General features: G+C 39.7%; 5 protein-coding genes across 9 annotated transcripts; 3 read left to right on the top strand and 2 right to left on the bottom strand.

Moving 5' to 3' along the window:
* The first annotated feature begins 1,927 nt into the window (after positions 1–1,927).
* On the top strand, positions 1,928–3,465 carry LOC131679620 (uncharacterized). The gene is made up of 2 exons (XM_058960356.1): positions 1,928–2,616; positions 2,697–3,465. The coding sequence occupies exons 1-2, from the start codon at positions 1,928–1,930 to the stop codon at positions 3,463–3,465; spliced, it is 1,458 nt and encodes a 485-aa protein (XP_058816339.1).
* A 20,750-nt stretch (positions 3,466–24,215) lies between these two features.
* Positions 24,216–28,721, bottom strand: LOC131679619 (uncharacterized). Its single transcript, XM_058960355.1, has one exon. The coding sequence runs from the start codon at positions 28,719–28,721 to the stop codon at positions 24,216–24,218; it is 4,506 nt and encodes a 1,501-aa protein (XP_058816338.1).
* A 6,679-nt stretch (positions 28,722–35,400) lies between these two features.
* On the bottom strand, positions 35,401–53,797 carry LOC131678984 (uncharacterized). 2 transcript variants are annotated; one of them, XM_058959490.1, is made up of 4 exons: positions 53,361–53,797; positions 36,061–36,295; positions 35,876–35,984; positions 35,401–35,811 (listed from the first exon to the last, which is right to left on the bottom strand). In XM_058959490.1, coding segments are annotated over exons 1-4 (516 nt in total). In that variant the 5' UTR covers positions 53,532–53,797; the 3' UTR covers positions 35,401–35,810. The 2 variants fall into 2 exon arrangements, with proteins under 2 accessions (XP_058815473.1, XP_058815472.1); XM_058959489.1 differs by having other exon boundaries at positions 35,404–35,811; positions 35,896–35,984.
* A 12,181-nt stretch (positions 53,798–65,978) lies between these two features.
* On the top strand, positions 65,979–69,907 carry LOC131679618 (uncharacterized). Its single transcript, XM_058960354.1, has 2 exons — positions 65,979–69,837; positions 69,897–69,907. Exons 1-2 carry the CDS (start codon positions 65,979–65,981, stop codon positions 69,905–69,907), a joined length of 3,870 nt encoding a protein of 1,289 aa, XP_058816337.1.
* A 69-nt stretch (positions 69,908–69,976) lies between these two features.
* On the top strand, positions 69,977–71,869 carry LOC131684670 (uncharacterized). 4 transcript variants are annotated; one of them, XM_058967747.1, is made up of 3 exons: positions 69,977–71,562; positions 71,640–71,721; positions 71,780–71,834. In XM_058967747.1, exon 1 carries the CDS (start codon positions 70,011–70,013, stop codon positions 71,394–71,396), a length of 1,386 nt encoding a protein of 461 aa, XP_058823730.1. In that variant the 5' UTR covers positions 69,977–70,010; the 3' UTR covers positions 71,397–71,562; positions 71,640–71,721; positions 71,780–71,834. The 4 variants fall into 4 exon arrangements, with proteins under 4 accessions (XP_058823730.1, XP_058823727.1, XP_058823729.1 ...); XM_058967744.1 differs by having other exon boundaries at positions 71,640–71,869; XM_058967746.1 differs by having other exon boundaries at positions 69,977–71,721.
* The last annotated feature ends 220 nt before the right edge of the window (positions 71,870–72,089 follow it).

The following is a 72,089-nucleotide window of genomic DNA, read 5'->3' as shown; positions in this document are numbered from 1 at the left end:
TCAGTCAATCGTCATACAGGCAGCTGTATTAGTGAGTGAAACTGAATAAAAACAAAGCGTATGACACCAGGAAAACAAACAGCACTTAGGCTTGGGCAAGGTTCATTGTGTGCGTTCTGGAAACGTCTTCTGCATCTATAATCGTTTTGCCCTTGACGGATGCATGGAATATTATGCTAACATTAAACCTCAGTCGAAAACAACGTCGTTGGTTCATGCAGGAAACTTCCCCACCAAACTCAGAATATCAAGGTTCAAAGCGGCAATCTCGACAAATAATAATCTTCTTGTCATATACTCACAATAACAATCAGCCAGCAGGTATGCAAATCATTTGGCAATGCTATAAAAGCTTTTGCTGCATGAAGCTTTTTGCTCCAAAGCAAAAAGCGCCCTAATGTATGTTTTATGTTTTTCGTATTCTATTTTTAGACGTGCACGCTAAAAACATTGATCTTATACAATAAGTAATACAAGCTATGTTGGGGTCAGTTACGCTATCTCAAGTTGTTATGATCGTGTTATATTGCTATCAACATTTGTTATTAATGTGATATACGTAGAGAATTTTTTGTTAGATTTTAACACCTAACGGTTCCTACTTTATAACAAAATTTGATAGGAAATTTTTCGTAACTAAATATTAGCATGAGTTATAATTGTGTTATTTCCTTCTGGTCGGGAATACTGCAAGAAACGGGAGAAGATAAATGCGCCCGGGAAATACTGGAGCGTACAACGAGACGCGTTGGTGATCGGTTCGAAACTGGGTTGCTATGGAAGGTTGACGATCCACGATTCCCGGACAGTTATCCAATGGCTCTGAGACGGATGAAACAACTGGAAAGTCGACTCGCAAAAAATCCAAAGCTGCAAGAAAATGTCTGTAGGCAAATAGCAGAATATCAGCAACAAGGATATGCACATATCGCTACCGCCGAAGAACTAACCGATACTGCTTCCGACCAAGTTTGGTATATTCCGATTATTGTTGTCCAGAACCAGAAAAAGCCTGAAAAAGTTCGCCTGGTGTGGGATGCTGCAGCAACGGTACAAGGAGTATCGCTGAATTCGAAATTGCTGAAAGGACCAGACATGCTCGTCCCGCTGATCAAAGTTCTCTCTGGCTTTCGGGAATGGCGGGTTGCATTCGGTGACGACTTGAAGGAGATGTTTCACCAATTGATGATTCGCGCGGAGGGCACACAGAAGCAGCGGTTTATCTTCAGGGAAAATCCGGATGATCCACCAAACGTGTACGTCATGGATGTAGCGACATTCGGATCGGCGAGTTCTCCATGCTCACCTCAGTTTGTCAAGAATCGGAATGCAGAAGAGTTTGCTGTGCAATATCCGGAAGCTTCTGCTGCTATCATTCATCGACATTATGTCGATGACTACTTCGACAGTGTCGACACGGTGGAAGAGGCAGTTAAGCTGGCGCAGGAGGTTCGACTGGTCCACCTAAAGGCGGGATTCGAGATACGGAACTAGGTATCTAACACACCAGAAGTGCTACGACGTTTGGGAGAAGAAATACCTGCCGCACCGGTTTATTTCGGACAGGACAAGCAAACGTCAAAGGAGAGAGTGCTGGGAGTGATCTGGGATCCGAATATAGACCAGTTCTCAACGAGGCATTGAGAAGAGTTGTAGCCGTACTTGTTCGAGGGAAAACGACCGAGAAAAAGGCTCGTCGCAAGCTGCGTAATGAGATTCTTCGATCCTTTAGGACTCCTATCGCCGTTCAAGTTTGTTACCAGAGGTTGAGGCTATCCGGATTCCCCGATGTTATCTCGGTGGCTCCAAATCTGCTGAAGTGAACTCGTTAGAACTACATATATTTACTGATGCCAGCGAGCACATATACGGCTGCGTAGCATATTTACGAGCAGTTATCAACAGAGAGGTTCACTGTAGTCTGATGATGTCTCGGGCCAAAGTGGCACCTATAAAACGCCAGTCAATTCCCCGCCTGGAACTGATGGGTGCTGTTCTGGGAGCACGGCTGAGTCAACCAATCTTGAGTATGCATTCGTACCAAATTACCCGCACTGTTTTCTGGACGGACTCTAGGACCGTATGCAGCTGGCTCAATTCAGATCAGCACCGATACAAGCAGTTCGTAGCATTTCGGATCGGCGAGATACAAGAGTTAACGAAGGTGACAGACTGGCGATGGATACCAACCGAACTCAACATCGCAGACGTGCTGACGAAATGGGGTTTGGGTCCTCCGTTACATAGCAAAGGAGAGTGGTTCAAAGGACCATCGGTCCTGTACCGTCCACAAGAAGATTGGCCAACGCCAGTATCGGCGATCGGAGAAACTGACAAGGAAGCTAGAGGAGTGGTTCTGTTCCACGGAGTGATCGACGTCGAACCGATTTCTCGCTGGACCAAACTATTGCGAGTGACAGCCAACATGGTGCGTTTCATCGCCAACTGCCGACGAAAGAGAAGAGGAGAGTCGATAGTCACTATACGAGCTACGGAGAAGCAGAAGCAGCTGATCCGAGCGACGGGGGCGAATTACGTGTCAGTGATAGCACCACTTGGACCGGATGAGCTCCAGCGGGCTGAAAGAATCCTGTGGCAGCAGGCTCAGTGGGACAGGTTCCCGGATGAAATGAGTGCACTAACCAGCAACTTGAAACGTCAGCCGGGCGACCCCATGGAGATAGTCAAAAAAGTAGTTCGATCTATAAGAGTTCACAGGTACTGGATAACGAGGGCGTCCTGCGCATGGACGGCCGACTTGCAAATTCCAAGGAAATCCCAGTCGACAAAAAGTATCCCATAATCCTGTCGAGGTCACATGAGGTTACGCAGAAACTGATCCAGCACTATCACGAAGAATTCGGACACGCTAATTCGGAGACAGTTTTCAACGAGATGAGACAGCGGTTCCAGATTGCGAAAATGCGTACGGCAATACAGCAGGTCGTGAGTAAATGCATCTGGTGCAAAGTCCACAAGTGCCGTCCACGATCACCAAGAATGGCTCCCCTTCCTGTTGAACGGGTCACTTCTAATCTTCGGCCTTTCAGCTCCGTGGGGCTAGATTACCTGGGTCCGGTGGAAATCACGGTTGGACGGCGTAAGGAGAAGCGTTGGGTTGCTGTTTTCACCTGCTTGGCTATACACGCAGTGCATCTAGAAGTCGTTCACAGTCTCACTACGGAATCGTGTCGGATGGCCATCGCTCGTTTCCGTAGCAAGTTCGGCAAACCAAAGCAAATCTTTTCTGACAATGCCACTTGCTTTCGGGGAGCAAACAACGAAATGATCAGGATGAAGCGTATAAACGAAGAGTGCGCAGAAATCGTGAGCGGTTCTACTACCTCCTGGCATTTTATTCCGCCGGGAACGCCACACATGGGAGGAGTCTGGGAGCGGATGGTGCGGTCGGCGAAAGAAGCGATTCGCGCACTCGACGATGGAAGAAAGCTGAGATCCTCGTGACAACACTTGCGGAAGCGACCGACATGATCAACACGCGTCCGTTGAGATACCAATTTGAAGCACTTACGCCGAACCATTTTCTGAGAGGTACAGTGTCTGGTGCAGATATGGAGGCGACAGATCCCGCTACAGCTTTGCGGAATATGTACAAGCGATCTCAGCATCTTGCCGATCAAATGTGGGAGAGGTGGAGCAAGGAGTACCTTCCGACTCTCAACCAACGGTCAAAATGGTTCGACGAACAAAAGCCGCTTAAAGAGGGCGACCTGGTATTCGTGGTCGATGGGAAGAACCGAAAATCCTGGAAATGGGCTATCGTTGAGACAGTGATCAAGGGGTCGGACGGACGGGTTCGAAGGGTGGACGTAAGAACTGCCGATGGTAAGATACAGCAACGAGGTGTAATTAATCTAGCGGCGCTGGAGATCAGGTAAATCCGAAAATACCGGATGTTACGGGCTGGGGTGTTGCGACGCCGCTTGGACATCCCTATCTACTTTGCATAGCTGCAACATGACAGCTCACAGCCGAGCGATAGCCGGCAGCAGAAGTAGATATGCGGGGGTATGATAGCTTCGTTGTGTGAAAGAAAAGTAAGGCAAACAAAAAGTAAACAAGCTGTGAATTTCGATAGTGCGTTAGTGAGGTAGAAATTGGGCAGTTTTGTCGGAAATTGATTTCTTTCGGAGTGACCATTGGACTTAGAATTGGCAAGGTAAGCAGGAATCAATAAAATTAGCGTCGGTCGGTTAATCATTGCCTTAAATCCGATAGGAATTTGATTGTAGGTTCAGTATAGCGACCAAATCACCGGTTGCAAATAGGGGAGATTGTGCATAGCTCTGCACTTAGTGAAATAGAGGTTAGTAGGCGAAAGGAAACCACTTCTTGTGAGTAGATGCTAAATTAGGTAATAAGAATTTGTGAATTAATGAATTAGTTAAATAAAATTGCAGTTTTAAGTGTTGTCAAAAACCAGTTGACTGCTTGCAAAATTGTAGTGCAAAAAAGAGAAGACTGATTACACCCAAACATAAATAAGTGTAGCAACTGCTACATCGATGTAGTGAATAGTCAAAACGGAATTATTTTTCTTTATTCAATTCGTTTATTTGATAAGGCAGGTTTGCGATAGCTTAAAGGTGCCAATTTTGTTTCGTTTTACATATTAAATTACTTAAAACTAGGGGATTACATATTGATTTTTTTTTAAATGAAACTAAAGAGAATTTATAGCTCTTATACATATACACAAGGGGGTAATTTAATTTTCGTAGGATTAGGAGGGTCATTTAGTTTCTATGGCAAAATGGTTTGACATTTTAAGCAGGGAGGCTATTGAAGCAAATAAATTTTAACTAAGGGGATCAATTTTACCACAATCTTAAAAGTAGGAATAACTAAAGGGCGTGATTGAATTTTGTAAAGATTCGGGGAGATTAATTAGAGTTAGTTTTATGTGGTAGTAGAGTTGGGCATTTTCAACGAGAACGCGAAGATATTTGGGGGGTAGGGGTTATAATTCTAGGTATAAGAGTCAGGTGAGGGAGGGTAGACTAAGCTGACAGGGGGGAGAAAATTCCAGTTTCAGGCATCGAGAGATCAACGGCATAGATTACAGATCCGTGTGGCCTTCATCAGGAAGAATCATGTACTGGGTGGTCCTCCTCAAGACGGCAGAGGTTTCGATTTCGTATATAGAGGAGATCGCGGCTTGCCAGCACATCTCGAACCGGGACGTTGGTTGGTCTTCCTCAGGCCCGCAGGGTATCCATTAGCCGAGACCTGGCAGAACTGTACTCGGTGCACGCCCAGACAATGTGCTCGATGTCGTGATAGCCGTCGCCACAAGCGCAGATACCACTATCCACGAGACCAATATGCTGTAAATGTGCATCCAGCGTGTAATGGTTCACCATGAGTCGGGACATCAGACGAATGAAGTCATGACCCACATCCATCCCCTTGAACCAAGGTTTCGTCGATACCTTGGGGACTATCGAATGTAGCCACCATCCTAGCTCACCATTGCTCCACTAGTTTTGCCATCTTTCGAGGGTTCTCTGATGAGTAATACTGAAAAATTCGCTGAAGCAAATTGGTCCTTCATAAACGTCACCTTCTAGGGCACCCACCTTAGCTAAGGAGTCCGCCTTCTCATTGCCCGGAACGGAGCAATGAGAAGGGACCCACACCAAAGTAATCTGGAAAGATTTGTCAGATAAAACACTCAGTACCTCCCGTATTTTCCCCAAAAAATACGAGGAGTGCTTTCCATATTTCATCGAGCGACTAGTGTCAATGGAACTGAGGCTATCCGAAACGATGAAGTAATGGTCTGCGGGTAGTGTGTCAATGACCCCAAGGGTGTACTGAATAGCAGCTAGTTCTGCGGCGTAAACTGAAGCAGGGTCACTGAGTTTGTAGGAGGCGGTAAACTTTTGATTGAAAATACCGAAGCCAGTGGACCCTTCGAGGTTTGATCCGTCATTATAAAACATCTTTGAGCAGTCGACTTCTCGGAATTTATTATAAAAAATGTTTGGAACCACTTATGGGCGCATGTGATCCGCAATTCTACAGATCTCGTCTTTCATGGATGTGTCGAAGAAAACAGTAGATTCAGAAATATTTGTGAAATGCACACGGTTGAGATTGAAAGAAGAAGGATTAGTACAGGGACATGAAACGGATCTGAGAATTGAGCTCAGCGAGCCTTTCGAAATTTTCAATCACCGCCGGGTTCAAGATATCGCATCGAATGAGCAATTGAGATGAGAGTTCCCAAAATCGATTTTTCAGCGGGAGAACACCCGACAGGACTTCGAGACTTATCGTATGGGTCGACTGCATGCACCCTAAGGCGATACGCAAACAACGATACTGTATTCTTTCGAGTTTGATGAAATGTATGCTCGCGGCGGAACGAAAGCAGAATCATCCGTATTCCATTACCTAATACAACCTAATACAACCTAATTAGGTCTCCTGGGGGGTATGGCACCCCGCCATGTTCCGGTTATTGTACGAAGAAAGTTGATCCTTTGCAGGTATTTCTGTTTCAGATACCGAATATGGCATCCCCAAGTACCTTTCGAGTCGAACCAGACCCCTATATATTTTACTGTGAAGACCTGAGCTATAGTTTTACCCATTGATAGAAGCTGTAGTTGTGCTGGCTCACGCTTCCTAGAAAATACAAGTAGCTCAGTTTTCTCCGTGGAGAATTCGATACCCAGCTTAATAGCCCAAGCAGACAAATTGTCCAAGGCATTCTGTAATGGTCCTTGTAGATCGGCAGCTTTGGGTCCCGTTACAGAAACCACGCCATCGTCTGCAAGTTGCCTTAACGTGCAGGAATTGTCAAGACGTTCATCAATGTAGTTGACATAGAAATTGTATTACAGAGGGCTTAGACATGAGCCCTGGGGAAGGCCCATGTAGCTAAATCGTGATGTCGATAAGTCACCATGCGAGAAATGCATGTGTGTCCCACAACAAGTTTAGTAAAAAGTTGTTTAAAGTCGCTGAAAGACCATGCTGGTGCAGCTTCTCTGAAAGAATGTTGATAGAAACTGAATCAAAAGCCCCCTTTATATCTAGAAACACTGAAGCCATCTGCTCTTTGCTAGCATAGGCCATTTGAATTTCGGTTGAGAGCAACGCAAGACAATCGTTCATCCCTTTGCCTTTACGAAAGCCAAATTGTGTATTTGACAGTAAGCCATTTGCTTCGACTCAATTGGCGAGGCGGGATAGGATCATTTTCTCGAGCAACTTTCGGATACAGAACAGTATTGCGATCGGTCGATACGAATTGTGATCGGATGCTGTTTTTCCTGGTTTTTGGATGGCGATGACCTTCACTTGTCTCCAATCGTGTGGGACAATGATATCAAACGACCATTTTTTCAGTTCGTGAAATGAGCAAAACCTACTATTTATAATGCACTTCGTTACAAAAAACGAATGAACTCGTGCATGGCACGATCATTTTCATTCTATTTACGAATTTATATTTTCAGTACACGATGTTGTTGGTCTGACAGAAACCTGGCTGAAAGATTTAATTAATTCGCTCCAGCAGTTCGGTCCAACGTACACGGTTTATCGCAACGACCGGTTATCGTCTTAACGGAAGCCAGGTGGTAGCTGCGATTAAGAACAGCTTTGGGTCAACATAAGTATTCATGACACTAGAATATGTGTGGGTGTTATCTATCTTTCTCTCGATTCTGCTTTTGATCAAACCAATAATCAGAAGTGATCCTCAAACTACTTAAACGAAGCTTAGTAGCTGCTCAGGAATCGGAATATATTGACTCGATTAGCTCGTTCCTCATGTTACTCGGAGTTTTGTGCCTCGTCATGTCGCTTCATCACGATGCTAATAGGAAAGGATACGGAAATGAATGAAAAAGTTGGGAAAAGGAAAATGCAATCACAACATAAATCAAAAAAAACCGGCCGGATTCTTCACTCCCAAAGGAATAATGAATTCTACTGATAAAGCCAATAGCTCTTTACTACACTGGGTTAGGAACAATAGCTTATCATTGAGTTTTAGCTCCTAACCCAGCGTGCTAAAGATCTACAGGCTTTATCAGTGGGAGTGAGGTATCTAAGCTGTGTACTGATTTGTGTTGTCATTTTCCATTTCCCCACCTTTTCCTTTCATATTTTTTTCTAATCAAAATAATTTGTCCCGATTCTTAATCACTGAATACTAAATAGCGTGAGGATTGTGAAAATAATAAAATAAATAGACCACAACTTCGGCAACAAAAACTCAACTTATTGGTGGACAAGGTTCAGGTTAAGTATCTACTTGTTTTGGTTAAAGGCAAAGTTTAATTGACGTCACGGAATCGTAAACCTACAAATGACTAGATTGGATAATGAATACTTCAAGCGTTTGTTTTATCAATCAAATCCCCCTGAACTACTCGATAGGATAACGTCACAGCCACAGTGGACCAGGTCTGACGGGGACGAGTGGAAGAGGCGTGCTATAACACATAAAATTCAATTACAGGATTATAATTTTTATTATCACTTTGGAACAACAACAAACATCGCACCATATCGATGAGCATCGGAAGCATCTGTGTGTCGTCCAGCCCACCCGGAACCAGCATCTTTGTCCTTGTTGCATATCGGTGTGATCGCTGGCAGCAGCGCAGTAGCTCGTGTTTGGTATGGTTTATGCGGTATCTCGTTACATTGGACTTTTCCGCACCGGAAAGAGTTATACATCTTCTTCTGTTTTCCGCGTTGCTAGTTGGGGTAGCTGGTGGGAAAATGAATGCGTGGAATTATTGCTAACATTGTTGTATACAAACTGATAGGATGCTACCAGTATATAGATAGAATTACAAACCTTACCACAGGCTGTGGATTGGGTTTTTTTCCTGTGGTATCGTTACGATTGGATGATGTTTCACGGCACACGATTATGAAACAAATTGATGTTGACCTTACGTAATTTGTTGATTAGCTTCTCAGTTGTGGGTCATGCTACAATGCGAACAATGTGTTTGACGTAGAAGATCTTGCTAGTGTCCAGAACATATTTGAATTATACTTTTGCAATTGGCTTATCTTAACTATTACTCATATTATGTATGATTGTTTTAACTCATGAACAGGAAAAAAGTTCATGTTTCAAATATATAAACAGTTAGAGGAGTTCCACGAAAATCCGTCCGAAAATCTTTATAATCGTGATCAACCATCTTAAATTCCGATGAAACTTTACACTTTTCACCGATATGGAAGACTAAACATTTTCCACAGTCAATAAGATTATTTTGAGTCAAGAGCAATTTTTTAAAAGGGCGTCGAAGTCTACATGCAGCGTTTTCGATACAAAATTTTCGATTGCCGTATTTTATACAACAACACTATCTGAAAACGAATTACGGGAAATGAATACTTTTGTGCGAAAAGACCATACTCTGAAAAAATATGTCATTTTTCACAAAAACAAAAATTTATGTCGAAAATTTAAATTACCGAAAAACCCATCTTTAAATATATTTTTTTATATTTTGTCAACGAAAAGCCAAACAGAAAAGAAACATTTTAAATTTAATTTCATGATGGAGAAGATGTCGGTAAAAAAAAGTTTTTCTAACGATAACTTTATACACGTTTTTAAATTTTATGCTGTTTAAATTTATAACTGTGTTTTTATTACAGCATATGAATCTAAGTCTCATTTCAAATCAAAACGAATTTAACAAAAACCTTCCAAAATGCGATAATTGTAGAGAGATTTGCAATTTTGCTCCAACAAAAAATGTAATTCGTGTAATTATGCCCTACTTAAAAGTTATTACTTTTTCTCAATCTTAAAATGTCAATAATCTAAAGTTAATCGTTTTAAAGACGTAACTTTAACTTTAAGTGTAGTTCGATCATGGAGAAACTTAAAAAAAAAAGTTTTCCTAACAACAACTTTTGACATAGTTTTCATAATTCATACTATTTGCAGTCAGAAATACAATTTTATTTTTGAATATGATTCTGAACGACATTTCAAATCAAAATGCTCATCACAAAAATTTTCTAAAATGTAGTAGTTCTCGAGATATTTTAAATTTTGTTTAAACAAGACAATTATTTTGTTTTATTACGACCTTTTCATAAATTATTGGAGTTTCTCCATTAACAACAATGGGTATTTCAAAAGGCCCATAAAACTTCCTGAAACTTTCCATTTGACATCAAGGCGATAATGTAAGTCATTTGAAAATTATATGGAAGCAACAAAAATATAATTCTATATGTATAGTTAATCATTAGACCGTATGGTCATTTGAAAAATTTTTAAACGTATTTAATTCTCTTTCATCCCCGGCCGATTTACGGTGGAAGGGGGGTTGGTAGTTGCTACGGCATTTGCAAGAGAGAAGTTAGAATTTTGTGATAAAATGCTACCGAGGGAAGGGAGGTGTCGAAAATCGCTGAAAAAGCTGTTCGGCCCCTTATTGACTCTGGAAAATGTTTAGTCTTCCAGGCCGATGTTTAGCCTTCCAGGCCGGTGAAACGTGTAATATTTCATCGGAATCTAAGATGGTCGGTCACGATTTTAAAGATTTTCAGACGGATCTTCGTGGAATTCCTCTAATGAAAATTATTTGGTTTGTTTTATTTAATCTTATTATTTTATTGACATTATTTTATCCCTATAATCCATTTTAATTGCTTCATTTTTTGTTTATTTTTTCATTTTTTGTGTTTCATTTATTTGAGTCATTTTATTAATTTTTTTTTATTTGTTGATTTTATCAACTTTTGCAGTTCATCCATTTTATCTAGTTTCATCATATTATTATTATTATTTAAATTTTATTCAGCCATTCTTTTTATTCATTCATCATCCAGTTTGAAACAAATTTTATTCTATTGATTTTTTAACCTTTCTGATAATGTTTAATATTGCATTTAGTGAACTGAATTTGATTTGTTTATTTGATTGATTTGAATTATATTAATCATTCTACTCACTTCATAAACTTGATAACATTTTTTCATTCTTCAACTTTAATGATTTATTTTAATTTCGTTAGCTTTATTGATTTTCCAAAATCTATTCAGTTTATTGGAGGTTTTGTTCGAGCTGAGCTTGAAACTGTATCAATTCCACCTCTAGCTAGGTGCGTACTTGACATGAGCTCTGCAAACTAATAAATGATCCATCAGTAATATGTGTAATAAATGTCTCATCTCACTGCTAGGTGGATAAAATCGGCATTTATATTGCCAAACAACTTGCAACTTTCGAAAATCATATATCACTTTTAAGATGAATAGAAAATAATTTATCACTTTTAGAATGATTATTCAATGAAAGGTTAGCATTAAAAGAGATGGTTTCTTATATCCGAAATGTTAACCAAAACTAAGCCGCTTTGGTGATAAAATTATATCACATTTTGGGAAAATATTCGCTGTAGCCGTATTTAGACATGAATGAAGGACATTTTTATTCTCATTCGCTGATCCTCGACTATAAAGCGGTATTTGGCACTAGATTCGATGGACCCATAGTTATATATTGTAGGTTTATGAAGTTTTTGTCGTGACTAACGACATACCTTTCAATAAAGGGCGAACACGAAATTATTGCGACACATTCAACAGGGCATAATTTTTTTACCATTGGGTAAAAATCAACCAAATTTTGCACACTTTCTCATTGATGTATTGTTTACATGCTGTCAAACTCGAAGTCGTGTTTTTCGATTCAATGAAAATAAAGGTGAACCAACGCGAGTCGAGAGAACAAATTCTTTCCAAACACCTGGAATTTCCTGACCTGTCGCACCGGCAGTTGGGAAAAATGTTGAACATTCACCATTCAACCGTCTCCAGAGTGCAGGAGCGGTTGACGTTGTACCACGGCAAAGGAGCTGGAAGAAAACCGGGACCGGAGAACAAAAAGACGGATGGAAAGGTGAAGCGGATGATTAAAGCAAATCCCAACGTCTCAAGCCGTGATTTGGCTAAAAAGATCTGCATGTCGCAGAGCTACGTCCAGAATGCAAAGAAGAGAGCTGGAGTACATACATACAAGGTACAGAACTTCCCAAACCGCGATGAGCAGCAACAATCGACGGCTAAAACTCGGACACGGAAGCTCTACGAGAAGATGCTGACAAAATTAGCTTAGTCAGCTGTCTTTAGACACAGCCAACAGCAATCCTCCAAATTCCACCCTAGGATACGAGATTCTCGACGAGTTGAAGTCGGTCTCAGTTGCCCTCAATGAAAACAAAAGCACCAGGCAACTACGGTCGTCACATGAATCAACGTTGCTGCCAGAAATTCTCAACGAGGTTAAATCGATGTCAGCATATGTATATGCGAATAATAAGACCGCGCAATTGCTATCGCCGAATGACTCACGCCCCAGTTTGGAAATTGAACTAAATAACGCTATTAACTCAGGATGGCGTTTCTTGGGCACGAAAAAAGTATGGAAAGCTGACTGGACTGAGTACGATGCGCGAGAAATAAATCGATTGAATCAACAAAAACAGGCGGATAAGGCTAGAAGGCGTAAAAAGAAACAAATATTTAGAAACCGGAATACTAATATTAAAAACAACAACAACAACAATATTTTTCCACCTGATCGGAGACCCCCTGCAACAATAAACGGTCGTTATTATGGCCCGCCGGCTAATTTTTCCAATCGCAACTTCTTTAGTCGTGCCAGTAGCTCCAGTCATAACCAAAACCGTCATCCCAATCATAGCTGCAACACGAATCTTCTACCACCGGATAGAGTGCTTCTTGCAGCAGCCAAGGATCGTTTTTCCGGCCTATCTACAAATTATATTCCATCGATTCAATTTACACGAGGTGAGATTTTGAATCCCTACCCAGCACGTGATACATCAAGATCATCGCATCAATTAAATGCAGTAAATACGGAATGTTCGCCATCATCATCACAGTGTGAGGCATGCCGCTTTCAACATTCGTGTTTTCGGTAGTTTCGACACTTTCCTTAGAAGAAGAAAAAGACGAGTTTGCTGTTGAGCACAGTGATAATGATGGTAGACTTTCCAATACAAAAAAGACTGCGACAGAATTATTAATGTATTGTCAAAATTTTAATAGGATGAAAAGTCCAGCCAAAATGGCAGAAATTCATAAACGTATATTAGGTTCGTCATTTTTGGTTATATTAGGAACTGAAACTAGCTGGGACGATAGCGTAAAAAGTGAAGAAATTTTCGGCAGTGGCTTTAATGTATTCAGAGACGATCGAAATCTTCACGAATCTCAAAAGAAGTCTGGCGGGGGAGTTCTTGTGGGTATTTCGGCTCAATTTAATTCAGAAATTCTAGTCACAGTGAAGTTTAAAGAATTTGAACATGTGTGGGTTAAATCAAACATTGCCGGCGAAATGCATATTTTTGCCTCTGTATATTTCCCACCAGAGCATGCTAATATAACATCGTACGAAGCTTTTTTCCAAATTGCTGAACAAATTTTATCTGAACTCCCAGCCGAGGTTAAAGTTCACATTTACGGAGACTTTAACCAACGCAACGCAGATTTTATTCCGGACTCTGAAAACGAACATATTTTAATCCCAGTCGTGGGAGAAAACGAAACATTGCAGTATATTTTCGACAAAACTGCTAGCATAGGACTAAATCAAATAAATCACGTAAAAAATCGACAGAATTGCTATCTCGATCTTTTATTTACAAACATTCAGGAAGACTTCTGTGTATCTGAATCTCTAACTCCTTTGTGGAAAAATGAAGCATTTCATACTGCTATTGAATTTTCCTTATTCATCCATGAAATTCAAAAATCCAGCGATTGTGACTTTGAGGAAGTCTTTGAATACCATAAAGCCAATTATGACAATATCAGGCGGAAGCTAAGTAGTGTCGACTGGCAAAATAGCCTTAGAAATGAAGGAAATATTGTAACCGCAGTGGACGTATTTTACAAAATTATTTTCAAGATAATTTATGAAGAGGTGCCTATTAAGAAAAAAGACGACACGGCAACTCGAAGCATCCCGTTTGGTATAATAGACAAATTAGGAGTTTGAAAAATAGGAAGCAAAAAGCCCATAAGCTATATAAGAAAAACCAAAATAATGAGAACTTGGAAAAATATTTCGACATTTGCGATAAACTAAATATGGCCATAGATTCTGCACTTGCGGATTATAACTCAAAAACGGAACAGCAGATCAAATCTTCTCCAAAGAATTTTTTCAACTACGTCAAAACTAAATTAAAATCAGACAATTTCCCATCAACAATGCACTTGGATGACAACGTACGTGATAGCTCGGAAGAAATCTGCAACCTATTTGCAACATTCTTCCAAGAAATATATACGACTTTTTCTGAACAAGACCGTGATCGCGATTACTTCGCTTTTCTTCCCGATTTTCCTTTGGATATTAGTGTCAATCATGGCATAGTCGAAGACATTTTCAATTCTCTAAAACATTTAGATGTATCAAAAGGTTCTGGCCCTGATGGAATCCCACCATTATTTATGAAAAACCTAGCAACCGAGTTAACTGCCCCATTGTTCTGGCTGTTTAATATGTCTTTGCAATCTGGACAGTTCCCTAAAATATGGAAAAAATCTTTTTTAGTGCCTATATATAAATCTGGCAAAAAATCTGACGTACGTAATTATCGTGGGATAGCCATAATCTCCTGTATTCCGAAACTTTTCGAATCAATCATTAACGAAAAAATATTTCTTCAAATAAAAAACAGAATTTCCAACCTCCAGCATGGCTTCTTCAAAGGTCGTTCGACCTCAACAAACTTACTAGAATTTATTAATTATACACTGATTGCAATGGATAATGGAAACTACGTGGAGGCACTTTATACAGACTTTAGTAAAGCATTTGATCGCATTGACATCCCAATATTACTTTATAAATTGACAAAGATCGGCATTGAGCCTGGGCTACTTACATGGTTAGAATCATACCTCTCCGAACGTCAGCAAATAATTAAATTTAAAGGAAAGCAATCTAATCCAATTAAAGTCACCTCAGGAGTTCCACAAGGCTCTCATTTAGGCCCTCTATTGTTTATTTTATACGTGAACGATATCTCCTTCATTCTCAAAAAACTGAAAATACTAATTTATGCAGACGATATGAAACTTTATTTGGAGATAAGAAATGCCGAGGATATTAATACATTTCAAAACGAAATACAAATTTTCCACATGTGGTGTCAAAAAAGCCTCTTACAACTGAACGTGAAAAAGTGTAATTCAATAACCTTTAGTCGAAAACGACAAACACCGAATGTTGAGATTACCTTAGGAAATCAGACTGTAGTAAAGTGTGAAAGAATTAGGGATTTAGGTGTTATATTAGATTCAAAGTTAAATTTTATTGATCATTATAACACAATTATACACAAAGCTAACAACATGCTCAGTTTTATAAAACGCTTTAGCTATCATTTTGAAGATCCTTATACAATAAAAATATTATATATTGCATATGTTAGGTCGATATTGGAATATTGCAGTATTATTTGGTGCCCTTTTTCAAGCAGACATGAAGAACGAATAGAATCGGTACAAAAACAGTTTTTATTATTTGCCCTTCGTAAATTAGGATGGACAGCATTCCCTCTGCCATCTTATGAAGCACGCTGCTTGCTTATCAATATTCAAACATTAAACGAGCGTCGCGAATTTGCAATGCTCTCATTCATTAATAATATCGTTTCGCATCGTATCGATTCAGCTGAAATTTTATCCAAATTGAACTTTTATGCACCTTCACGACAGCTACGAAATCGAAGTATATTTTCAATAACTCCTTTTCGCACAAACTATGCAAAATATAGCCCCATAAATCGAATGATGTCTATTTATAATCACTATTGCGACTCAATAGATTTTACAATATCTAAACTGAAACTAAAGCAATATTTTATACACAAAAGAAATTCTAACGCGTAAGAGGATGATTCTGTAAAAGCCGAAATTGCTTCATTTATACTAAATTCACGAAATATACACATTAGTAATTAAGGAAATCTGTAGTCTACATAGATTGACGAAATAAATAAATAAATAAATAAATAAATAAAATATGGCTGCTGTGTGATGGACGACGAAACGTATATAAAAGCCGATTTTAAGCAAATTCCGGGGTTGGAGTTTTTCACCGGCAAGAGCAAGTTCTATGTGGACGACAAATTTAAGAAGAAGAAAATGTCGAAGTTCGCCTCCAAATATCTTATTTGGCAGGCCATCTGCTCTTGCGGACTGAGGAGTGAGCCTTTCGTGACAAAGGGCACAGTAAATGGCGAGATCTACAAATCTGAGTGCCTCGAGAAGCACCTTTTGCCGTTCTTGCAGCAGCACGACGAAGCTCTGCTATTTTGGCCAGATTTGGCATCATGCCACTATTCTAAAAGTGTCCTGGAGTGGTATGAGGCCAATTCTGTCCATTTTGTTCCAAAGGACATTACTGTACTGGGTAATGATGAAGCGGGAACTTCGGAAGAGCAAGAAGACAGTCAAAGACGAGAAGGACATGTTAAAAAAAATGGAAAAAAAACTGAGAAACTGGTACCGGATGACACTGTAAAGACTTTGATGGAGGGCATCAAGCGAAAATGCGTTCAATTTTACACTCAAGGCTCCATCGATTAACTTTTCTTTTGATTTTTGAAGTAAATATATGTATAAAACTACCCTAAAATTTTGGTTTGATTTTAAACATTATAAGAAAATTGACATGACATTTTCGGTGTCGCAATAATTTCGTTTTTGCCCTTTATAGGGGCCCCTTTTCAAAATTTCGGAAGAAAAATGATGTAAGATTTTGAACGCTTATATCTTTTGTTGTACTGAATGTATTTAATCAATTTCTTCGGCATTTTGTCGAAAATATTTGTACCAATGTTGTATTAAATTTTGTAATATTTATTATCAACGGAAAAATAGTGTTTTGAAAAATCTTTCGAAAACGACTCGGAAAAGTGGAAGTTTTCAGCCCATCCCGCACAGAGCCGTCAATATGGTGCACCAACCGAACAATAAAATAATGAAAATCTTTAAATATAGGTCCACTACATGTTTCTTCCTATGATTATTCGTATTGGGTTGCTTGACAAGAGCAGTTGGTAGGGGAAAGCCGGCATATTAGTTTTGGTTATGCCATTAGAAGCCGGACGAAAAGGAAAGGCTCATGCACGGCACGAGAACGAGCGAGAAAGCGATAGTAGTGCATATTAGCGAAAGCGTTCAGTACATTTTGAACCTTCCTTCTACTAAACGGTTTGCTAATCTTGTTTCATAAATTGGAAGGAAAACGTTCAACGCTTGCTACCGATACGTTATTTGCTATATAAAATTTGTTTAAATAGTTCAAAAACTACTTTAAATGAGAATCAACATTAATGATAAAACCTATTAATAGGGGTGTCGCAACTTTTCTCAAAGCCAGACGTGTGTAAGACGCAGTGTATAACAGACGTACGTAGTCGTGAGAAGCTACATCGGACGACCAATCAAATCGGCTACCACCGGAGAGAAGAAAAACGTTGGTGGAGGTGGTGGCGGTGAGAAGGCCAGAAAACCAAAGGCTGCTGCTAAGAAACGCAGTTACTGAAAAGGCGGTAGTAACTGCCACTAGAAATGCCACCAAAACATCGAAGGCTGCAGCGAACAAGCCGCGGAAGACCCCAAAGCCAAAGAAGGCGCCAAACCTGCCAAGAAAGTTGCCTGAAGAAGATAAGTAAATTCACGCGTCTCTAATTTTGCCCACAGACCTTGTCAGGACTAACAAAATACTTGTAAAGAATTGATGGTGCTTATTTTCCGATAGCGCTGTTAATTGTAGATGGATTTTTGTCATAGTTATATGCAAACCGTCCTTAGGATGAATATATAATGGAAAAAGAATTTTATTAGGAAGTTCCTTTTATTAATTTGCATAATTAAAAACAATTATCATATAAGAAAATATTTTTCTAATTAATCTACAAACCCGAAGGTTTTTGCAAACCCTTCCAAGAAAATCAGTGAATGTGGCAACGCTGCCATTAAGCGAAAGCTACACCAAAACGAATGATGAAAATATTTTCATTTATCACACAAAAGAATGGCCTTCCATCTGCACCGAAAAGTTAATAAATACGAACGCCTTGATGCAGAGCATGCTCATTGAGTATGAGCTGCGAAAGGCAAATGTTCGTATGTGTGTACGCAGTAGAAACAAATCGTCGGCAAGGTTTGAATCGTTTCAAAAGATTCTCTTCTTGTATCACCATAGCTATCTACAAACCGTCCTTATTAAGACGAATACATAATGGAAAAGATGGGTTGGTAATGTATATGACATAACAGGGGTGTCGTGACCACACTTCGAAGTTATTTCAAATCTTGCAATGTACAAATTTACATAATTTCAATGATTGTTCCTATATGAATGGAATGACAAATTTTCAGGTTGACACGGCAATAACTTTGCTATTTATAGAACAATTTCATATTTTAAGTTATCATATAATAACTGTCATCTCTTCCAAACAACTTAACCCTCTGTTGCCAGCCCCGTGGTTTTGCGGGGTTAAGGAGAATCATTGTAAAATGTCCAATACACGATTTTATGTTGTTAAAAAAATCGCACCTGTCATACAAGTACATTGTCTGCTTGTTGAAATCATTATATGCAATGATATTTGTGTTTAAAATTGAAACTGTGAAAGAAATGAGAAAAATTAGGGGTATGTAATGTCCGGAACATGACCGGTGTGTTGACGTAGGACAATTATTTTGTGTGAAAGTTTTCTGTATAACCTTAAAAGATCTTGGCTAAAACGTGCATTCCTTAACTTTTATCGACATAAATTTACCGCAAACTACTAACTCTTATTGAGTATTGAAAGACTCTTGTTGCCCTGAATTCAATGCGGAGAACTTGTTTTACTGAATAGATTAACGAACGGGATCCCCAGGAAAATTTCGCTGAGCCCGATGAATCGAACTTAATGCGTAAAATTTAGCCATTCGAAAGAGATACAAGCAGAATTTTAAGAATATGATCATCGCGGTTATGTCCCGGACATTACTCGCCCCTAGTTTTTCGCTAAGCGTGACTCTATGCTAGGAAAAAGATTCCGATGGTTGTTTCGAGAGATTTTAACATTGATATTTCAAAGCATGGAAATATGAAATTTGTGCATTTAATGAATGAATGTCTCAACGAGCTTAAAATCAAGCGCATCTCCTATCAACGCAGACGCCAACAACAAAGGTTCTTTTTAGAACCACCATAATTATTATAAAGAATAGCTTGAAACATTCCCACATATTTCATTGAGTATCATTCGATTTGAATTACAAGTCAAACGAGTAATCACGACACTCCGGTTATGTCCTAGACATTACCCACCCATCTTTTTTAGTTATGCTCAATATTCAACGAATCTGTTCAACATGTTGAACATTGAGCTGGTTTTCCATCATCGTGAGCCACCACGCAATGTTTTCATATTAATTCCAACCATACTCATTTGAGAGATACGTGATACCGATCGAAATTGAAAAAAAGAAGCTTAAAAGTACGTTACATGCTATGAAAGTATCGTGCAGATATGCTTTATCTAAACTCAGTTAAAATCGATAGAAGCATACCTATACCGGAAGCTGATACAACAGTGGAGCTTTTAGATAAAGCTTCCCGCAATTGGGTAATGAACCTATCTGAATCCTATTGTTATTACCAGCCCACCCACTTGAAGCCGTTGGATAGAGCAGCGTACCATTTTTGTTCAACGCATACACTCAAAAAAATAATTACTTTGAATTTACATTGATTGTCACATGAATCGATATTTTCCATCTTTCAACATATGTTACGTGATTCCTACACAACAAAAAAAAATCAGAATTTTGTCGTTGACGTAATTGCAAACATGACTCAATTTAACAAACCGTACTTCACGAAATGACAAAACATAACCGTGTTCCGTTTAATTTAATTTACATGAAACATATACTTTACATGCTCAATGACATAAAATTACTCTTACTACCATTCATAATATGTAGAGTAAAATTTCGCGATTTAGGATATTCAACGTCATGTAAAATTAAAATCAAACGTAAACTAAGTTATTTTTGATGCTCACATGTGTCAGGGTCAGGTGACCTAAATTTACACGATTTTTTCTAGATGTGTATGAACATATTTCACAATCCTGTAATCCCTATTTGATTCACACGTAATTTTTAAGAAATAAATATTCCAAATCTGTTGTTTTCCATATATGTAAGCACCTCTTGTCAAAAATCTGCATGGTAGGCGGAAAGCATGAAATTTTTCTCAATTTCAAATTCAGGTACTATCTGCCGTTGCTTCTGCTGATTATTCTGACAACCATCCAAAACGAACTGCTACTATTGCCGAAGCGCTTGTGTCGAAACATGTCTTCATCGAGTGGCTGAATCGCAGGCACATTGCTTTGCTGCTCTTCAAAAACGGAATTTTCATCACATACGGGAAAGTTAGTTATAAAGGCCCCGCGTATTATTTTTATGTTAGTCGCCGCTCACATTCCAATCGAGCGACATGTTGACATGTTTGGCAGATTTTTAAATTATAGAAATTGATACATACAAATTTTGGAAATTCGCGTAATATTTTCCTAAATAAGAATTTTTATATTTTATTTATTTTTGTGAAAGTAGATTATTTCCTACATTATTTTTAATTTTAGGATGAGGATATCAACCAGAACGTTTACAAGCAGGAATTTATTTATTATTTTATACTTTATTAGCATCATTACCTTTATTAATTGGTATTTTTTATATTAATATAGGTAAATATATATATATATATATATATATATATATATATATATATATATATATATATATATATATATATATATATATATATATATATATATATATATATATATATATATATATATATATATATATATATATATATATATATATATATATATATATATATATATATATATATATATATATATATATATATATATATATATATATATATTAAGTTATACAAAAATATATAATTTTGATTATTTATATTTATGTATAGTTTTTTGCTTTTTTAGTAAAAATACCAATATTTTTAGTTCATTTATGATCACCAAAAGCTCATGTAGAAGCTCCAATTTCTGGTTCAATAATTTTAGCTGGAGTATTATTAAAATTAGGAGGATATGGTTTATTTCGAATATTTGCTTTATTACAAATTTTAGGAATAAAATTTAATTTTGGTTGAATTAGAATTAGATTAATTGGAGGAGTTTTAGTAAGTTTAATTTGTTTATTACAAATAGATTTAAAAGCTTTAATTGCTTATTCATCAGTTGCTCATATAGGAATTGTTTTAAGTGGTTTATTAACAATAAGTTATTGAGGATTAAATGGAGCATATAGATTAATAATTGCTCATGGTTTATGTTCTTCAGCACTTTTTTGTTTAGCTAATATTAGATATGAACGAATAAGAAGACGAAGATTATTAAATAATAAAGGTATAATAAATTTTATACCTAGATTATCTTAATGATGATTTTTATTGTGTTCAAGAAATATGGCAGCTCTTCCAACTTTAAATTTACTAGGTGAAATTTCTTTAATAAATAGAATTATTAGATGATCTTTGTTCTCGATCGGATTTAGAACGCGTATTTTATCAGTAGCGGAGGTCACTGACCTCGTTCCACAGGCCGTTGGCCTGGCAGTTTGTTAGAGATGGCCGACGGGCCAAGCACAATAGCCCTTTTGGGCGCACACGCACTCGCGACGCGGTTGACTAGTGACTTTCGGAACTGTCCCGTAGTGAAATATCACAAGTCGTTGCACTATTGAAACACACTTTATTTTAGAAAGAAAAACTTCACTATCTAATTCAACTTTATTTGCTCTGTAATCTTGCGCGGGTTAGATATACAGATGCGATGTAACGGATGGTCTGAACTTAACTGAAACTGACCTAGCAGACTGGTCGCTGCTATGGTGCAGTGGTGAATATAGGATACGATCATGCACGATCGATAGCTACCTGCTATCCCTATCTTTCTGCTGGTGATAAGGGAAATAGACTGATAAGAGCAGATCTACGGGAGAGAGATAATAATGTGGAACTTATCTGTGTTGCCAATTTAGTGGTTTAGTTCATTCCCAAACATGCCGCCCGCCTTGAAACAAACGGGGTTTCAAACTTGAACTGTCCTCACATTTCTAATCTATGGTGTACTTCTCACTCCTATCTGCTACTACTTCAACATAACTTTTACAAATTTTGTTTATGCACATTTCAACTTGAATTCACTTTTCAACTGCTTCAAATCTGCTGCGGATGATGACGACACCGAGTCCTCTCGGTTCTGTGGCGATGGTTGCTTTTTCATTTCGAATTAAAAGATTGCTTCTGCTTCTGCTACGGGTGATTGGATACTGCTTTCACTGCCTCTGAATTTCGGATTATTTTCCTATGTGAGGGACGATGGTCATCTATGGCTTTTCGGATATCAATATACTGGCTGGTGTCTCGTACGCTGCGTGTGGGTGCATCGGTTGATGCGAATGACTTCCTTCCTTCTTCATTACGACTCGTTGTGCATTTTGTATGCATGGTTTTGGTTGGTGATTTCCTCGGAATGACATGGATGTAGTATTCTGATGGAGATTTTTGTAAAACCGGAACAACTTACCCACACAAGCTTGTTAGGTGCTTGCGAATACTTCACGATGTGGTTGCTCGTGGGGAGGGTTCCTCGAACTTGGATGACGTTGGTAGTCGAAATACCTTGCTTGTAGACTCGGAGATTCTAGCTGACTGGACGGGGTGATCAGACCCAACCTCAACTGACTAACCGAGGCTGACTGGAGATGGTACCATGGCTGGTCTCCAGATGAGAAAAGACGAGGAACTGTGTAATTGCCAACGATATTGCGAAACAATTAGACTTGCTTAAACAGACGATGACCCTTTTAGCCAACGTGGACGCCTTGCGCGTCGAAACTGATGCGTGCTTATAGCTACCAATCAAATGAGACAAGACTGTTTCATTTGCCTTCACCAAATAAAGAGAACTTCCAACATGCATGCACAAACGAGACGAATACGAGCTTCGACCAACTGCAGATTGACGGATGACTGCGTTGATGACTTGAAATGATGATTTCTGACCCGGGGGACCGGGGCAGGATGACCTATGGAGGACAAAAATTCCTTGAACTTTTTGCAATGTAAAATGAAACAAAAACTTAACTGGACTGCGGAGGCACTCACTGGGGAGCCCTCCGCATTGCTGCAGCAGTGGGTTTAGTTCCCAACTGCCGTTGATTCCGTGACGTTGTCCCGGATTGGAAGAACGCAGATTTTAGATATCGCTCTGTCGAAACAGCCGTCCTTGGTACGCACGGTGACAACTCGGATGTTGCCATCTGCTCCGTAGAAGACCTCCACTACTCGTCCTAGGTTCCACTTCAGCGGAGGTGTATTCTCGTCCTTCAGTAAAACCATCGTTCCTTCTGCCACGTTGTCTCGCTGCCTAGTCCACTTAGTGCGATTGTGAAGGTCAGATAGGTACTGAGTGCTCCACTTCTTCCACATTTGCTGAGTGAGACCTTGGGCTCGCTGCCACATAGAAAGCCTATTGATTGGTATATCCTGAAGGCCTGGTTCTGGGATCGCAGTCAAAGGCCGATGCACTAAAAAGTGCCCTGGAGTGAGCGCTTCGAAATCGTTCGGGTCGCTGCTGACCGGTGTCAGTGGACGCGAGTTGAGGATAGCTTCGATCTGCGCTAAAGCTGTTAGCATTTCGTCAACGGTGAGAGTCCTCAGACCGATTGTCTTCCGGAAGTGATTCTTAAATGACTTTACTTGTGCCTCCCATAGCCCACCAAAGTTTGGGCTGCGAGGTGGAATGAAGCGAAACTCGTTGTTATCGTTTTCCGCATCCTTGACAACAGCATCTTGGAAGTGCTGTCCGTGAAACAGTCGATGTAGCTCAATCAATTCCCGTTTGGCGCCGACGAACGTTGTAGCGTTATCGCACATGATTAGTTGTGGTTTTCCTCGACGGGCTACAAATCGCTCCAATGCAGCTAGGAACGCTTGAGTGGTCAGATCTGCTACGAGCTCTAGATGAACAGCCTTCACAGCGAGGCATACAAATATCGCCACGTAACTCTTCACTGGCCGAGTACGACGATTAGGATAGCTGATGAAGACCTACCTTCAAAAACGGTGAAGATGGAGTGACACGTTCAGGCGGGAGATCTACCATAAGCTGCTCCAATGCCTTGGGCTTTCGTTTGAAACACGATACGCACTCGTGGATCACTTTTCTGGCCAAGCTGTGAATAGCGGTTGGCCAAAACTTCTCTCGAACGGAAGCAATCAGCAATTGCTGTCCGGCGTGGAACAAACGTAGATGATAATGCCTCACAATTAGAGTTGCAAAAGGATGATGACTATCCAAGATGAACGGATGCTTCCTGGAAGCTGGTATCGGTGCATGGAGAAGCCGACCGCCAACGCGAATTACACCATCAGCAGACAAACGTGGACGTAGACTATTGATAGTGGATCCTTCATGAACTTGACCATTCTTTGTTAGGCTCTGCTCTGCTGAAAAACACTCCTGCTGCGATAGACGAACCAGCACGAGCACCGCTTGCTCTAATTCATCGTGCGAAATATTTTCGGTTTTTCTGGACTGCTTATTACAGGTTTGTGCGTTGAAACTGAATCGCAGAAGAAGCGCTACAAGTTCGGTGTATGACGAACGCATTCCAAAGATGTCGCTGGGTGGCAGTGCTTGAGTAGGAAATGATGACGACGGTCGCTCTTCCAGCAATGCAGGCTCTATCTGATCTGGTACGGGCTCTACAGTTTTCGGCCAATATTGTCCCATTTGCGACATCCACATGGGACCCTCGAACCACAGAGACTGATATTGTAGTTGAGCTGGTGACATTCCTCGAGAAATCAGGTCTGCAGGATTTTCAATTCCTGGTACGTGGTTCCAAGTTCCGTCCTTGGTGAGATGCTGAATTTCCGACACTCGATTTGCTACGAACGCTTGCCATCGTGATGGCTGAGATGCTAACCAGTGCTTGACTATCATCGAGTCTGTCCAGAAATAGGCCGACTGAACAGGTGCGATTCGGGCGAACTTCTCGAACAGATGACTGAGTAGAAGGGCCGATGACAGTTCCAATCGAGGAATGGATACTTTCTTTTTCTTGGTCTTCAGATTTTCCAGTGGTGCTACTCTGGACTTGGACGTAATGAGACGTGTTGTGATTGTTCCATCTAAAGCCGTGCAACGAAGGTACAGACAGGCTCCATATGCGACCTCTGATGCATCGCAAAATCCATGTAGTTGAACTTCGGACCAATCATTACTGCAACCAATCCAACGAGGAACTGATAACGATTCTAAAGCCATCAAATTTTGCTTGTATTCCTTCCAAACTTCTTGTAGTGATTCATCCAACGGGTCGTCCCAATCGCACTTCAGACGCCAGAGTTGCTGAATAAAAATCTTCGCCTGTACAACTACTGGTCCCACTAATCCTAGCGGGTCAAACAGACACGCTGCATCTGAGTGGATACTACGTTTGGTTATGGTGGCGGAGTTCGATCGCCACTGTGGAAAACTAAAGCAAAAACTATCCGAACTAGTGTCCCACCGCAAACCAAGTGTTTTCACAGTAGAACTGGATGAATCTAACTCCAGTGTGGATCGTTCATCTTGCAGATTTTTCGGCAGTCTTGAAAGCAACTTAGCAGAATTGGAGTTCCACTTTCTGAGTGTGAAACCGGCTGAGTTGGTTACCTGGGTCACTTCCGAAATCAATGCATTAGCTTCTTCGATACTATCGGCTCCTGACAGCATATCATCGACGTAAAAGTCTTCTTGGATTACCCTAGCGGCAATGGGGTGAGTCGACTCACTGTCTTTCCCTAGTTTCGTCAAACACTTCGTCGCAAGATACGGTGCACTTGCAGTCCCGTACGTGACTGTGGTAAGCTCGAAGATCTTTATAGGTTCTTCCGGCGATTCCCTCCAAAGAATCCGCTGTAAGTGTTGGTCCGATGGCTGCACACGAACCATCCGGTACATTTTGGCTACGTAAGCCACAAGCGCAAACCGATGCAGTCGGAAACGGGTGATGATCGATATCAAATCATCTTGTACGACGGGTCCCACCATTAGCGTGTCGTTCAGGGAAATTCCGCTAGACGTACGACAAGATCTGTCGAAGACAACTCGAAGTTTTGTTGTAGTACTGTCTGGTTTCAGCACTGCGTGATGCGGCATGTAGTAAACCGGATCATCACAGGACTCATCGCTAATCTCCTTCATATGGCCCATCAACAGATATTCGTGGATAAACTCGCGGTACATTGCCTTTAGTTCAAGGTTTGCGTCGAGTCTTCTTTCGAGATTCAGGAATCGTTTGTGTGCGATATTTTTCGATTCTCCCAGTCTTGCGATGGCAAACTCTTTCCTTGGTAGAGTTACGACAAATTTACCTTCAGCATCGCGCACGGTTGTTCTTTCAAACAGTTCCTCGCAGGCAGTCTCTTCAACCGAATGGGTACTGTTGACATGACAGGTTTCAAGCTCCCAGAACCTTGCAAGCAACTCTTGTAGATCCGCTGTAGAAGTGACGTAGCTTGAAGTTCTAGGAATGTTGGGATCCTCCGAAACCTTTCCAGATATTACCCAACCGAATACGGTATCTTGTAGAGTGGGGCCATCCTCGGATAGCTTCTTCCTTCCAGCAGTGAGCAGGTCGTAGTAGCACTCTGCTCCGATAATCATATCAATCGATCCTGGTTTTCCGTACGATGGATCTGCTAACACAACATCTGATGGAAACAGACTGATGTCGACTTGAATAGGCCGAATAGGTAAAGTTCGGGTGATCTTCGGTAGAACATGGAACTGCATTGTCTCCGTAAACGTTGAGATTGACGGTAGTCGTGGTTGAATATTTGCTTCCACGAACTTTGTTGATGCAACACTGCCATTACCAATGCCTTCAACTCTCAAGAACGAAGGGGATTCTCGGAACTTCAATCTTCTCGAAAAGCTAGTAGTCATATAACAGAACACTGAGCATGAATCTAACAAAGTTCTGGCAAACGAAGTGTTTCCAAACTGATCTTCAACGCGAACAATCGCAGTGGACATAAGAATCTGTCGCGGCGATGCTTGCGCAGTAGTCTTGAGAGTATTTGTTACGTGTGGGTCTGTGGTGGATTGTGGGTGAGTGTTTTGAGAGCTGGTGCGAATTACGGGATGTGAAGTTGTGGCCTTTACTTGTGTGGGTGATTGAGTGGGTGTGTTTTGTGTCTGACCTTGCGGTTTTGGTACGATTTGTTGAGGTTGTGGGCCTGCTACCTGTGGTCTACCTTGTACTTGCGGAGTGGGAGGTTTCAGTGGGCGAATGACACTTGCTGTATTCTCGTAGTACAGAAGGGTGTGATGCTTACCGCCGCACCGATTGCAGGATCCTCGTGAGCAACAATCAGCAAAGTGACCCACTGACAAACAATTTCGGCAAAGTCGCCTTGGGTTCACTTCCTCGACTCGCTGGGCAACTGACATACTCTTAAACTTATTGCAGCGAAACACTATGTGAAACGATTCACCGCAAAACACACATCTTTTCGACGACTGAGCTGAAGTATGAGTAACGGACAAACGTGAACGTCTCGATTCATCAACACTAGATTTGCTTGGAGCGATTGACTGCAATACCGTGCACTGATCTCGTAGAAATTCCATCAGGTTATCGTATATTGGCACCTCTTTGGAGTTGTGGTGGGTTTCCCATTGACGAATAGTGACCGCATCCAAGCGAGAGTATACCATATGAGCAAGTATTGTCGACCAGTTTTCCGGGTGTTCGCCTATCTTCGCCAGCATTTGTAAGTTGCGATCGAATTCACTGATCAGAGTGTTCAAAGCGTCGCAGCTTTCTCTTCGCATTGGCTCAATCGCGAACAGAGCATCCAAATGCGCCTTTACGATGAGCTTTTTGTTTTCAAACCTCTTCTCCAAAATTCTCCAGGCTACCTCGTAGTTGTCTGCTGAAAGTTCCACGGAGTCAATCTCCTGAAACGCATCGCCAGTTACTGAAGACCGTAAATATGTAAACTTGTCAACATCATCCAGCTGACGGTTGTTATGAATCAAGCTGCGGAACGAATCTCGAAACGTAATCCATTCCTTCACCTTTCCGCTGAATGAGGGTAGCTTGATATCCGGTAGCTTAACACGAGAAACAGAAGGCTGAGGTATAGCAACATCTTCAATGGGACCAACCTGCCTTGGTTGCAAAATCGACTTGGCTCGCAAAGCAATGAGAGAAGACTTGATCTCGAAATATTCCTCCTCTACAACTCGAATAGCTTCATCAAATTCCTCCTCTCGCTGGATTGCCAGTGCTTCTATACGTTCGGTCCGTTGCTCTGCCGACTCCTTCAAATCTGGCTTCTCATCTTCCTCGTCGATTATCAGCTCAATCTTGCGCCGCACAGTGTAAAATTTCCTCATCGCGTTCTCCAAAGTTTCGAGTCGAACTTCAATTTGCCTTTCATGCACTTCTCGGCGAAATCCTTGTATAAACTTCGCTATCGTCTTGATAGATGACTGCAACTGCCGCTCCTGCTTCTTGATCTCCTTCATTTCATCCATTTTTGCACTACACTTTAGGTCTTCTTACTGGTTTGCAGTACTGCTGATGTCACTTGGAAACTTTAAAGTTAGATTTTCAGATTTGAAACTGTTCACTCACTTTAGTCAAAACTTCACTTATTACTATCGAAGCAATACTGCAAACTTCACTTCACTGTTCACTTTCCGACACCTTTCGTTGATCAGGAACACTATTAGATGAATTGACCGACACGACGATTTGGAATTTCGCGCTCCCGATTGACAAGTGACCAAAGGAATTGACAGCAGCAGTGGACCCAACAACTAGAAAAAATACCAACAAGTCAGACGATCCGCCAATCATATAATCACACTCAAACCCGGGCTCACCAATCCCAAAGAAAAAACACTCGTGCTTTAGATTTCCAGCTTTTATTTGCCAAGATTCCACTCACCCAAAAACCAACATGCAATTGGCGCCTCATGCATTCAACGCCACCACAGACATGCAACATATACTTATCAATTTGATCCTTGATGTAGAACAGCAGCGAAGAAATCCTCCAGCAACAGATGAAACCAACTTCTCTCCGTAAGCGATCTCAAAAACTCCAATGGCGATTCACTGCAACCACGCGGTTGTGACAATGCTTCCCTGTGGCCTTTCAATTGTTCTCCACCTCTTATCACTCGGGTAGCAAACCGCGTGGGTTATTCATGAAAGAACTTTACTTTTCACACCGCAAACACGCGAATCTTCGTCCAATCGAGCAATTTTGCGGTTTTATCCGGCTCGAAGGACCAATGTTCTCGATCGGATTTAGAACGCGTATTTTATCAGTACCGGAGGTCACTGACCTCGTTCCACAGGCCGTTGGCCTGGCAGTTTGTTAGAGATGGCCGACGGGCCAAGCACAATAGCCCTTTTGGGCGCACACGCACTCGCGACGCGGTTGACTAGCGACTTTCGGAACTGTCCCGTAGTGAAATATCACAAGTCGTTGCACTATTGAAACACACTTTATTTTAGAAAGAAAAACTTCACTATCTAATTCAACTTTATTTGCTCTGTAATCTTGCGCGGGTTAGATATACAGATGCGATGTAACGGATGGTCTGAACTTAACTGAAACTGATCTAGCAGACTGGTCGCTGCTATGGTGCAGTGGTGAATATAGGATACGATCATGCACGATCGATAGCTACCTGCTATCCCTATCTTTCTGCTGGTGATAAGGGAAATAGACTGATAAGAGCAGATCTACGGGAGAGAGATAATAATGTGGAACTTATCTGTGTTGCCAATTTAGTGGTTTAGTTCATTCCCAAACAAAGACAATTAGGTTTAATAATAAGAATTTTATCAATGGGATATATAAAATTAGCTTTTTTCATTTATTAACTCATGCTTTATTTAAAGCATTATTATTTATATGTGCAGGTGTTGTAATTCATTGTATAAGAAATATTCAAGATATTCGATTTATAGGAAATTTAAGAATAAGAATACCAATAGTATGTGGATGTTTTAATGTAGCTAATTTAGCTTTATGTGGAATACCTTTTTTGCGGGGTTTTATTCTAAAGACTTAATGTTAGAAATAGTAAGAATATCTTATTTAAATTGCTTTGCTTTTTTTTTTCTACAGGTTTAACTGTTTGTTATTCTGCCTAAGCTGCCTAAGCTCGACCCTCATCAGCAAAAGACAAAAGTTCAGTCTGTAAAATATTAAGCCTGTTCTAATGACCCTGCCACTTCTAGTTTTCCGATCTGTATACTTCACATCCTTACTATGGCTCTAATTTTCATAACTTTCCCTACCCAGTAATCTCTAGCTAATTGAATGTCGTTAAAATTTAAAAAAGAAAATTTGACTAGCATAGTCGAAATAAAAAAGGAAAAAAGTAAATTAAAACTTTTGCAAAAATCATGAATACACACAATACTTATGCACATTGTATTTCAATGACTTTTGAAGTATTCAAAACATTTTAGGTAGCTGAAAACTTGGTCATATCCCCTAAATTTACGTCCTGTTTAATTGCATGCATTAGGGCTGATTTCTTTACCCTCGCTTAACTTTTAAACTAGGTTTACCAGTACGTTTAAGGGGTTATATACAAAGTTGAAAATCAAAGAATCGGAATTTTTTTATTGAATATTCTGAAAGTACATGCTTTTAAAAGTATCTGTGCAAAATTTCATCCAGATCGGAGCACTAGATTTCAAATTACAGCCATTTGTAGCGAACTGGTTCTCCCACGAATGAAGTTAACATAAAATTTTAAACGCAATTATCTCGGAATGAAATTTTTTGAAAAGTACTGTTGCGGTGAACATGATATCTCAAAAATTATTCATCCGATCTTCATAAATTTTTTTGTTGAATTGTTTGTATTTACATTCTCGTGTACTTGAACGGTTCCTTTTTTATCAAATTTTTTTCAATTCTTTGTAATTAATTTTTGTTTAAAATTTGGAACACCAAAAAACTCATTTTTTGGGCCAACTTGTTTTTTTGCAAGAAAAAAAAATTCTATTAGAAAACCGATCCATTCAAGTACACCACAATACATTTTTCTTCAATAATCTTTTTAGTTTTTGGAAATCAGTTGAGCGGTTCGGCTTGGAGAGCGTTCACAGCAAACCTCTGCCTAAAAACACGCTTCGGGGGATGGGCCATAACTCCGACAACCTTGAATATTTTTTTAATTCAATTTGGTTTTTCTATCTTCGATAGTACTACCCACCCAGACAACCATTTTACACTTATATCACAATCTATGATCGCATTGTGAGTACAATCATGCGTGAACATTATATCGCACAAGGTGCTTCAAATGCGCCATATGCGTGCAAAAGTGGAGGCGATATATATGCATCATGAAAAAAAGTTCTACCATATGAGATGTAAAAAATAAGTTTATGCGAATTATGTACTACATGTCGAGTAATTTAAATACTCATTGCGACATTAAAACCTCATATATGCGATACAAAGGAACATTATAAACGAATTACTTTAGCAATATATGCGATGTGTGTCAGTTATAATTACGATTTTTTTGGTTGTTATATACGATTTACACCGGATTTTTTTTCAGTGCCCAAAAAACGAAAAAATAAACTAAATTAGTTCCAAAACCAATATTGCTATACATGGCGTGGTTCTCTTGTGAATACCTTGGACTTATACCTGTGTACACATTATTTTTGTATTTGTTCATCTTATATCCGACATATTGGGTCTTCCATCCAGACTCGAACCTTGAACTTCTTAGTTGTCAAGGGGCACTCTCTTCTCTGAAATATTTCCCACTTATCAGAAATGCCGATTTTTGGCGATGACATTCTTCTTTCATCATATATTTAACCAAATTATTTCGTATAACCGCAATTTATTTGCGGATGTCATTACGTGATATAATTTGCTACTTTGTACGAGGAAAATGTTGCTTATATATGCATATGTTTGGTCACGATATATCGCTTAATTCGAATTTCATTATATCTCATATCGCGAGTAAATTTGAAATTTTTTACATTACTTACATACATCACAGCATGGTTACCAACTCTTTTTAGACTTAATTTTGCTAAATCAAGATTAAATTATCTGGCGAAATTGGGTACTTGATATTCTGGTTAACATAAACTTTGAATTTATAGTCAATAACCATTCATGTATGTTGTATCTTAAAGGGGTATAATCAATATTTTCTCGCAAAATTTGCTGAAATCAATATATTCTATCGATAGGACACGACAAATTACATTATTTATTCACCTGACGTAGTAAAAGGATTTTCCTTTCTATCTCATGAACTTATAAAAGTATATCTGTGCGCATATGTCTGGCACAATGGCAACTCTGCATTCATATGTCAAAGAGGCCAAACCAAACAAAAGACTTGAAAAATTGTGGCCTCAATTTTCAAGAAAATTTAAAGATCCCGTAAAACTATAAAGGTAAGTTCAAAATATATGTAGATTTATGCAAAGAATACAAAATTTAATAAAGATTTAAATCTATTCATAGATGTTTATTGTTGCACAATTTTTTGAAAAGCAACAACTACGTGTTCTTGCTGTTCCGGTTTCGTGAGTTCGAGACGGATTTTTGATGTAACCGAAACTTTCTTCCAACGAAAAGCTGGAGAAACAAAGAACGGAAGGGTGCAACAAAGAAAAACCTGGTTATAGTGGGTAGAAAATATAAAAGCCTGCAAGCCGCAAAAGACTTACCAAAGCAAGAATTGTCCGACATCGAAAACAAACGAAATTCGTAAAGCTTAAACTACTGATTTGCGGATATACCACTGTACTAGCGATATGACCGTTTATACCTTTTGTCGTGGATTTTAGACAACCGTGTTTACCGTTAAAGTTTATCATACCTTTGATGAAAGAACGAGCAGGAGAGTCACAGATAAAACAACGTACTCTGACTGCAACATGATTACCATCAATTACCCATGCTCTAAAATAGGTAGTAGTTCACCTATAAATGGATTTAGAAATTCAGTAGCACTTTTGGGTTTGCTGGTTCCATAATATATTCCTATGGCCATAGGGGGAATTATAGGAAACTTGTGTACCTTGAAGAGAATTGACCAAAAGTTTTTAGTACTACTTTTGTGAACTGGTGAACCGTCAATGTTAACAGTTGACGATATTGACAAAGGTCGGTCAAGCTGTTCCAATGCTTTAAGTAGTTTTCAAATCTCTGGTGCCAATATTGTCCATTTACCGACATTTCTAATATGCGTAGGTTTCTAGGGGTCCTCATAATAGTACGAGCATTACTCGGCGGATTCCAATTCTAGTAGGAGTTGAGGATTCCTACAATAGATTTCACTGCGGTTTGAGTGATGTGGAACTCCGTGGACTAGTATCGAATGTCAGCAGCAAAATTCGTCCTGTCAGCTGCAAACGTTTGCCTTGTAAATAATCACGCAATATTGAATATAAATAAGTATTGTGGCTGCTGTTGTGAATAACAACCCGATGTTCATTAACAATGACTGTTAATTCAATGCTCATGCTGCAAATGGGCGCAATTTTGCTTATACAGTCAGAAGTTACTCCTGCGGACTCGTCGTTTAATTCTTAGTTCGCTGATCAATGACAGCGAGATGTTTGTTGGCAGAATATAAGTGGCTGATTTTTTTCCTTCGCACGTAGTTGGATATCGAATAAGATTTTCATTTAACCGATTCTACAGACGCTAGTCTAATCACACCCATTGAAATCAGACGGCATATCTTCAATATTTTATCGCAAACAGCAACATTCCAAATTTCCACAATGGATGGGATAAAAACAGGGCAAAAACTTCGAAAGGTTTTTCATTGCTCCCAGGGTGACCACGAACCGATAAGCTCACTGTCCCTCGTCAATAAATTACAATTTTAAGTTGCTTCGGTGCCGCTGATAAGCTAAATTTTACTAGTTACTTTAAGTAACTTTCGTACTGAATTGCAATGGAAAGCACTATATTCTGCTTTCCATCAAGTTCCGGGTTTTCAATTGTTACATTATCCACAAGTTTCCATTTTTTTCCTATATCGCTGCAATAATCGGCTGTATGTCCCACTTTTTCGAGCTTTTATAAATCGTTTATTATTGAAATAATCACACATTATTCTATATGTCTCACTTCATGCTACAAATGTGAAAACTTTTGGAGTGGTTGAATTTATTTACACATTGCTACAATGATGCAACATATAATCCGACTTCAAGCGATTATTTTTATTGTTATAAACTATCAGTTTGTACGACGTATTACCTATACAATACAGTGTGTTAAAGAAAACTGTTGGAACTCACGTATATTAATCAGTTTGAGGAATTCTGACGAGTTTCATCATACATAACATGAATTCATCTGCATGGTTATGCGATTTTGTGATATTAATCGCAATAAGTTCATGTAATATCATTATATGCGAAAAAATATAAACATAACCCTCACAGTTATACTATAATGATTTTAAATAGCTCTTTGTACGATGTAATCCATGCAACTTTATGCGATTTCTGGTTGTTTGGGAACGAACTGTCTTTCGCTTTTCAAATAAGCTTTGCATAAAACACTTAAAAAAATTACGAACTTAGCTAACTCTTTCGCCACAACATTGTATATAACCCCTTAAACCTGCCTTAAGCGTTGAACGAGGGTGAAGAGATCGGACCTTAAACATTCAGTTTCAGAGTTACTATAGACTCTTTATTGTCGTCTTACAGACTTAGTTCCAAAAACCATTATTCTAGAATTATTCGACAAAATATACCCCTTCTCTCCCCCCCCCCCCCCCCAAAGCCCATATAGGTATTTTTAAACAAATTCACTTTTTTCCTAATACTGGTAATATCCGGCTACTCAAACTCCCGCGAATATGGCCACAGATACGTGCAGCAGACTAGATTAGTTGCGTTTGATTTCTAATCGAATTTCGCAATTTTTGATATATAAAACATGATAGGAATCCACCGACCACAAAATTAATGGCTCTGGCGGTTACTTTTTAGCCACTGCGCACTGGTTTATAAACCTGCACTGAAACAAATTTATATGATTTTTCAGATGAATACAATAATTTTCTTTTAATATGAAACTCTCATCCAACCTTCACCAAATTTGTAAAAAATGTTATTCAGTGTGTGCTAAGAAACAAAAACATGATTGTTTGCGGTCTAGTTCGGCCTCCGGCGTACGTTGGTGACATGGAAAGAACCAAAATCAAATGACTGAACAACTGTTCCGGTCAATATATTTAACGAAAATATGTATTTACAAACAGCTATTTTGATCGTAAAGAAAACAGTTACATGCATCAAATGTTAGTGATAGTGTATAATTTTATTATACAGCAAGTTATGAGTTATAGTCCTTGTTAAATTTTCAGTTCTTTCTTGTCCATTAGCTTTCTGCTTCATATGTAGTGCCCCTATTTAAGATTAATGTTCTGATTGTGCATATGTTGTGTCGCATACATCTAACCGTTTACTACTTTCGATCTAACATTTACGACCTATTCAAAAACAACTGACAGCATTGAAATAGCATTTCCAATAGCGGCCCTTTTTCGTTTTGTCCTCAGTGCCCCTCGTTTGGATGTCCATCTAAAACGTAAACAAGCGAAAGTCAGTATTCTACCGAGTGCGAACAGTCCGCTTAGAATCACACCAATATAAATCGTTTTTTACCATTTCGTCCAGCAGCTCCTTGCGGCCCTCGAGCTCGTCCAGCTCATCGGGTATCGCATTGTCCACTTCTGAGTCTTCGGCCTCTGCCTCTAGAATTAATCAAAAATTAGTTCAAGTGGATAGTTCACACAATACCCGGATCCTGTAGCAGGAATGCAAGCCTACCGTCATAATAGGACTTCATCAGTTGCTCCGTTTTACCGGGTAATGACGGTGGTGGTGGCTGCGACTGCTGCTTTACCATCCCAGTTGTTACCGGGCGGCCACCATACTTTGCATCCCGGTAAACCTTGTTGATCGGTCGTCCCCCACCATCCTCTCCACCGTCTTTCTCCAGTGCGTGGTGAAGGGCTACCATTAGGCGATCGAGTAGCATTGCAGCTCGCTTAGGGACTACCATCTGTTGGGAGAGAAGATAATATGTATTCTTAAGTTATTACTCGCACTGCTTTGCATAACTCTTCTTTGCATAACTCTGTTCGAACGTTTTGTAATAAGTAAAATAAATCGAATAAATTTGATTTATAAAATTAATAAAGTTCGAAGGATATTCTTCATCGTCTTATACAAGTGGACTACGTCAATATTAGTGTTATAGCTACTGTCAAAGGCCACTTTTGACATAAGCATTCATTTTATTGGCGATTTTCGCCTAAACACGTTTGTGATATTTGCAGTCTAGATGTTACGTTTAAAGTGGGAAAAGGGCAATTATAAGTGCAATAATGAAGTGTTAGACGGTAGTGGGTAGCACGCGCGTGAACGCACCCCACCGAATAACGGCAGCACTGGAGCTGTCAAAAAAGAAAACCGCATGTTCATAAACTTTCTGAGCCGGTGGAGTGCGGACGGCCCACCGAGGTCCTGCAAAAGGCGGTAAAAGTGTGCTTGAGATTTTTTGATCAGGAGTTAAAATGCGATTGGTGTTTCATTCCGTTTTCCTGTGCGTGAATATTGCCATGATCGCAAGGGCCGGTCCTGGCGTTTTGTAGTGCAAGTGTACACTCCGTATTCCGGCGAGACGCAGAAAGTGGCCTGATTTGGCCGATCAATGCAGCAGTGGCGAACAGTGAAAACAACCGGATGGAGTACAAGGCAACACTCAAGGATCTGGACCAATTGTTCGAACAACCGAATGAGTGCAAACGTCTGACCGAAATTCAAGTGAAAATCCTGTGTGATAACTGGTTGCGGCATTCTGTGGGCCACACACACTAAGGTGATCGAGAGACACGTTCGGTGGGACGACATCGAAGGAGTCATCAGGAATTTTCTGCTTGTCAGGGCTGCTGTGGAACGATTCAACGTACGGGAGGTGGGTGCATGCCCAGGCCGTACGCCGGAACCCCTGCACCCAAGGGACGGATGAGGAAATAACGATGGTAAGCAGTAAGTCTGCACAGATTCTCCTTCCTCATGTACTTTATTCGCTTTTGGTGTGGGTCAGCCAGCCTTTTTTTCTCTCCAGATGACATTGGCAGCCAAATTATTAGAGTTTTTGTGAAGAACATCTCAACAAAAACAAGCAGTCGTCTTGATCAGTACGTATAGACGCCGAACAAAACGGAACGATAAACCGAATCACTAGATTCCCATATTACCCAGTTTTAAGTCAGACTGGACTAAGTCGCAAAATCTTAAAAATTGAGATAATGATAGCACTGAATGAATGAATTTCTTCAGTTACATTTGACTTCTACCAGAATTGTAATATGTTACAATTGGGTCATTAAATGAGAAAAAAAATCTTTTATTACATACATCGATACAGCTGATTTTCGTGATTGCAACAATGTTTTTTCCAACTCAGGAAGCGTGAAAATAAAATTTAAATTTAAAATAAAGAAATATGTTGACAGTCTGGATTTGACACTATCAGAAGCATTTGACATATCGAATTTCACGACAAATGATGCCCTGTCAGAAAAAATGAATACACGTTTTCCCGCAGGGTCATTTTTATTTGACATGAACACCATCCAAAGTATACAGTTTTTTTCAATTCGGGTGTTGTCTAGATTGGCCAGATGTAAACAATCGCAGTTTTCCTATGTATGGTTGCCAAGTTTTCATAAGATTTATTTAAAAAAATAAAATCGTTTTTTGAAATAATGTTTTATTATGTATATTGGACCTAAAATTTATCGAATGGAACGGAAAACTATATATATAGCTTAATGACCCAATTAGCATGAATAATGGCAAAAATAAATTCTACATTATGGCGAATGACCCACAGAGGTTAAAGCCACAAATAAATAAACAACAACAACAAATTCTGCATTATAATGTGAAGGATGCTACGATTGAAAATTTTAAATTCGTTTTTCTCGAAATCAACATGATATCACATAGTCCGGTCTGACTTAACACCGACCATATATCGGACTACACCGACTAAGCAAGTGAACGAACCAATGCACTACCAGAGGTTACAATCTAAGTTTTTTTTTATTTCATTTATAGAGGTTTTAACCTTAAGGTCATTCGCCTCTTCGAGTTAGAAAAATCTCTTAGGAAAAATTTCTAACCCTATGTGCGGCGTCGGGACTCGAACCCAGGTGCGCTGCGTACAAGGCAATCGATTTACCAATACGCTACGCCCACTCCCCTACAATCTAAGTAAAGGATGACGAAAACGTTCACTTTTCCACCCTGGGAAAACACCAAGTAAAGTGAATGGACTTTGCATGGTGGCAAAGCGCAAATCAGAAGATGAAAAATCTCAGAAATTTCGCCAATGCTAATTGAAAAAGCAATGAGTCATGGGAGGAAGTGTGCTTTCGATGAAAAAACCAACGAAGGAAAAATATTAGAGTCGACTTCGATTTAATCGGCAAACAGACGAATTTGTTAATAAAATCATTAAAATTGGAAATAAGATTAAGGGTAAGGAAAATAATGACACAGAACAATTAAAACAGAGCATTCTGCACCCCCGAAAAGATGCTGAACGATCCGCAGGTGCTACAATGGCAGGAATAAAATTTCCAACCCCGAAGGGATTTAGAATTTTTATTTAAACAGCGAGCGGGTATATCAACGCCCCCAAGGGTATATTGATATAACTGAATGACAACACCCCTGAAGAGATATTGTCATTAAAATACAGCTTAAAATATAGCTCTTCACTACAGTCGGTTTGAAACAATAGCATATCCTTGAGTTTCAGCTCTCTGTACATAGGTTCATCTATGTATGGAGAACCAAAAATCAGGACACGCAGTTGCATTACTACACGGCAGTTACCTCTCAAACGATATGAAGCTCTGTAATCTGGTTCACAAAGATCACACAAAAATACTCAGCGCGCTGAATAGTAGCCATGTGATAATTGAGTTTGTAATTTTCAGTCAATGCCCTGACTAGAATGCTGCAATTGTGTTTAAAAAATTACAACAAATTCTTTGACATTTTCGGACTCACATCCTGCAGAAAAGTTTTTGTTTGAACGAAAGTTTGCAAGCTACGCCAATGGTTGGCATGGTCGGATGCAACCCCCAAGAGCGAATCTTGTGCTTTAACAAACTTATCGAAAGTGGTAGAACCGGTTCTGGACCACGGAAGTCAGTCGCAGTGCCAGCTCTAGCTAATACATCTGCCCATTCATTTTCAGTAATACCGGTATGACAGGGTACCCATAGAAGGTAAATAGCATTAGAAATGCTAAGTTCTTCGATTTGTGTTCGACAAGCGATCACTAATTTCGATCCCGAATCTGTCGAACTAAGTGCTTTCAGGGCAGCCTGTCTGTCAGAGCAAAAATAGATTCTTTTACCGCAAATTCCTCGTGCTGATTGTACGCCACACAGAATCGCTAATATTTCTGCTGGGAATACGGTACAGTATCTACCAAGCGAATGATATTGGTTTAATCTTATTTCATGACAATAGACACCAGCACCGGCTCGGCCCAATCTGGCTGAAAATTACATACTAAGGTAATTTTGGGATGCTGAGCTCATTTTTAATGTGAAAAGTTATAAAATATGAGATAAATTTTCCCATACAGTGTCATCGAACCTTTCTTATTAGCATAATACCATTTTTATGATTTTTCTTTTTTACTGATTAGATATAACTAAAACTAGATATAGCAGCATTATATTTTGATAAAACTACTTTCAATCTCTACAAAAAGTGTTTGTTTACGTTTTATTCAGCTGTTATTTTGCACTAATCACCATGCTCCTCCATGTCAGCAAATTTTTAAAAATGTTAATTTTTAGCTCCTCCGGGCAAAATTGGGCAAAATGAGACCTTGAAATTCGAAAAGTAGAGATGATTTCCCATAGAATGTGTAATAAGTGACCCTTCCGAACTGTTTCACCTGATTGTATAGAATACATTTGTGAAAAAGGAATTTGCTATCAACTCACTTAATATATATTTGTAATAATATTACATAGCTTGAATCAAATTTGTTGAAATGATTAGCAAAGTTCTTTAAATTCCCTTTAAAATGAAACTAGTTGTGCTCAAATCCGATTAAAATTGAAAAAGTTAGATGTTTTTGAAGTTAAGATAGACACTGTGATTTTGAAAATAAATTTCATTAGAATTGTCTGACACAGCGATGTTTAAATTGCTATAAAAATCTAAATCTCATTCGGTTGTCACAAAATTTTGAGAATATATCATTCAATACATAAGAAATTTAGGAAAAATAAAAATATCAATATTTGAAACATAGGTTTTGTCCGGTCTCCGGCCACTGGGCGGCCCTCCAACAAAGAACCGTCAATATAACAAGCTACGTATTCTTCAAGTTGTCGCTCCATCCAGCTAGACAAATTCCTTGCGAAAAAGAATTCCCACATTGACAATTCTAAAAGGAAAGCTACATGCGAGTGTAAGGTCACTGGGAGAAAGTGTATACTCATCCCAAGTAACCATTTTGGGGCCACAGTTTTGTGTGGTTAGTTGCACGATCTATTGTGTTACTATTCCAGAGTCCAGTAACCTTAAAACGGTATGCACAAAAAGTGCGTCTTGTTTCAGAATCCCATGTAGCGGTTTTATATTCAAGAGTGCCTCTAGATAAGCAGTAGGTGTTCTCGAGAACGCACCAGTCATCGCCATCAAGGCCATCCTCTGAAGATGGTTTAACTTTGATTAGATTATCATGACTTCTCCCTTCTGCCACCAAACAAGGCACCTGTATGCCAGTATTGTTCTAACAATTGTTGGATAAATCCACTGAATCTACTTGGGTTTGAGTCCTCAAGATTTGCCCAAAGTCAGTCCATATTGGCCGAAGGCCATGCCAGCTTTCTAGATCCTGAAATCGATGTGAGCAGTCCAATTAAGTTTTGAGTCAAGAATTACCCCAACGTAGTTAACTTGATCTGCGATAATAATTTCAGAGTAAAAGAACTGCAATGGACGAACTCCGGTTATAATCCTTCGTTGCGTAAAAAGCACAATTGATGTTTTATTTGGATTAATTGATAGTCCAACGAAGACACCATTGCTCAACAACACCTAAGGGTTGTTGAATCAAATCAAAAAGTGTGTTAATGCAAATACCGGTGAGCATTATATGATAATCATCGGCGAAACCATACGTCGGAAACCCAAGCTCATTTCCTCAACAAGCCAGCGGCGATAAGGTTCCATAGAAGTGGTGACAGCACACCACCTTGAGGACATCCGCAGACACTCAGTTTCCTTTTCTCTTCTTGTCTTCACGATGAGCACCTGAAAAGTACTCAGGGGCAGTCGTCAGTGATAGCTCCGTACAGCCTGGAAAATGTGTGTGTGTCAAAAAGACAGTTGAGTACTACTTCTTCGTCAGACGAGTATTTACCATTAGCAGTTCTAATTTTAACTTATTTAATTTACTAGTCTCGTCGAGACTTGAGACATTTGTGCAGAGGCGTTTCCAACCACTTCGCTCAGAGGATCGAAGGGGATTTCTGCATGCTTTGCCAGCCAACTTAACTCTTACGTCGTGGGGAGTACTCGAATTACCCCTCTTTCCGAAATAAGTACGCTAAATGACATGTTGATGGTTTCGGTCTAATTGGCCACACTCCGGGGTATTACGGCAAAAAGGACAATTTTCAACTGGTCACAAAACCCGTCTTGCGGCACGTCTAATTTCATGATTTTGCTAAGCAAGTTCACTGAAGGACATTTTGGCGATTTTTGGTCTGATTGACCACACCCTGGAGTATTTCGGGAACCTTCGGCAAAGAGAACAATCACTTATAAAACCCGTCTAGCGACATGTCAAACTTTATGATTGTGCAAAACAAGTACACCGGAGGTCACCGGAGGTTTTTGGGCGAATTGGCCCCAACCCGGGGTATTCCGTGAACCTGGCTATCCAGTAAAGAGGACACTTTTCAATCGATTATAAAACTCGTCTCGCGGAGTATCAAATTTCATAATTTTGCGCAACCAGTGAACTGGGTTGAACATTTGAAGGTTTTTGGTCAAATTGGATACACCCCCGGGATATTCCGAAAATCTGGTCCCTCCGGCAAAGAGGACAATTTTCGACCAGTTTTAAAACCTGCCTTTCGGCATGTCAAAGTTCATAATTTTGTCAAACAAGTACACGAAAGGGTATTCTGCTGGCTTTTGGTCTATTTGGCCACATTCCCATGGTATTCCGTGAATCTGGTTCCTCCGGCAAAAAAGACACTTTTCGACCCTTTTGAAACCTTGTCTTGTGGCATATCAAAATTACAGATGTTGTAAAAATATTGTGCACTGGAGGATATTCTGAGGGTTTTGTTTGAATTAACCACACCTTGGAGTATTCTGGAATGGGTTCCTTAGAGGAAAAGGACACTTTTCGACCGATTATAAAACCCCCTCCAAACGTTCAAGTATATATTACTATATTTTAAGGTATTTTGTTCGAATTGCACCCAACCCGAATATTCACCTGAATTTGGTTCTTGCTGAAAATAAGTAATCTCGGTCCGTTATGAAACCAGTTTTGTGTCGCGTGTCAAACAACATGAAAGTAGACCATCGCAAAATCGTCAAAAATCGCCAAAGTTGGGCATGCCGCAAGACGAGTTGTATAACGAATTGAAAAGTGCCTCTTTTCTGATGGAACCAGGTTGTCGGAATATCCCTTGTTGTGGCCAATTAGACCAAAAAATCTCTAAAAGTTTTGCAGTATACTTGTTTTGCTAAATCATGAAGTTTAACATATCGCATGCAGGCATTGTATTTATCATTTTTTTTATATTGTAACGACATATAATTAGCAAGGGACTGGAAGGTGAAGTATTTTTCAAATATTAAGAGCCATAGTACTCAAGGGAGAGCAAGGATTTGAAGTAAGAAAGTTTAGAAAAGCGTGGAGTAGGGTCAATGAACAAGCTTAGAGTTTCCCGGTTACTTAGCTTTTTGTCTTCTGCAGCGGCAATTAGTGAGGGCAAAAACTAACTCATTCAATGAGTTTCATCGTCGCACAATGCTTAGGGTGGAAGTTTTCCGTGACTTAACTTTTTGTCGGCTCCGACAGCATAGGTCATTAAATTGACTTTACGCTTGTCCGGACATGCCGCAGACTCAGGTGATTCGCATTTAATGCCAAAAGATCCTGACTACTGCGCTGCAGAAGACAAAAAGCTAAGTAACCGGGAAACTCTAAGCTTGTTCATTGACCCTACTCCACGCTTTTCTAAACTTTCTTACTTCAAATCCTTGCTCTCCCTTGAGTACTATGGCTCTTAATATTTGAAAAATACTTCACCTTCCAGTCCCTTGCTAATTATATGTCGTTACAATATAAAAAAAGGAAAAAGATTGACTCACTATAAGTCGTTAATAAAAAAGGAAAAAATTGTATTTATCGCTCATATGAGTGAATGCGTCCGGATAATTTGCTACTGCGACAATAAAAACTCACATTTTCACACGAAAAGTTAGTGGCACTCACACAACTTCTCCGGATAAATACAACGTGTTATTTCTCCGGATAAATAAAACTGCCGGAGAATGAGCGAATGAGTTTATCACGGTATCCTTTTTGCGCTCGCTGCCTTGCTGTCGCTGCTCCAAAACACGAAAAAACAAGTCCATCATACTTTCATTAGCGCTTTTCTTTGAAATTGAGTGTATATTTTGACGCTTTTATTGATTTCCACGAAATTAAAATATTATCACCTTCTCCGGTGAGAAGGAAAAAATCAAATAAATTTTATCCGGATCATTATTCCTCACGCCATTTCTGGAGACGGAGAATTTTGTGACTCATCTTATCTCGGAAAAATTGGACATCGGATAAGCTTCTGCTCACGTGAGTGAGAGAGAATTACAATGCCTGATCGCATGACAGGTTTTAAAACTAGTCAAAAATGGTTCTCTTTGCCGGAGAAACCAGATTTCCGGAATATCCCGGGGTGTATCCAATTTGTCCAAAAATCCTCAAAAGTTCTCTAGTTTACTGGTTGCACAAACTCATGAAGTTTGACACCCCGCTAGACGGCTTTTATAATCATTTGAAAAGTACCCTCTTTGCCGAAGAAGCCAGGGTCCCAGAATACTCCAGGGTGTGGTCTATTAGACCTAAAAACCCCAAAAAGCTCCTTCAGTGAGCTTGCTTAGCAAAATCATGAAATTTGACGTGCCGCAAGACAGGTTTTGCAACGAGTCGAAAATTATCCTCTTTGCCGGAGGGACCAGGTTTCCGGAATTCCCCGACGTGTGGCCAATTAGACTAAAAACCCTCAAAATGTCTTTTAGCGTACTTGTTTCGCAAATTCTTGCAGTTTGACATGCCGCAAGATAGTTTTTCAAAAGGGCCCAAAATTGTCCAATTTGCCGGAGGATCCCGGTTCCCGGGTTGCACAAAATCTTGAAGTTTGACCTCCAGTGTACTTGTTTTGCAAGTCTGATTTTATAACTGATCAAAATTTGTTGCAGGAGCCAGATTCCTGGAATACTCCGGAGTGTGGCCAATTAGACCAAAAAGCCTAAAAATGTTCTTCATTGAACTTGCTTAAAAAAATCATGAAATTCTAAGTGCCGCAAGACGGGTTTTGAAACCAGTCGAAAATGGTCCACTTTGCCGGAGGAACCCGGTTCCCGAAATACTCCGTGTGGTGTGGCCATTTCGTCCAAATGCTCTCAAAATGTCCTTCAGTGTGCTTGTTTTGCAAAATCATGAAGTTTGAAATGCTGCAAGATGGGTTTTGCAACCAGTCGAAAATCATCCCTTTTACCGGAGGAACCAGGTTCCCGGAAGATCCCGGGCTGTGTCCAATTTGACCAAAAATCCTCAAAATGATCTCCTGTGCTCTTGTTTCGCAAAATTATAAAGTTTGACATCCCGCAAGACAGGGGTGGCATTCCGCATCTCGATTCGAGGGACTCAATTCGAAACGTTTTGAAGTCGTTTCGACTAATTTGCGGCATTACGTATCACCACAGATAACAGACGTTTAGGCTCGATTTGAATCGTGTGTAAATACCCGCTACTGAAATTCCGAATAAATTAGACGTTTGAAACACGTTTGGCAAACGTTTGCAGATGGCGCAGTGATCGATACAATGCAGTTAGGGTGCAGCTGTCAAACACGTGTAGCAAACAGTTGCGCAGATGGCAATAGTGAAACACGGATTTCCAACGTTTATTAATTTGAAAGTTTACACACGTTTTTGAAGAAATTTTGTTCTAGCCTAAACGTCTGTTATCTGTGGTATCACATTCGACCAAGCGTTCGAGCTTGTTAGATTGCGGTACTAGATTTCGACTGCTTGTTCAAGCGCAAACTGTCAAATAAGAGTATACACCGAGAAAAAATATTTTTAATTCTGCTACGAATAAGTTTCATAAAACCAACTTTGGTAAAATATAGGAATTGTTTTAATTTGCTTTTGGTTGCTTGTTATCGAAATATATTTGGATAAGTTTCGCAAATCTACCATTTTTTTCTAGTACACAAAAGGCGTGAGCTCTTTGAAATAGAATAGATGTTGTCAAACATAGATCCAAAAAGATCCGATGTAATACGGAAATACGATTTTTTTTTCCTTTCATGTACGAAAAATAAATTTACCCTTTCCAAAAATATTTATACTATATAAAACAATTGATAAAAGTACGAATCATTTCGTTTCATTGACGAAAAATGTTTTAGACATCGATGATAACTTTTATGCACCGTACGGGCCAATCAACGTCAGATTTACAAATAAAATTTTAGTTCATTCCAAATTTCTTTCTTGCATTCTTCAGTTATAGCTGAATATAATATTTACTTCAAGGTATGAGCTTTCAACTTTTGAAGTTGGAAAAAATGAACAATTTTCAATCGCTGATAGCTCGTAAAGTATTTGATGCATGGAAAAAATATTAAATATAAAAAGTTGTAGTTTCGCATGAGCTTGCCGGAAAAATTGAGATTTTTTTTAAAAGTTGGATCAAATTTTTTGCTTATTTTTTCTTCAAATAATAAAAATCATGTTAGAAATATAGTGTAAAATTTTTGCAGTGGATCTCAAAATGTTTTGCGAGAAATTACAAATATATCGTTAAAAAGGACAATTTTACATTAAACACCATGTTACGGGCCAGCTTTAATTAAAATATCTCGTAAAGTAATAAGGTTCTCAATATAATTATAAATATTTTCATTGAATAAAAAACTTATTAGTCCAAGCTTGTTTTTTCGATATGTTTCTATCATTTACAGAATTCATAACATAAATAACAAAAAAACTATATCAGATTTTTAGTGGTGAATTCATTCGAAAACGCACTTTTTATTATTAATAAATTTTTCGTACAACTAAGAGTTTCCGAGTTATCAGTGGTTGAAAAATGGTCCAATACATAACTTTCAAAAACTCATAACTTGAAAAAAATCTATCGTATTCAGCCAGAACAAAAAATAGATGACAATTATTTTGTGCTAAGAATGCAAGAAAAAATTTTGGTAGGAATTAAAATTGTGGTTGTAAATTTGACATGAAATAACCCGTACATTAAATATGTAAAACTACTCAACTTTTCGTTCATCAAGATGCCATTAGACGAAATGAACAATTTACAATGCAAATTTGCCATTACAAAAACGTGTAATGATTTTGTTCATATCGTATGATAATTTTAATTCCACCTAAGAATTTTTTCAGTGTAAACAAAATTGCAGTTTGTTTTGTTTTTTTTTTCGATGAGCGTCAAATTTACAGAATATAAATGGTGATAGTGGTAAATAAATTGACCCAAGAATGTTCATAATTTGTTCACGTCATTCTCCCTCACCACCTTTTTCAATGCTTGGGCATTATTTTAGTTTGATATAACTGTATTCTTGAACTTCTTACCACAAATTTTTAATATATCTCGCTGTTTAAGTTGATGCACCGAAACATCAAAATGCCTAGCTGGTAGTGTGTCTTATTCGGACCTCAGTCGCATGATGGAATGTATTATCTGCAGAATGAGTTATTCACAATTATTCTTAGATAACAAACCATATTTAATATCTAAATAATTGTTTAAAACAACACAACTTCGGAACCGTTTCTCTCAAATCTTTTGGAAAATAATCATTGCACTGGAATTTTGGTTTTCTGGGCTTTTTTCAGGAAACTGATAGCTTCCAAAAGTAACAATTTTTTTCAGCAATTGATGACGCAAAAATTTAAAAGCTTAAAATTCGTTAAAATAGCCATTTTTAGTTGAAATAGTCCAGACAAAAATGCGTTTTCGTGTTTACGGGGTTGTTAGTGTACTTGTTAGTTAATTATTCTGTTATAGCACACAGAGATAGGGAGCAATGAGGTATATATAGGTGTGGCAGAACACAAGGTTTGCTAGTGTTGGCAACCAAAAATATGTAAACAATCCAGAAGCACAACGGGTCGCCGTCATAGCGGTTACACGATTCAATGGGAGCGGAACGACCGCTATGACGAAAACAAGTCGATTTATACTGTGATCACTCACACCACTCATGTAAGATTCATCTTACGAATACCAAAGTGCCATCTTCGCCAGACCTGTATATACTACATTAGATAGGGAGAACACAATCAAAATGAAGTTTTTCCAGAAATTGCAGATGGCATAATTTCAATCGGTTGATGCATTCAAATTTGTTAGTAATTCAATTCGATTCAAATTTCTTTGCTATATAAGATAATATTCTGCATTTTCATGCATTTAATACAAATGACGATATAACAACTAATTCTGATGGTGTAAAAAACGTACATTATGGCATTGAGTTCAAGGCTATATTGTGATATTGAAAACAGTTGAGGTATAGTCGGGAACAAATGCATCAATTAGTTTTTTACATTTTAACGACATTCAATTAGCTAGAGTTTACTGGGTAGGGAAAGTTATGAAACTTAGAGCCATAGTACTCAAGTGAGAGCAAGGATGTGAAGTAAACAGATCGGAAAACTAGAAGTGGCAGGGTCATTAGAACAGGCTTAATATCGTACGGGCTTAATCTTTGTCTTCTGTTAATGAGGGTCGAGCTTAGGCAGAATCAATTAGAATATAAAATTGTTTAAATCACCACTTTGAAATCAAGAATGATTGTGATTCTATACATCTATTAAATAGCGATTAGGCAAGTCAAGGTGTCTTCACTTTGTTCCAACACTTTTTATTATTACTTGATGTAAGATAATTTATTATCTTTTTCCAAAAAAGTATGTTCTTGATGGTGAAAATAAATATAACATAAAGAAACTCAAAGTACGTGGGAGCTTTTTACACCTTTTGGTAATTTTGTATCCCCTGAGTATTCCGAAATAAAAACACAAATCATAATCTCGAAATACAGTCGACAGCAATAAAACTATCGAGCAAATACGTTCGACTCGAGTCGCTTTCGAGTTCGATTGTTATGGTTCCATAATGCCAACACTTCTCGATAATCTAGTACTTCTTCGAGCTAACTCGAACGAAAATTTACTTTCGAGCTCTGTTCGAAATACATAATGCGAAACAAGGTCGGTTTTATAATCAGTCGAAAAGTATCCTCTTTGCCAAAGGAAGCAAGTTCCCGGAACACACCGAGTTGTGGCCAATTCAACCAAAAACCCTCAGAATGTTGGCCAATGAGTTTGTTTTACAAAATCATAATATTTTATGCGTCGCAAGACTGGTTTGAAGACCGCTATGAAAGTTGTTTGCTTTTCGGAAAGGGAGTAACTCCAGTACTCCCAACAATATATTCGGAACTACGGTCAGTTCCGGAAAGGTGGCCTCGGTTTCTAAAACTGGACAAATTTTGTGATCGTTTCCAAAAAACCGCATGAAATGTGGTTGGAACCCGGCTGAGAACCATTATTTTTATAGGGGGTGGGCGTAGCGTAGTTGGTAAATCCTTTGCCTTTGTACGCAGCGCACCTGGGTTCGAGTCCCGCACACAGGGTTAGAAATTTTTCATAAGATTTTTCTAACCCGAAGAAACGAATGACCTTAAAGTTAAAACCGCTATAATCGAAATATAAAAAAACATTATTTTTAAATTTGACATTTTTAATGAAATGGGGGTTTGGGACGTAGAAGTTAAATGCCTCCGACCGATCCCTGCGTCTGGGATTCCAAGCTCTTCTACATAACCTTTTGAGTCGGACAAGTTCTATGGAAGCTTTTTCTTCCTGTACAAGGCGGGATAGATTCATAGTTGCTGTACGTTTATGCAGAAGATTAATTTGTGCTACTCTAACCATACTCGATTACAGCACTACACATTTCATCATAGCACTTGTACAGAAACTAGAAGATACCAAACACGTTGGCTTATAATCGCCAATAGCGCCCCGAAATGGGTATTAGGGACCTGACCAATATTTGAATCGCACGATTTGTGAAGAAACAAACGACCACTGTGTCAGGGATTCGCGTAACACAGGACGGGTTGTAGCGGTCATGTCATATTCAGCAATATTTTTCAAATTTAGTAGAACCAGTCTGATTTGTTTGCGCCAAGAGTTAGACAACCTACCGTTGATCGACTCTTGCGCAACACCCTAGCAAATACTCCTCTCCGCGAGGGGAAGAAATTAAATTGCCTGTTGAGATTCTCCTGAAGACGAAAACCATGACGATCCTTCGCTTGGAATGCATGATGGAAAGGGACAGATAGAGCCAAAGGTTAGCTGACAGAATAAAACAGCTAGTAGGGTCGTTGATTTCCGAACTTGTCCGAAGAAATTTGCGGGAAAATACGCGCTTCCTGTAAGTTCGTACGAAATTACCTTCCCTAATCTGAGGATTAACGCTGCTAGTCCATTTCGTCCCAGTCCGCCAAACGTTTTGGAAGCTCGCGTGATTTGTCCGGTTTTAGTTTGTCCAAAGTAATTAATGTGACGTAATGTTACTGTGAATTTTGTCTAATTCTTTGCTCTCCCGCCCTAATAGCTCAAGTATAGTCTAAAAGGGAGTAAAAAGTGCGTTTATAGGAAAGTGTGTGCAGAAAGTTGCTAGAAAAGGTAAATGTGCTCAACGTTAGGTGCCATTGACCCCAACGCATGTGCTAACGACCCCGTTTGTCGTAGGCAGACGGCATTCTAATTTCTATTCCGCACAGCTCGCCGACGAACGAGAGAAGAGGCAAAACGAAGGAAAGCAGCACGCGCGCAAGGACGAATTTGAACCCGGCACCGTTACGCCGCCGGAAGGAAGGACGGTCCATCAATAAACCGTTTCCTTCAAGCGCCGGGAAAACCATCGCAACTTTTCCGGCAGATAAATCAGCATCAACCAACACCAACAACCGCTGGTCAGAAACCGGCGCGGCCGATCGATGTGATCGCCCGTCATCGCATCGCCCGTCATCGCAGCAGAACGATCGACAGCAGCAGCAACCAACAGTAGCAGAAACAACTGGTGAGTCGTATCGTTCTTGCTAATTAAGTGTGAAGGGTGGCGTCCAGGGAGGACGCCACAGTGATTTGAGACACCAGAGCGCAAAACGCTCGAGAAGTAGTCCACGGACGGCTAGATTTAGGGACGCGTCCATGAAGTGAGGTTGTGTGTCGGCCATTATCTTGAGTTCCGTTTTTATGAACGCCACACACAACCCTTTAATTAATTAGTCACCCGGGTGCAGAGTGCTAGCCAATAGAGCACTGGATCAGTGAGGTGACGTCACTAGAAGTTTGGGAGAGTTTTGATGGAAAAAGCACACAGCATGGTCAATGAGCACAAGTAGGGAGAGAACACGCACACAGATAGATAGGCCTAGAAATGTATAACATGCAAAATACAAACATAAATAGAAATGCAATTGTTTCCGTGAATCGTTAAATAAATGTGTCGTAGTTTAAATGTAGTAATTGTTTGTAGATTCATATAGTACTCCCGCAAGATTTAGTCCCGTTCTAGTATGGTTACGTCATTTCGTTCTGTAGTTTTCGTTTTGTTCCACTGTCTTCCGCTTGGCGGAATTTGATGAGTGGTGAAAGCTTCGCTTTCAACGTGTTGTGCCACCTGGTGGTGAGTGGCTACAGTTCCAGTGATGATAAGTTAGGTATGGGGAGTTTCTTACCACGAATTATTTGAGGGTGATTAGGTTTTCTGATGATTACTGCTGCTGATAACAGGGTCGTCTACCCGTCTTTTGGAGACTAACTTTTGATAAGCCTGTCTGGTTCGATCCTGAATAATTTCTTTAGGTGAATTTTCTTCAGGGACTCGCCCTAAGAAGAGTCTCATCCGGGCAAACAAATCTTGGCGTGCAGTCTTCCTACGGGAAGTGGCGCATAAACTGCACGCTTGCTAGGGATCGACCAGGGCTGGCTACAGGGTAAGACCCACGATACTCCGTGCGCGACTGGCATATTTTTGTCCCGCCAGCCATTCAGTCCTTGGCACGGAGAAACACCTTGACTTGAGGAATCCTATTTTCAGTCGCCTCTTACGACATGGGAACAGGAACCCAGTGGATCAATTGTTGGTTGAGATACTTCAACCCGCCGGATGCCACACAGCCTCTAGGCTGGTTTTGTCCGGAGAAAATAATTGACTGATATCAACCTCCTAGACTCCAGCCGGGGCCCATGATGGTCCGTCGTGATAGCATATTTCAGTTTCTCCAGCCATGTAATCCTAGGGTAACCAGACGTCCTGGTGTCTTGGGACATCGAGGGGAATGCTTGATTTGTCCTGGTTTTTCGCTTCCAAGGCAAAAATAATTCATTCTAATCGCAACGTATTCAAATCGACCCGATTCTGAACGTGGACCAATCTTCTAAATTGACACCACCTTTCAATCCTGGACCTGACGGATTTCCTCCACAACATTTAAAAAGTCTCATCGACGGTTGCGTGACTCCGCTTATTCCCATCGTACTAGCATCATATGGCATACTTCCATCTTAAGATGGATTGCTAGAAATCCGTGAACATGTTTCCAGCCCATAAAACGAAAGTAAGCGAGACGTCAACAACTATCGAATATCTTCATTGAGAGCTGTTTCGATTTTTTTCGAGCTGGTCATTATGAAACCTCGCAAGACTCACTCACAGCAATACCTTGGTCATGATGAACAAGGCTTCACATCTGGACGATTGACAGCGATTCACCTTTTGTTTCAAACATCCTACAATATCTCACATAATAATGAGTATGGAATGATCAACCAACAACGAATTCGCCGCTTTTGATAAATCGAACAACGATATAACAATCGCTAAGATTCAGGTATTTTTAATCAATAATAATTTTTGTAATTGTTTCAATCCTACGTCACGAGAGAGATTTCCAGGTACCCACATTTACTTCAACATCAACAAATACCTCATGGAAGGCAACTGATACTGTTGATGTTTCTGCTGTACTTCAATGATGTACTTTTAGTGCTGAAGACTTCATGACTGTTCTTCACGGAAGATCTCTAGGTATTTCGTCTGATTCGCTCAATTGAAGATTTTTCCAGTTTTAGTTGATTTGTATAGAAAGAGTCGCATGTGTGGAAATCTGAAGTAGTATTCGGTGAACTCATTCTTGCGAAATAACGACCCGGTCGGTTTCAACTATCAGAATTTTTTTCACTACCGGAAACCTGGAAAAAATCTGCCTGCTATGTCCGAGCAGGAAGCATCGTCAAATTTACTTTGCATCGACGGGAAAGCAGGGTCCCCTTTCGACTGTCCTGGTTTTTTACTCGTCTGACATGGTTATCGACGACGAAATGTAGTGCCAAGGCTTGTGCTATGATTCCAAGTGATGCCATTGAAGTCCCCGAAAATGATGGTCCGCTCACCAAGTGTCATTTTCGTGGATATCCATACAGATAACTATGTTGTATGAGCACGCCAAGTGCGCAGCTCGAGTCGCATTCGGATCCATTTCTACCCACGTAACACGTACAATTGCACATCAGAAACGCGATTGCATAGCTTATACCATACATACAAGTAGTTACATTCGTCAGTCGCATTCATGAAATTCGGTGTTTTAACGGTAAAGTCGTACGAAGAAACATACATTATACTCCTTTGAGAAATTGTACGCAACACTCACCGGATAGTCGTCGTACTGCACTTCCAAAATCCGTGGTACTTCCAATGATTTATCCCTCGTTTTGCCTCCAGCAGGTTTACTAAACACCAAATTTGACTCCAACAGCACCATCCAAAGAGTTATTTGAAATATTGCTCTCTTCATGTTTGTGTCAAAATGAATCCCTTGCATTAACTGGCACAAATCCAACTTAAAGAACTATTGCACTAAAGCCGTTCAACTGCACACCTGCCGCCAACAATCACAGTTTAACGGCATAAATTTTTAACCAGTTCATTCATCATCGAGCTGTCCGAGGGCTGACCAACTCGATCGATCGAATGCCACAGATCGCACCTGGGAGATAGTGCGAAAATCCTTTCTCCAACAAAAATAAGCACTCCGCTAGGATATTCCTTATTAGTCCATAACCGGAAAACACGCGCCACTCTTTCGCTCGAACACGTTGTTGAAGGCAGTCTAAACTGTTCCCTCGAGCTTTCACGCTCTTTTATAGAGTGTGCAAAAATCAGCGCACCACCCGGGGGAAACGTATGGGTAACAAACATACGAAAGAATGGAACGTGGGACTGCCACCCGGTCGCTCAACAGTTAGGTACTGCATGTATGCTGTTACCAACCCAACCGGCATCATAGGGGGAAGGATTTCAGCAAACGAGAATATTGGAGCGAGTGTTCTTGTATTATTTGGTAGCCTATTTTGTACCACAAGACATTTAAGACATTTAAGATATAGAATAGCCTGCTCATTCAAAACCATTTAATTAATGAGTAATAAATTTTCGAAAGCGTCGAATAATTCAAAGATATTTAGATTCATTTCATTTTTTTTCATTTTAGACAACTTTATACGAATGTGTGCGTTACTTTTGGTAAACTTTTTGTAATTTTAACTTTTGTGAAATGGAAAATAATTGTCAATTTTTTTACATCTTATACCACAGTGTACCGGGATTCTGTCTACAGTAATCGTAAATGGACACCCAGCATCGCTGAGAATGAAAGGAAAACTTATAATTCTGGCGTTCTGCAACGAAAAATAATTATGTGCATTTTTTGTTGGTTAAATCAATCACTGATTACTCGGGAACTATTAGACGGGTGGAAAAATATTAAATAATAAAAGAAGTAGTGACCCTATTATATTTAGGCTGTTGTAAAGGAAATATCCCGTAAAGTACTTTGATTTCCATTCTGAAAATTTGACTCACATTTTAAAAAAAATTGAAACAAATTTAAAAATTTTATTTATTCCTAGCAATTGCAGAATAAATATTAATAAAAATAAAATATTATTAAAAATTTTCCGACGAGCTCATTCAAACAGCATTTTTATTACTTAATATTCCATATTTTTCCATACATCGAACAGTTTCCGAGTTATTAGTAATTGAAAAAATCAATTTCATGAAATTGTATGGTTCAAAAAATCATAACTTGAAAAAATATGCCAAAACAAAAAAATACGTGTCAACTATTTTTCGCTAAAGAATGCAAGAAAAATGTGGAAGGAATTAAAAAATTGGTTCTAAATCTGACGTATAAGAATATCCACATATATGTTATTGCAAAATATGCAATTGTTGTACTCACCCTAGCTACAATCAGGGGGAACTGGACCAATTCGAACCTAGTAAGGGTTTGTTATAAAATCTTTAAAATCGTGACCGACAATCTTAGATTCCGATGAAATTTTTCACGTTTCACCGGCATGGAAGACTAAACATTTTTCACAATCAATAAGATCATTTTGACTCAAGAGTAATTTCTCAAAAGGGCGTTTCTACGCGCATTAATTTCAAATTTTTTTGGTCGATTTCTGTATTTTATACAGAAAAACTACCTGAGAACAAGTTACAGGGAAATAATATTTCTGTGCGAAAAAAAAATATACACTGAAAAAAATATTGTTATTTTTCACAAAAACAAAAACTTATGTTAAAAATTTAAATTGCAAGAAAATCCATTTTTTTTAATTTTTCATATTTTGTAAAAAAAACCTATTTTAATCCACCTAGCGGTGAAATTGTGCCTTTCTCAATCATGAATCACGAGAATGTGGGCGTTGTTTATATTCATTAAAAGCTTTTAAATGCATATATTACATTTTATTATTATACATCACATGACAACTATATACAGGAAAATAAATCATTATTCGAGTTCTAAAATTTTGAAAAAGAAAAAAAAGCCACGGTAATATTAAACTGAAAAAAGGTGCAAAATCGGCAAAGTCCCAAAAAGTCGATTTTTACAAAAAAAAAAATTTTTCGAGATAACATAAAATCTCGACGTTTCATGCATTTTAAAGATGTTTGGCATCAAAAATACGAATTCGATTTCTGAAATTTCATGAGGTGAAAAAAAAATTTGAGTTCCTGCTTATATGGGAATTTCATATGTGACCGGATGGTTTAGTCTATATTTCCGGAACCATATAAGCGCTCCGTACGAAATTTTATAGACATCTATGGGGATATTATAGCTATCATTTGGGACTAAGTTTGTGAAAATCGGCCCAACCATTTCCGGGAAACTGATGTGAGTTCGTAAATTTTTAAAGATGGCCGCTTTTCCCGGGCACTTCCGGAACCGTCTATGGTGGTCAATGTAGTCAACGAAAGTTTGGTTGGCCGTCGGTGACCTAGAACAGCAAATTTAAGTTGTTTGGGAGACATTTTAGCGAAATTTTTACCTTTTTTGCTTTCATCGGAGTATCGGTTTGAATCACAATTTGCTATGTGATCGCACGCCACAACCTGTAACTCCGGAACCGGAAGTCGGATCGGGATGAAATTAAATAGCCATTTACGGGGACGCAATACCTTTCACTTGAAGCCAAGTTTAGTCGAATCGGTCTAGCCATCTCCGAGAAACCGATGTGACTGTTATTCAATGTGGCCAAATAGACTTTGAATGGATGTTAGTGACCTAATACTACAAATCGAAGCAGTTGTGGTCATATTTTGGAAAAATTTTCACCTTTATACATTCATTGCAGAATTTATTAAAATCGACATTTTCTGCGTGTTCGTACTTATCACCCTGTAATTCCGGAACCGGAAGTCGGATCCATTAGAAATTCAATAGCAGCCTATGCACCTTTCATTTGAGACTAAGTTTGTCAAAATCGGTTCAGCCATCTCTGAGAAAAATGAGTGACATTTTTGGTCACATACACACACATACACACACATACATACATACACACATACATACATACATACATACACACGCACAGACATTTGCCGAACTCGACGAACTGAATCGAATGGTATATGTCACTCGGCCCTCCGGGCCTCCGTTAAAAAGTCGGTTTTCAGAGCAATTGCAATACCTTTCTATTGAGAAAGGCAAAAACCTAAAGAGAAAAGAAACATTTTGAATGTGATTCACGATGAAGAACTTATCGGTAAAAAAGTTTTTCTAACAACTTTATACATGTTTTAAAATGTCATATTAATTGGCATATAAAACTGTAATTTTATTACAGAATCTAATTTCAATTGTCATTTTAAATCAAAATGCATTTAACAAAAATCTACCAAAATTCAATAGTTTTCGAGATAATTTGATTTTTGTTCCAACAAAAACAATTAGTTCGTGCAATTATGCCCTTTTTATAAGTTATTCGCGTTATCCCGTAATAAATGCTAACAATCTAATATTTATCGTTTTAAAGACGTAAAAGAAACTTTTCCAGAGTACACCCAGGTTTTTTACGCGGGGGATACGTACCGCGTAAAAAACCGCGTTGATTGGAAAATCCGCGTAAAAAAACCGCATTGATTCGAAAATCCGCGCAAAAAAAAAACTCAGCAAAAGACTTATTTTTGGAAGTTTTTTTTGCGCGGATTTCGCCATTAACACGGTTTTTGCTAAAAATATTCTAAGTCCTTTTGAATGCAAAAGACTTACAAGATTTTCGGAAAGATGGAAGAGACGGGTCTGGAAGATTCCCGCACCCCAACAATATGGGTATTTTCGGAATGGTCTTGAGGAGTAGGTGCCAGAAATTGATTTTTGATGTCATTTTGAAATTAAAGATGGCGACTTCAGGTTTAGCGAAATTCGCTATAACTCAATCAATATTGATATTTTCGGAATGGTCTTGAAGAGTAGGTGCCAGAAATTGATCTTTGACGCCATATTGAAATCAACGATGGCGACTTCCGGTTTAGCGAAATTCGCTATAAGTCAATCAATATTGATATTTTTAGAATGGTCTTGAGGAGTAGGTGCCAGAAATTGATTGTTGACGTCATTTTGAAATCAAAGATGGCGACTTCCGGTTTAGCGAAATTCGCTATAAGTCAATCAATATGGGTATTTTCGGAATGGTATTGACGAGTAGGTGCCAGAAATAAATAAATCTACACCTTCCCCGCAAGGTTTTCCATGAAAATTGATTTTTGGTGCCATTTTCAAATCCCAAATGGCGGCTTCCGGTTTCGCGAGATTCTCTACAACTCAATCAACATGAGTATTTTCAGAATGGTTTTGATGAGTAGCAGGCAAACGTCGATGTTTGCCGTCATTTTAAAATTCTCGATGGCGACTTCCGGTTTACCGAAATTATAGCATGAAAAATTTGGGCAATCATCTATATCACCCTCAAATATAAGATCTAATCATAAACCTTGCTGGTTATTTCATCCAGGAAAGTACGGTGAGAATGTGGTATGTGGTGTGAGTTGGGGGTTTGAATTTATTAAAATTAAACATGTTGCTTAAATTTAAGTAAATTCAACTGTTTAATTAAAACTATTTGTACTACAACTTCAACTTCCAAAACTACCAATATTGATTGGGTTATAGCGAATTTCGCGAAATCGGAAATCGCCATCTTGGATTTAAAAATGGCGTCAAAAATCAATTTTTGGAACCTACTCGTTAAGATCATTCCAAAAACACTCATATTGACTGAGTTATAGTGAATGTGGCTAACTCGGATGTCGCCATCTTGGAATTCAAAATGGCGTCAAACATCGATCTTTGTCTACTAATCGTCAAGACCATTCCGAAAATACCCATATTGATTGGGTTATAGCGGATTTCGCTAAACCGGATGTCGTCACCTTGGATTTCAAAATGACGCCAAAAATCAATTTCTGGCACCTACTCCTTAAGACCATTCCGAAAATACCCATATTGATTGAGTTATAGCGAATTTCGCTAAACCGGAAGTCGCCATCTTTCATTTCAAAATGGCGTCAAAAATCAATTTTTAGAGCCTACTCTTCAAGACCATTCCGGAAGTACCCATATTGTTGGGGTGCGGGCCATAAGGAATCTTCCAGACCCGTCTTTTCCATCTTTCCTAAAATCTTCTAAGTCTTTTGCATTCAAAAGGACTTAGAATATTATTTCAAAAACCGCGTTAATTGGAAAATCCGCGTAAAAAACCGCGTTAGTTGGAAAATCCGCGTAAAAAAACCGCGTTAATTGGAAAATCCGCGTAAAAAACCACGTAAAAAACCGCGCAAAAAAAACCGCGTGAAAAACCTGGGTGTATTTGGATAATGGAAGACCTTTAGGGGCCGTTCATAAACCACGTAGACTCATAGGGGGGACGGGGGGGTCTGGCAAAAGTCTACGTTTGTCTACTAGGGGGGAGGGGGGTCTTTGAAAAAGTCTACGTAGACTTTTATTTTTTGATATTCTCGTATTACTAATTATGAATGGGATTTAAAGAGAAATGTATTCAAAATATCGGTCTATTCAGTATTTATGGATAAACTTCAAAGCTAGTACACTATTGAGGTAACTACTCGTTAGGCGATCACTCAACCCAGAACCCACGTTTTTTTGGACAACCTCACACGTTGTTGTTTCTTGCGTATATTTTGATATAGTTTTGATCAAGGAATAATACAAAATGACAGTTCTAAAGACGATGGCCCAAAATTCCTCTCGAGGAAGATTTTCACTGTGAAATCATCTGAGACACCCCTAGTTAGCAGACATGCATGGACCATTAACCTTCCGGCAGTCGCGCTAGTGCACCGAGTGCACGCTGCTCTGAAAATCTATCGAAATCGTCTTAGGACACCAGCAGCTGCTCGTTCAGTGGGCCATAAGCGCGACTTCCGGAGGGTTAAATGCATGAACCATAAAAAGTTAAAAAATGGTCAAAGTTAAGTATTGTAACAACAAAACACCCGATTTTGAACTATAAGTAGATTATTTTTTATTTATTAATTTCGGTGGTTAAAGCAGTAGTGTAGTTAAATTTATACAACAAAGTATTTACTCGAGTTAATCAGTTTCTCTTGCAATCATTTACACTGGTTTCAAAATCTTTAAACAGCCGTTAAATTTTACATCTTGACCCTATGCAACTCCGTGCAAACCGGCTCTACTATATTTATCTTCGAAAATATTCGGAGTTAAACTTTTATACTTTGCGATAATACTCTAAGGTGATACGGCTTTTAATTACATAAGACATATAAATATTTTTGGGAAGATTTCAATAGCTTCGTTCCCTTAATCAAATAAGGCAATTTAGATTATCTTATTATCTTAGAAATATTGAAATTTGTTCACGAAAAGTGAAATTTGTGTGCATGTTTGGTTTATTATTTTAATCTAGATGATAGTACACATTGACAGTATAAATTTGTAATTGTTTCTTATAATTTAACAATTTTGAATGCACCAGTAAGGCTCAAAAAGTGTTTAGCAATTCTGCATTGTTGGTGTTGGTCGCACTTCGGCAAAAATTTAAGCAAGTTATAGCAATATATCTTTTTACATATATTTGAGTGACTAACCTTGAAAAGAAGTATTCCGCTACACAAACGTTGGAAAGCACCTTGAATCGGTATTAATTGATTTGATATTCTTTAATATTCAAAAAGCTTGAAATAAATCTGAACGCTAATTTTTAATTGAACATTATAATGTGTTTCCTGCTAAATTCACATTTCCTGCGAATAAAAAAAATTAAAAGTCTACGTAGACTTTTGACGTGGGGGGGGGGGTTGGTAAAAGTCTACTAAGGTCTACTAGGGGGGAGGGGGGGTTAAAAATTCTCAAATTTCGGTCTACGTGGTTTATGAACGGTCCCTTAAATAAAAAAAAATCCTAACAGCAACCTTTGACATATTTTTATAATTCATACTATTTGCAGTCAAAAATACAATTTTCTTTTTGAATATGATTCTAAGCGCCATTTTAAATCAAAATGCTCATAACAAAAAATTTCTGAAATGTAGTAGTTTTCGAGAAATTTAAATTTTTGTTTTAACAACACAATTGTTTTATTTTGTTACGACCGTTTCGTAAGTTATAAGAACCTTACAGAAAATGTTACGGGCCTTTTGAAAAACCTATTGCCCTTGATGGAGAAATGCGGAGGTAGTAATAAAATAAAATAATTGTGTTGTTTAAACAAAATTTAAAATATCTCCACAACTATTACATTTCAGAAAATTTTTGCTATGAGCATTTTGATTTAAAATTGCGTTTAGAATCATATTCAAAAAGAAAATTGTATTTTTGACTACAAGTAATATGAATTATAAAAATATGTCAAAAGTTGTTTTAAGGAACTTTTTTATTGAAAGCTTCTCCATAACCTTATTTAACACTTTTTGTTAAATTTGTCAATATTTAAAAAATATTTTAAGTAAAATTTTAGTAAGTGTTCTGTAAGATTTTAATAATTTCTCACGATATTTTTGAAAAATTTAAAATATCTGTTCCAATCAGGGATGCCAACGGTACCGGTAAACTACATTTTTTCGGAATATTTACATTTGCACAAGCCGTACAGCCCGCTACAGCGACGCATCACTACAGCTCTTGCCAGAACGGTAGCCAGACCGAGTACATTTTTCCGTACAGCAGTAGAATACATTTTTGTTTTGCCGCTGTACTCCGACTGTTCGGTGAGAGTGTGGCGTAGTAACGTTTGTTCTCTCGCTTTGTACACTTTTCTCTGCATAGTCAAAGGGAGAGGCCCGCACACAAAAGCGTTGATGCCGGTCGTGGCGTAAACGAACCGCTTTCATTGTCGTCGCTTGTGATTAAAAATATTGAATAGATTAAAAATATTAAAATGTGTGAAATAAGGAAAGAGAAGCTGTACCGCTCGCGTCTGGTGGCTGTACTGGGGGCAGTATTTTTTTGTGATGTTACTGCTTTGCTTACAGACTGCCGTACAACGCTGGGCGTCCTGCACTAGCGAACGACAGCAGCGTCGAAAGAGAAATGAGAATGTAGGCAGAAAAATTACAGCCGCAGAAAAGGTAGGCAATTGCATCCTTGGTTCCAACTTATACACGATATTTAAAAAAAATGAACGAAAAGTACAAAAATTGCCTAAATTTTAGAATCATTTTCCGAAAGTTTCACAAGAGTATTTACAAAAAGATTATAAGAATTATAAAAAATTTGGAAACATTTTTGAAATATTTAACAAAAAATGTTTCAAGAAATTTCACAAAAGGTACATCAATTTGACGGAAACTTCACAAAAAAGTTACACAAAGTAAATCAAAAAAATCACAAAATACAATGTATAAATATTTTACATAAAGTTAAAAATCTTTTACAGCAATCTTTTAAAAACAATACAAGCACCACGATTTTTTTTAAATGTGAAAATTAAAGGGTGTCCCACATTAAATTGCATCACGGAAAAACACTAGAAAATAATCCATTGGGTATTTTCTCTTGAAAATTTGTGTAGAAATAGCTTAGAGTGTATTGTTTACACTGTATTTTTATCGCTGTCAGTTTTTCGAAAATTGGGTAAAAAGGACGTCACCCGAAAAGCAACGACGCGAATTGATTTACGCAAGCACCTGAAAAATCTTCAATTCTCTCATCGGGACATCGAAAAACAACTCGGAATTGTGCAGTCATCGGTGAGTCATGTGATTAAACATTACTAACAAACTCTGAGCATCAAACAAAAGGAGAAATGCCGTCAGAATGGATGTTCTATTAGTGGCCAAAACGTTGAATCTGTTCAAGTCTTTCGTACAGAGAGCCAAGGACCGAGAGGGAATGCATACGCACAAAGTGCAGAAGGCTCCTAACCGTGCCGAGCGGCAAAATACGATGAGAAAGTCACGGGCCCGGAACCTGTACACTAAACTGCCCAGAAAAATAATGAATTTTTGAAAACGCAGTCGGCCCACACCTGATTCGATTCCTAGTCCCACCAAGAGTACTTGCACCAAATTTGAAGCAAATCGGACAAGTCTAACTACCGGACCAACGTGCCTGAATTTTGCATGGGATTTTTCGACAATTTACATGAAGAAAACCTACTAACTCGCATTTTTGTCGCTAGGTGACACTGCATGTATCGTATTATCACTGTAAGTGAAAATAAGAAAGATAATTTAATTCTCTACAACTTTGTCGAAGACTGCTAGTAAATCCGGCTTTGCTAAAAGAAGTTATTAAACTTTTAACGAAGTGATGTCTGAGTCAGTTTTGCATGGGGCCTAGCAGTGCATGGTTGTGTATCAGTACTCGATTAGCACGAACTATGATTTTTTGTGAAATAATCGATAGGTTTAGCCCAATAGTATGTACAGAAGAATTATAGGACTCGTATTATAGTTATGTTTTGGTTGGAAAATTTTAGTTCCAAATGTGACCGCATAGAGGGCGCCAACACTAACTTTTCATAGAAGAGAGATAGAATATCAAAATGTTCGGGAGAATTATTGCAAAATGCCTGTTCTACAACTTTATAGAAGACACCTAATTTCTATCTCTTTCCGTTGAAAAGTTAGTGTTAGCGCCCTCTATGTGGTAAAATGTGGAACTAAAATGATCTAACCAAAACATGGCCCGTATTATTTACTGCAATTCTTCTGAACGTACCATAGAGCTAAATCTTATGGTTATTTCACAAAAATGTTTAGTTCGCGCGAATCGAGAACTGGTACACAACCATGCACTGCTAGGCCCCATGCAAAACTGACTCAAATATCACTTCACTAAAAGTTTAATAACTTCTTTTAACAAAGCCGAATTCACTAGCAGTCTTCGGCAAAGTTGTAGACAAATAAATTATCTTTCTTACTTTTACTTACAGTGATAATACGATACATACAATGCCACCTAGCGGCAAAAATGCGAGTTAGTGGGTTTTCTCTATGTAAATTGTAGAAAAATCCCATGCAAACTTCAGGCACGTTGGTCCGAAAAATAAATACATGATTTGGCAAGTGATTTGCTCATGTGGAAAATGGAGTGCGCTGTTCGTAACTACCGGGACTGTAAACGGGGAGATCTACAACAAGGAGTGTCTAGAGAAGCGTCGGTTTCCTCTGTTGAAGCAATACGATCTTCTGGCCAGATCTACCTTCGTGCCACTGTTAAAATGTTGTGCTGAAATGGTTTCCATTATGCAATTTTGATGTGGGACACCCTTTACGTCTGATCACCACCCCTAGTTTCTTCTGTGTATTCTCTGTAGTGAAGGCTTAACCTCGTGATACGAATTGAGAATACACTAGTTTTCCACGATCGATCCGCTTGAATTAGCCACATTTTCTGGTGTAAAACTGTTGAATTTCTGTATTCACTGACACTATTTCTCTTGTTCAGACTCGCAAACTGCTTTAATTGTTTTATTTTTTAAACGAACACTCACGAGAGGATATTCAACGAAAGGTGTTCCACATCTAAATTTTATTCCCGAATTATATCATGAATCATACAAACTTTATTTAACCTAGATAAATTAGAAAATTGGTTGGAAAAATCGCTGGTTCTATTTTCCGTTATATAACAAGACTTTAGAAAATTATGAAAAAGATTTTCGAATCAAAGGCGTTAAAATGAATTAGTTATTGGAGAGGCGTTTCGAGTTCCTGTAATCAGAATCCGACACAAACTTAGTGACAGGACTAAGCTAGCGCCAAAAAACGTAAACACAAGTTGTGCTTATGAGAAAACTCCTAGTCCTAGGTGATGTCCCGTAAGAAAAGAAGTTCTAAGCTAGCGTTTCAAAAAATATCAAAAGACCAAAAAATAAAAATTCACAAAAAAATACAAAAACTAATTTTTAAAAATTTTCCGTGCATTTACAAATATTTTACAAAAGAGTTAAAAATTATTTTACAACAATTTAACAAAAACAAATACATTTCAAAATTTTACAAAAGGTTGCCCACAATTTACAAAGGCTATTCAACAAATTTACAAAAATTGTGACTAAATTTCAAAATATTTTTAAAATTGTATTTACATTTCAAAATATTTTTCACAAAAACATTTACAAAAACTGTATGAAGATTGTTCCCTACCCTAGGTTGATGGATTTTTCGGTATTGCAAATATCATGAAGCATATTTCGTGCACCAGTTTCAAATAACCTCTGACAGAAAATGTATTTAACATAGTTTTGGCATTACGCCTCGGTAGTGGTGCATCGAGGAAACTGAAATCTTTTTTATGTTGAGTTTTTTTCATACTTTACAGCAGCGCAAACTAACGACCAACCATTAATGAAATGTAAAATTAGAAGCCGTTAGTGTAATAATAAATGTAGTGTTTAGTACTAGTGTACAATTGATATGTGACTCGACGAACACATACACATATCTGTGTATGTGTTCGTCAGAGTATCCGTTACAGCTGGATGGATGGTGTCAATACCGCTGGGCACACTGGAGTTGACCCAATCGACTAATGTGCCGAATCGGTTGAACCCTCTCCATATTGACAGAGGATATGTGTTGATAAACAAATAGTAGCAGAAGGAAATCGTGAATCGAATTGGCAGAGTGTAGAAGAAGTTTTTTTTTTGATATTTGGGAAAAGTAGAGATTTAGTAGTTTGTAGTTGTTGTGTCGACCTGTAAGTAAAAGCAAAATTCATTTAAAATTAAGTGTTAGGCGAAACAGTTTACTTACCCGTTTGTAACCTACCTGTAGACACACCTACGAAGGAATCTAGCAGAGAAGAGGAAAGGACACGGAAGAATCTGGGATCAGGTAGAGGATAAGAATTGACATTGTAAGTAAATTGAATTTATTGAAAATTTATCTACTGATACTATTCAAGAAAACAACAGGATAGTATATTTTCGGATTCATTACACCGGACGGTGAGAAGAGATTCAACTAGGGTAAAACCACAAATTGTGAGTCGAGTGTATTTAAGTTTAAACAAATGGTTAATTTTATTAAATTATATTCACAGTTTGAGCTGCTGAAAATTAGCTGCTACACAAAGGGTTTTAGTTCTATCCGAACAATCTCAAAAATTTGTGAGATGTCGGACCCCATTTCTATCACCGGTGCGGGAAATGAGCTGGATTTGACGCTGACTCCGTGCGCTGTCTGTAGCCAAACTTCCACCGAAAATGAAGCGATGGTAGGCTGCGACGGTTGCAACCGTTGGTTCCACTACCGATGCGTCGGAGTGACCTCAGCGGTGAAAAAGGAGAAGAGGTGGTACTGCACTGATGGTGTTTGTCAAGTGCTTGCTCAAGAGTACCTGAAGAACAAAAGGCCTCGGCCGAAGAAGACATCGGAGTCGTCGGAAGCTTCCGTTTCGAAATCAGGTACGCTCACTCTAGAGCAGAGACGAAAGGCTTTGCAAGAAAAGCAAAGGCGTCTTGAGCAGGAGCTCGAAGATGAGATGTTGCTGAAAGAGGAAGAGAGCAACATGGAGCGTGCGTTAGAGAAAAAGCGAATGCTTTTCGAGGAGAAAATGCGCCAAAAGGAGCTGCAGGAAAGGAGCATCCTTTATGCAGAAGCGTTGCGGAAGAAGCAGGAGCATATAATGCGGATGAAGTCCAACCAGAGCTCATTTGAGAAGGCGATGGCTGCTCTGGATGAAGAGCTAAAAAAAGTCAAAGTTGAGAACGTTAAACCGCTAAAAGTTTCCAACGTCGAGCAGTTGGAAAAAGATGCCGGTGAAAGCGATACTGCTTTGGAAAGCGACGAAGAAGACCAACCTTGTTCGGTAATTTCGGAGATTCAATCTGCGAAAAGCGTCGAACGTACTCGGAAACGATCTGAGCAAGCAAACGATGGAAGCCAATACGGGCTGGGGCAACATCGGACCGGGCCGACGAAAGCTCAGTTGGCAGCTAGAAATGGGATTACCAAAAAGCTTCCCTGCTTTTCCGGAAAACCAGAAGAGTGGCCACTGTTTTTCGGTACGTATCAAGCCTCGAACGAAGCCTGCGGCTACACCGATGTCGAGAACCTTGTGCGACTGCAGGAGAGCCTTAAGGGACCGGCCCTAGAGTGGGTGCGCGGCCAACTAATTCTTCCGCAGACCGTTCCGAGGGTAATTATCAAGCTGCAACAGCTGTACGGTCGTCCGGAACAATTGCTACAGAGCCACCTGGAGAAAGTCCGCAAACTGGAGTCGCCGAGAGCTGATAAGCTTGCCAGCTTCATCCCTTTCGGGAACGCTGTGGAGCAACTGTGCGAACATCTGGAAGCAGCAAATCTCAAGCAGCACCTCGTAAATCCGCTGCTTATCCAGGATCTCGTCGACAAGCTTCCTGACAGTGAAAAACGACAGTGGGTTCGCTTCAAGCGGTGCGCCGATGAAGTAACATTGAGGACATTCACAGAGTTTCTGTCAGAAATAGTGGCGGACGCTTGCGAAGCGAATGTAAGCATGGAGTACAAGCTCGCGACTAAACCTGCAAGCGGTGGCCAGTTCGGGAGAGAACACGCAAAAGGGAGAGGAGCAATGTACTACCATAGTGAAGAGGAGAACTTGGATGAAACCGCGAACGTCGAGCGGACAAGCTTTCGGCCGTGCAAAGTGTGTCAGTGTACTGACCATCGTCTGCGGCATTGTGCAGAGTTTAAGAAATTACGATATGTTGACCGGCTGAAGGTTGTGAATCACTGGAAACTTTGCTGTGTTTGTCTGAATGACCACAGCGGACGGTGCGGTTTCAAAATACAGTGCAATGTGGGAGAATGCAGAGAACGACACAATCCGTTGATGCATCCGGTGAATACCGTGGTTGGTATAAGTGCTCACATCTGGAATCAAACGAAAGTTATGTTTCGAATGATTCCCGCTCAGTTGCACTTTGGAGGGCGATCGATTACGGTACTGGCGTTTTTGGACGAAGGAGCGTCCGTTACACTCATCGAGAAAAGGATGGCAGATCGTCTTGGACTTGTGGGTGTCCCGGAGAAGCTGACCATTAAGTGGACAGCAGATATCACGCGAGTGGAGAAGGATTCCAGCCGGATGAATGTGTGGGCATCGGCAGTCGGAAGTAAGGACAAGGTGCTGCTGCACACGGTTCGAACGGTAGAGAATCTGATGTTGCCGCATCAAAAACTGGACTCCAAGGAGATTGCAACCCAGTTCAAGCACATGCGGGGATTACCGATCGCGTCGTACGATGGACAACCCGGAATACTTATAGGGCTCAACAATGTGCATTCATTTGTGCCGTTGGAAGCGAAGATCGGTGCGACTGCAGAGCCAATAGCGGTGAAGTGCAAACTTGGATGGACTGTGTACGGCCCGAGACAGTCGAACACTGCTTTTGATGGTGGGTATATGGGTTATCACCACGAAGTAAGCAACGAGGCCCTGCATGACCTGCTGAAAAGCCACTACGCTCTGGAGGAATCGGTCGTGGCGGTCGCGCAGGAATCGGCAGAGGATAAACGAGCGCGAGAGATAATGGAGCGGACCACAAAAAGGGTGGGAAATCGCTTCGAGACCGGACTACTGTGGAGGACAGATGATCCACGATTTCCGGACAGCTTTCCGATGGCTCTGCACAGGATGAAGCAGCTGGAGAAAAAACTGGAGAGAAATCCGGAGTTGCACAAGAACGTTTGTCGGCAGATAGAAGAGTTTCAGCAGAAAGGATATGCACACCTGGCAACTGCAGAAGAATTGATCCGTACGGAAACAGATAAGGTGTGGTACCTACCGTTGAATGTGGTGACAAATCCCAGAAAGCCTGGCAAAGTGCGCTTGGTATGGGACGCCGCAGCTTCGGTGCAAGGAGTGTCACTCAACACGCAGCTACTGACGGGACCCGACTTGCTGATTCCACTGGTGCAAGTGATAGTAGGTTTCCGGGAGCGACGGATTGCATTCGGTGGCGATCTTCGAGAAATGTACCACCAGGTGAAGATCGTCGAACGCGACAGACAGGCTCAACGCTTCGTGTTCCGGAAGAATTTCGGGGAGAAGCCAAGCATTTTTGTAATGGACGTTGCGACGTTTGGCTCTACATGCTCTCCTAGTTCGGCACAGTACATCAAAAACAAGAACGCAGAAGAACACGCTGTTCAATATCCAGAGGCGGCAGCGGCCATAATCCATCGTCACTACGTCGACGATTATTTCGACAGTGTCGACACCGTCGAAGAGGCCATCAACCGGGCGATGCAGGTGCGTACAATTCACAAAAATGGTGGGTTTGAAATCCGGAACTGGGTTTCCAATGTACCTGAAGTTCTCCGAATGCTGGGGGAAGAAAAGCAAGTCACGCCAGTACACTTTGGTCGGGACAAGCAGAGTTGCAGTGAACGAGTTCTTGGCATCATTTGGGATCCAAACATGGATGAGTTTTCCTTCTCTACGCTGCACCGTCCGGAGATGATGGCGTACTTATGCAACGAGAAACGACCCACGAAGCAGATTGCATTAAGCTGCGTGATGGGATTCTTTGACCCGATGGGATTGCTGTCTCCTTTCACAATCCACGGCAAAATAATCATCCAGCACCTCTGGCGATTGGGCTGCGATTGGAAGCAGGAGATCGACGACGAGAGCTGGCGCTTATGGAAGCGATGGACTGGCCTACTGCCAGAGGTGGATGCAGTTCGGATCACACGCTGCTACCTCGGGAATGCTGCGTCTTCAGCCGTTGAGTCGCTGGAACTTCACATCTTTACTGATGCCAGTGAACACGCATACGGATGTGTAGCGTACTTGCGAGCGGTGATCAACGGAAACGTACGATGTAGCTTAGTGATGTCACGAGCGAAAGTGGCTCCACTGAAACGTCAGTCGATTCCACGGTTGGAATTAATGGCTGCCGTCCTCGGTGCTCGACTGAGTCGAACGGTTCTAGGGATGCACTCCCTGGAAATTACACGTTGCATTTTATGGACGGATTCTCGTACGGTGTGTAGCTGGCTGCAATCGGATCAGTACAAGTTTAAGCAGTTCATAGCCTTCAGAGTCGGCGAAATTCTTGAACTGACAAGGGTAATCGACTGGCGCTGGTTGCCGACGAAGCTGAATATTGCGGATGTGCTGACTAAGTGGGGATCCGGGCCCCCGCTGAGCAGCGACGGAGAGTGGTTCAACGGGAAATCATTCCTGTATTATCCGGAAGAGGAGTGGCCGAGCAAGGTGATGCCGTTTGAGGAAACTAGCGAAGAGGCGAGAGGAGTAGTGCTATTCCAAGAACTGATCGACGTCAAGGCTACTTCGCGGTGGATGGCACTGGTGAGAGTGACTGCAAGCGTGGTTCGCTTCATTGCGAATTGTCGGCGAAAAAAAATGGGACAGCCGATCGTGACGTCGAAAGCCTCGGAGACTCAACAGCGGTCGATTAAGTCGAAGTATTTGGCGATTGTAAAACCGCTCCAGCAGGAGGAACTCCTGGAAGCCGAAACGATCCTGTGGAAGCAGGCGCAGTTCGACAGTTTCCCGGACGAAATGAGTGCGTTGACCAAGAATCTCAATCTGGAGCCGGGACAGATGCCTTCGAAAATACAGCGGTCGAGTACCCTGGTCAAACTGACTCCGATACTGGACGATGAAGGTGTGCTGCGGATGGGAGGAAGATTCGAAAAATCGGACGACATCTCGTTCGACCAGAAGTTTCCGATCATTCTTGCTCGGCAGCACGACATCACCAAGAAGTTGATTCAGTGCTACCACGAAAGGTTCGGACATGCGAATCGAGAGACGGTTTGCAACGAGTTGCGTCAGAAGTTCTGGATTCCGAATATCCGTGCAGCGATTATGGAAGTGATGCGGGAGTGCATGTGGTGCAAAGTCCATAGATGTCGTCCACAAGTACCAATGATGGCGCCTCTCCCGACTCGACGCATCAGAGCAGGAATTCGTCCTTTCAGTTCGGTCGGCTTAGACTACTTGGGACCAGTAGATGTATCGGTGGGAAGAAGAAAAGAGAAGCGATGGGTGGCCGTGTTTACGTGTCTCGCCATCAGAGCGGTGCATCTCGAGGTGGTGAACAGCCTGACAACACAATCGTGCTTGATGGCCATCCGCCGGTTTTCCTGTAAGCGGGGTGCTCCTGATATTATATTTTCAGATAACGCCACTTGCTTTAAGGGTGCTAACAACGAGATGCTGAAAACGTTACATGGCGATTGTGAGGAGGAAATCACAACTGCAAGAACGGCCTGGCGATTCATTCCGCCTGGCACCCCGCACATGGGTGGTGCATGGGAGCGAATGGTTCGTTCCGTGAAGGAGGCAATGAAGGCATTGGAAGATGGAAGGAAGCTGACAGACGAGATTCTGGTGACAACACTGGCGGAGGCAGAGGACATGATAAACACACGTCCTCTCACGTACATGCCTCAGGCGTCTGCCGAAAATGAAGCTCTGACACCGAACCATTTTCTACGAGGAATAGTAAAGGGCGCGGATCTCCTAGTGGACAGGGGTGGGAATCTAGCGGAGGCTTTGCGTGACGTGTACAAGCGATCGCAGTACCTGGCAGACCGGATGTGGGAACGTTGGAGCAAGGAATATTTGCCAACGATAAACCGTCGCACAAAGTGGTATGATGAACGAAAGCCGCTGGAAGCAGGCGACCTTGTCTTCGTCGTGGATGGTAAGGACCGGAAGAATTGGTCTAGAGGAATTGTCGAGGAGGTGGTTCAAGGGTCCGATGGTCGGATACGTGAAGCGAAAATAAGGACTGCGACAGGGATCCATAGACGAGCCGTCGCGAATCTGGCGGTGCTAGAAATCAAGGATGGTAAATCCGGATGTTCCGAGGAAATACCGGATGTTACGGGCTGGGGTGTCAATACCGCTGGGCACACTGGAGTTGACCCAATCGACTAATGTGCCGAATCGGTTGAACCCTCTCCATATTGACAGAGGATATGTGTTGATAAACAAATAGTAGCAGAAGGAAATCGTGAATCGAATTGGCAGAGTGTAGAAGAAGTTTTTTTTTGATATTTGGGAAAAGTAGAGATTTAGTAGTTTGTAGTTGTTGTGTCGACCTGTAAGTAAAAGCAAAATTCATTTAAAATTAAGTGTTAGGCGAAACAGTTTACTTACCCGTTTGTAACCTACCTGTAGACACACCTACGAAGGAATCTAGCAGAGAAGAGGAAAGGACACGGAAGAATCTGGGATCAGGTAGAGGATAAGAATTGACATTGTAAGTAAATTGAATTTATTGAAAATTTATCTACTGATACTATTCAAGAAAACAACAGGATAGTATATTTTCGGATTCATTACACCGGACGGTGAGAAGAGATTCAACTAGGGTAAAACCACAAATTGTGAGTCGAGTGTATTTAAGTTTAAACAAATGGTTAATTTTATTAAATTATATTCACAGTTTGAGCTGCTGAAAATTAGCTGCTACACAAAGGGTTTTAGTTCTATCCGAACAGATGGAATGGATGCAGAACTGGCGTATATGATAGAATAGTTGATAATTTATTGGCTCGCGTGTATTTTTTTCCTTCCTAGGATTCGTTGGTCACTTTTTTGAGATTTTCAATTCGATTTGATTCGTTC

Source organism: Topomyia yanbarensis, chromosome 2 (assembly GCF_030247195.1).
Source record: "Topomyia yanbarensis strain Yona2022 chromosome 2, ASM3024719v1, whole genome shotgun sequence".
NCBI classification, from domain to species: Eukaryota; Metazoa; Arthropoda; class Insecta; order Diptera; family Culicidae; genus Topomyia; species Topomyia yanbarensis.
The sequence above is the reverse complement of the archived record's forward strand: the minus strand, read 5'-3'. Positions and strand labels throughout refer to the sequence as shown.

Excerpts from the sequence above, each read along its gene's own strand:
- LOC131679620 (XM_058960356.1), top strand. The coding sequence starts at position 1,928 with ATGTCTCGGGCCAAAGTGGCACCTATAAAACGCCAGTCAATTCCCCGC. Across the intron at positions 2,617-2,696 it reads CAGCAGGCTCAGTGGGACAG|TTCGATCTATAAGAGTTCAC; the intron begins GTTCCCGGATGA and ends TCAAAAAAGTAG.
- LOC131679619 (XM_058960355.1), bottom strand. The coding sequence starts at position 28,721 with ATGGATGAAATGAAGGAGATCAAGAAGCAGGAGCGGCAGTTGCAGTCA.
- LOC131678984 (XM_058959489.1), bottom strand. The coding sequence starts at position 53,531 with ATGCAAGGGATTCATTTTGACACAAACATGAAGAGAGCAATATTTCAA. Across the intron at positions 35,985-36,060 it reads GATGAAGTCCTATTATGACG|AGGCAGAGGCCGAAGACTCA; the intron begins GTAGGCTTGCAT and ends GATTAATTCTAG. Across the intron at positions 35,812-35,895 it reads AGGAGCTGCTGGACGAAATG|ATGGACATCCAAACGAGGGG; the intron begins GTAAAAAACGAT and ends TTTACGTTTTAG.
- LOC131679618 (XM_058960354.1), top strand. The coding sequence starts at position 65,979 with ATGTTGCTGAAAGAGGAAGAGAGCAACATGGAGCGTGCGTTAGAGAAA.
- LOC131684670 (XM_058967744.1), top strand. The coding sequence starts at position 70,011 with ATGAGTGCGTTGACCAAGAATCTCAATCTGGAGCCGGGACAGATGCCT.